General features: G+C 45.7%; 2 protein-coding genes across 2 annotated transcripts; one reads left to right on the forward strand and one right to left on the reverse strand.

Annotated features, from left to right (window-relative positions):
• The first annotated feature begins 8,439 nt into the window (after positions 1-8,439).
• On the forward strand, positions 8,440-21,765 carry ZNF646 (zinc finger protein 646). The gene is made up of 2 exons (XM_083378068.1): positions 8,440-9,535; positions 13,975-21,765. Exon 2 carries the CDS (start codon positions 14,101-14,103, stop codon positions 18,955-18,957), a length of 4,857 nt encoding a protein of 1,618 aa, XP_083234194.1. The 5' UTR covers positions 8,440-9,535; positions 13,975-14,100; the 3' UTR covers positions 18,958-21,765.
• A 1,726-nt stretch (positions 21,766-23,491) lies between these two features.
• Positions 23,492-46,580, reverse strand: PRSS53 (serine protease 53; the record flags this gene model as incomplete). Its single annotated transcript, XM_083378076.1, has 10 exons — positions 23,492-24,731; positions 27,220-27,383; positions 28,227-28,486; positions 30,305-30,437; positions 32,260-32,476; positions 35,013-35,179; positions 36,914-37,194; positions 38,597-38,765; positions 39,488-39,514; positions 46,499-46,580. 10 exons carry the CDS (start codon positions 46,578-46,580, stop codon positions 24,507-24,509), a joined length of 1,725 nt encoding a protein of 574 aa, XP_083234202.1. The 3' UTR covers positions 23,492-24,506.
• Positions 46,581-72,089: the final 25,509 nt, after the last annotated feature.

The following is a 72,089-nucleotide window of genomic DNA, read 5'->3' on the forward strand; positions in this document are numbered from 1 at the left end:
AGTTGCTGATGTCACCACTGTCCCCTCCTGAGTTACGATCTGCACCTTTCAAAGGGACAGAGCTTTGAAAGAGAAACAAATTAAGACACAGAGACAGACAAAACCAAGAAGGGGACGGCTCTTTTGTATGACCCAACATACCCGATCCATAGCTATTTCTTCTTTTTCCACCACCCCCTCCCCTCCTGGCTTCCCTCACTCCCCTCCTGGTTGCTTTTACTGGCTGTGCGGAATGAACACAGTGGGGGGGTTATAATCCAACATAACTGCCAGGTGCAAGATTGGAAAAGCTGGAAGCGACATCTATCCTGTAGTTCATATGCAGATTTCGTAGGGCGTGCATATGGCATTATTAATTTTTAGGAGATGCAAGAAGTTATATGAAATTTCGTTTGTAAGGAGCGTGTAACTGACAAAATAAAAGCAGGAGGAAAAGGTACAAAAGTCTACTTGGCATTCCAGAATCAGATTTTTTAAAGAAAGAAAGAAAGAAAGAAAGAAAGAAAGAAAGAAAGAAAGAAAGAAAGAAAGAAAGAAAGAAAGAAAGAAAGAAAGAAAGAAAGAAAGAGAAAGAAAGAAGGAAAAAGAAAGAAAAAGAAAGAAAGAAAGAAAGAAAGAAAGAAAGAAAGAAAGAAAGAAAGAAAGAAAGAAAGAAAGAAAAAGAAAGAAAGAAAGGAAGAACGAAAGAAAGAAAGAAAGAAAGAAAGAAAGAAAGAAAGAAAGAAAGAAAGAAAGAAAGAAAGAAAGAAAGTCTGTAATGTAAGAAGTCAGCATCTGCACCTCAGGGGCGAGGGGAATAGGCAGAAAAAAAAGGCTGCTTGTTTCCTCCACTCTGCCAGAGCAGAGATGGTGGGGAAATTGCCTGCTCTTTGCAAAATGGTTGGATTCAGGAGCTGGAGAGAGAAGGGAAGAGCGAAGAAAAGGAAAGCCATCAGATGCAGATACAGGGCTAGTATTACAGGAGACAGAAGATTTTGGAGGAAGATAAAATAAAACTGCAAGTCTCTTGAAAATGGGAGTGCTTGGAATCTGCCGAGCGGAACTGCAATTATTCGCAAGCTCCCTCTCATTTACTGCTGAAGAACTCAAAACCTGGAGCTTTAGAGGCTCTGGGGGGGGGGGGAGATGTCAGGTGCAAAAACAAGGCAGAACTGTTTGCTACTAGGACAAAAGACTAGAATAAATAGCAGCCTGCAAAAGAAAGGTTTGCCCGGGCTTTAAAGGTACTCCCAGATGCATGTCTAGGAATAGCAATAGCACTTAAGACTTCTGCACTGCTTCACAGTGCTTTACAGAGTCAGCCTGTTGCCCCCGACAATCTGGGCCCTCATTTTACCGACCTCAGAAGGATGGAAGGCTGAGCCAACCTTGAGCCGGTCAGAATCGAACTGCCAAACTGCGGTCAGCCGGCAGTACTGCATTCTAACCACTGCGCCACCACGCAGAGTACTATGCAAGAGACCATGCAAGAGTGCAGGGGTGTCAAACTCAATTTCATTGAAGGCCGCATCAGCACTGCGGTTGCCCTCAAGGGGCCGGGTGGGTACGGCCAGGGTGGGTGTGGCTAGAGTGCGTGTGGCCTACTGGGTGGGCGTGGCCAGCTCTACATCGTTCGCATCAAGGGTGCCTATGGGGGCCTGGGCAGGAGTGGGACAGATCTGAGGGTCTCTGGCAGGAGGAGGGTCTCTGGGCCAGGGCCAAGGCAGTGGGGGCCGTTCCCTCACTGTTTCCAGGATGGCTTCGCGGGCCACATGAAACCACTCCGTGGGCCGGATCTGGGCCCCCGGGCCTTGTGTTTGACATGCCTGCAAGAGTGCCTCTGAGGCTGAGCACACCTTGACTGGTGACCGACAGAGAAAGAGAGAAAGAGACCATCCCTGCTCTAGCAGGGAGCTTGGCAATGATGCCATGACATTAGAAGGATGGGTGCTTCTTCTTTCTTTTAGAAAGACAAAATAGGAGACAAAGCTACCAAAGGTTTAGCACACTTATTTCTGGTTTTTTTAAAAAATTCTGGAAAATTGAGCAGCTCAACACTTATTCCAGTCTTCTGCTGCCAATTGTTATCTTCGTGGTCGATGAGGGAGTGCTGGGGGGGGGGGCGGGGGGGCTGAAAAAAGCAAGGCTGGGCAGGAGAAGTCTAGGGCTGCCCACTCCTGCTGTGGGGTGCCTGGCCAATGAGCACACGCCAGCACAATTCGGGCAGCAAAATCAGCAGACAACGTTCTTGCAGGGCAGTTCAGGATGTTCCCCTCTCAGACAAATTCATCTGAGCTTGCCCTGAAATCATGGTCCAATCACAGAGGGAGGGAGGGAGGGAGGGAGGGAGGGGAGGAAGGAAGGAAGGAAGGAAGGAAGGAAGGAAGGAAGGAAGGAAGGAAGGAGGGGGGAGGGAGGAAGGAAACAATAGGTAAGAAACAGCTGTGTAAGATGGAATATATACAGCTCCATGATCAGAACTAGAATAACACTCAGATCATTTCAAGGAAAGGATGAAGTAAAGAAAAAAGAGAAGCAGGGTGAAACCGTAGGAATCCATGATAATCACATCTGCGGATTTCCGAGCTCAGGGTTTTATTGCATTAAGAAGTTCCAGGCCAGGTTTCTTCACTTTCTTCCAGAACATAAGACTACAACTCCCAACAACCCAAAACTGTACACCATCATTGCTTCTCGGTCTGCAACAGCCTTTAACAATCTGGTGCCCTTCAGTTCGGTTGGACTATGACTATTCCATCATGTCCAGACTGCTTGGCCTTGTAAGATCTAAATAGATCCCAGCTGTCTATTTATCAGGCACCATTCTGTTTCACTTGTCCAGCCCATTTGAGGGAAAAGCACACTTCCTGATTTAGGAGGAAAAAATTGACTTTCCCTAAACCACGGGTAGGCAACCTTGGCTCTTTTATGGCTCGTGGACTTCAACTCCCAGAATTCCTGAGCCAGCATGGCTCAGCTTGGAAACTCTCCCTTTTCCCTCAGCATGGCTGGCTCAGGAATTCTGGGAGTTGAAGTCCACGAGCCATAAAAGAGCCAAGGTTGCCGACCCCTGCCCTAAACGAAGATGTATGTATAGTGAGTTCCATTTGATTACACTTTCCGTGGTTACTCAATGCAGATTAATGTATTGGAGTGGCAACTATTTTATACTCTGTGACATTAGAAAGGTTTTTTTTTAAAAGTAAGTTGTAGCATTATTCTTCAGCAGATGGAAAGCAGAGAGTGGACAAAAGGTCAGTCTGAGAATAATCAGCAATTTAGAATCAAGGTCATTCTTTTTTTTGGGGGGGGGAAATAGAGCAAACTCTTTCTCTTTTATCAGCAAAGAGGTCTGAAGAGCTTTTCTGTAATTTCCTGTCTCCTCTATTTATTTACCTTTTCTATACCTTCCTTTAAGGGACGTGGTGGCTCAGTGGGTTAGGACGCTGAGCTTGTCGATCAGAAGGTCGGCAGTTTGGCGGGTTGAATCCCGAGTGCCGCATAACAGAATGAGCGCCTGTTACTCGTCCCAGCTTCTGCCAACCTAGCAGTTCGAAAGCATATAAAAATGCAAGTAGAAAAATAGGCACCACTACGGTGGGAAGGTAACAGCGTTCCGTGCGCCTTTGGCGTCTAGTCATGCCGGCCACATGACCACGGAGATGTCCTCGGACAAGTGCTGGCTCTTTGGCTTTGAAACGGAGATGAGCACTAGAGTCGGAAACAACTAGCACGCATGTGCGGGGGAACCTTTACCTTATACCTTCCTTTCTCTCAGAAATGCCCAGAGCACTTTGCACAGGAGTAGTAAAAGCACAATTAAATAAAAACACTCCATGTAGACCAACAATTCTTAAAACCGCTTTTTAAAAGAGCCACTAGAAAGATAATCTGCTCTTGAGGGCAGCCTTTTTCGATTGTCTAAAACAGTGTTTCTCGATCTTGAGAACTTTTCAAGATGTGTGAACTTCAACTCCCAGAATTCCCGGGTGGATGTCTATAGAGATTCTCAGTCATCCAGGTCATAGTTGACCCCAACTTCCTTTTTTCCTTGAAGACATTTCGCTTCTCATCCAAGAAGCTTCTTCAGATCTGACCAAAGAGGGGAGGAATATAAATCCTTCCACCATTTGGTCAGAGCTGAAGAAGCTTCTTGGATGAGAAGTGAAGCGCCTCCAAGGAAAAAAACAAAGTCCAGTTGCCTTTTGGGGAAAAAAAAAGCACCTTTGGGATATGGGTGGCTGGGGAATTCTGGGAGTTGATGTCTTGTTGTTGTTGTTAGTTGCAAAGTCCTGTCCGACCCATCGCGACCCTATGGACAACGTTCCTCCAGGCCTTCCTGTCCTCTACCATCTTCTGGAGTCCATTTAAGCTCACACCTACTGCTTCAGTGACTCCATCCAGCCACCTCATTCTCTGTGGTCCCCTTCTTCTATTGCCCTCAACCTTTCCCAGCATTAGGCTCTTCTCCAGTGAGTCCTTCCTTCTCATTAGGTGGCCAAAGTATTTGAGTTTTAGCTTCAGGATCTGGCCTTCTAAAGAGCAGTCAGGGTTGATCTCTCTAAGACTGACCGGTTTGATCGCCTTGCAGTCCAAGGGACTCGCAGGAGTCTTCTCCAGCACCATAGTTCAAAGGTTTCAATTCTTTGGCGCTCAGCCTTTCTTATGGTCCAACTTTCACTGCCATACATTGCAACTGGGAAGACCATAGCCTTGACTATACGCACTTTTGTTGACAGGGTGATGTCTCTACTTTTTAGTTGATGTCTACATAACTTAAAATGCTCAAGGCTGAGGCACACTGATTTAAGGGCAAAGCAGGTGCAGTCAACGCTACCTCCCTTGGGAGACTGTTCCATGCCAGGGGTGCCACTATCATAAAGGTCCTGCTCCTGCCCATTCCCTGACAAAAGGGGGTGGGGATGAGCTGGGCATCCCAGATGATCCTACTGCAGCTATTGGATGGCAGTTGGGGGAATACAATCAAGTCAATGGGTAGGCCTACTGTCGAAATCATCCCCAGGAGAAGACACCGTGCGCTGTTTTTGACCGAGAGCTGGGGGGGGGGAAGACATTCCCCCACCCCTTTTTCCTGAAACAAGCCGAAGGGACAAAGGGCATGCGGCTGGATGGCTGGCACGCTTTGTGCTCTGCGTGTCGAAGAATCGCCTCCCCCTCCCTCCCTCCCTCCCTCTCGCTCCCATCCCCCCAGGGAGAAAGTCTGGGACTCGCCAGACCTGCAATCCGACCGCCGGGAAAGCAAGGCTGCGGCAACATCGTTTCCAAAAGGGTAACTAATTAACTAGCTCGGTCCGCCAGCCGCAGCTCTCCGAGCGCTGGAAGGCCGACGCGGGTACCGATCTGGCCGGCTTTTCTTGGCCAGGATCGAGCGGTCCTCCAGAGCCGATACCCACCAACCGCGCCCGCAACTGCGGCGTGGTACACACGTACACACACACACACACACACATAGAGATGCTCGGTCGGGCCGGCCAGCCGAGCCCAGCCGGAGCCCCTTCTGCAAAATGGCTGTCTCTAGGACCGAGGGACCACCCCTACACACACCCAACGGGAGTCGGAAGGCCAGCCGCCCGCACCCGCTGGGCTTTCTGCCGCCGCCGCCTCCCAGCAGGCGGTGGGCCGAGGCGGCGATGCCAAGAGCGGCAGCTCTTCGCATCCCCAGCAAAGCGGCCGCTCTTGGCCATCCCGGGCCGGCAAAATGGCTGGCTTTAGGACCAGGGGACAGCGACCTGCCAGGCGGGGGAAGAGGGACCGGCTTTCAGGGCTCGGCAATCGGGAGCAGCTTCGGGGCTGCTCGTCCTTCCAGCGGGAGGAAAGGAAGGGAGAGGAGCCGAGCCGGAGCCCCCGCGGCGAAGCAAAGCCCAGCCCTTAGCGGCGGGTCCCCTTCGGCCCGGCCCCCGCCTTACCTGCTGGTGGCTCCCTTTGTCTAGAGGGGCTCTCCCTTTTCTCTGCGGCTCGACGCGGCCGAGCGCTAGGACCGCGGAGGAAAGAGGAGGAAATGGAGGCGCGGGGCGGGGCGCGTGCGGGGAAAGCGCGCAGGGGGGGGGGGGTTGTCCAGCTGCAATGAACTGGAACTGCAGGCATCTACTCTTCCTCCTTCTCCCCCCTCCCTCTCCGGCTGCCTTTGAGACGTTGGATTAGAAGACGGGGGGGGGGGATACGAAAGGGGTAGGGGCGGCAGGAAGTGTGGCATTTCCCTGGGGGGGGAAGCGGGCAGGCGTTGCACCAGGCGGAAGTGCGGCGAAGCCACTCCGGGGAACGGTGTGGAGAGTGCACCAGAGGGGAGGGGTAATGGTGTACGGCAGCGTTTCCCAACCTTAGGAACTTGAAGATGCGTGGACTTCAACTCCCAGAATTCCCCAGCCAGCGTAGCTGGCTGGGGAATTCTGGGAGTTGAAGTCCACGCATCTTCAAGTTCCTAAGGTTGGGAAACGCTGGTGTACGGCACGTCCAGGAAGCTAGCGCGGGTGGTGTTACCTAGTTTTGGATAATGAAACGTCTGCAAGAAAATAAAAAAACAAATAAACCTTTATTGTCAAAGTACAACGTGTGTGCATTGAGATTAACTGAGCCTCCCCCTCCCCCTCTTACTTTTACTTTACTTTACTTTTATTAAATTTGTATACCGCCCTTCTCCCGAAGGACTCAGGGCGGTGAACAGGGCATATATAAATAACAAATACAAAAATTAAAAAGGAATTAAACAAGTGCCCAGTTAAAAAATACAATAACAATAAAAACCCATTAAAAAAACCCTAACGTCCCCCATCAGGTGCTCTCCTGAGAAAACACCAAGAACCCCTCATTTTTCATTTTCCTCTAATTATGCCTACCACTGTTGCCACATGGACCTCAGCCAGAAAAACATGGCCAAAGCTTGCTCGTCTTCTGGACCAGGGATCTTCAGACTTGGCCCTTTGATGACTTGTGGACTTCCAACTCCCAGAATTCCTTAGCCAGCTTGCTTGGCTGAGGAATTCTGAGAGTTGAAGTCCACAAGTCATCAAAGGGCCAAGTTTGAAGACCCCTGTTCTGGACCAAGCATTTGGGCTGTTCATGAGCTCTTCATGCAAGCATCAGATTGCAACAAGGGGGAAAGGTGGGAAAACCTAGTGCAGGGGTAGGCAACCTCGGCTCTTTTATGACTCGTGGACTTCAACTCCCAGAATTCCTGAGCCAGCATGAAGCTCTTTCTGCTCTTGGCTTCATGGACGAGGCCCGGCTCGCCGCTGTCTTCTTCCCAGGGTGTCTCAAAGGTGCTTTTTCAAAAGGCAACCGGACTGAGGTTTTTTTTTTTAGCTTTGAGGAAGAAGATCAAAACGTATTGTTTCTCATCCAAGAAACTTCATCGGTTGATGAACTGATTCTTGGATGAGAAACGAAATGTTTTGTTCTTCCTCAAAGAGGAGGGGAAAAAAAAACTCAGTACGGTTGCCTTTTGAAAAAGCACCTTTGTGACAACTATGACCTGGATGACTGAGAATCTCCAAAGACATCTTTCCCGGGTGATTTTTGTCTTCCCGATTTCTCTATCGTTCCAACATTTCTGCGTGGTCTCCCATGCCAAATGCGCTAACTTGCTAACATCTGCAGTGTGTGGAACGGGTAGAAGTCCCACAGATATGAGTGAGGATCGGAGCCAATTCTGACAAGCTAGAGCACAATGCAACACAGGATTTCTTCGCCTGCAGTAAACCAGCTTTGCTTTGCTTTTGTTGCTGCTGTTCCTTTTCCACTGCAACAAGAAGTGAATGACGCCCGGAGGGCTTTCTGCGATTCGTTTCTGCTCGGGAGCCGCTGAGAGGCGAACAGTTCTGAAGTCAAGGCTTTCTTTTCGCCAGAGAGCGGAAATGTGAATCGCGGCACTATAGATGCTATACGCTCCAGTTCAGATATATATATAGTCCAGCCAAGTGAGGGATATAGAGCACGGTCCTATATATTTGCAACACTTCCGAAGAGGCGATTCTTTACTTTTAAAAACAAAAACACGGGTCTTCTAAGAACGTTGACACGTTTCCATTGTTCAGTATCCCGTGTAGATGCAGATTTTCAACGCCGCTCTACCCTTTGAATCTCTATGGCGAAATCGCTACACAGCTTTGGGAGAACGGACAAGTGGTTCCACCTTAGACCGGAAACAAGACAATAAGGCGGTGTACGTAGAGATAGAAAACCCTTAGAACGGAGCGTCCTCCTTTCGGCACTTCCGTTCTAAGCAAACAGGTCTACACGCTAAAGTCCTCCCTCCTCCGCGAAGGTTTTCCTCATAGGCTTCCCGAGACGAGAACGGAAGAGTTGAAGATACTCACCAGAAACGCGCGTTTAAATTTTTTTTTTAAAAAAATTACGATTTTGAGGAGGAGGCGGCGGCGGGAGACGGGGTGGGGTGAGGTGGGAGAAGCTTTTGGAAAGGAGCCCCCCTTGCCTGCCATAGAGAAAAGGCGGCGCCGGAAGTCTCTTCCCGTCTCACCAGGCCGGGGGGAACGCTTTAAGGGGTGCACATTTCCTGTTTCCTAGCAACAAAAGGAAGTATTTGTTGTTGCCCTCTCCTCCGGGACGCTGACCAGGGAATCCCGGGGTCTCCAGGCGAGAGGCGGTGCGGGACCCGTCAGGGAGCGGCTGGACGTCCGAGCGGCCCGGAGGATTGGGCCTTGCCCGGCTTTTGCCTTCCCCCACCGTTTGGTTTCCCCTCGGCCCGCTCCGTCCGTTGCTCGGCGAAGAGCTCGGCGGCTCTCTTCCCGGGAAATGGTGCGTCGTCGCGGGGCCTCTTTTCTACCTCAGGCCGGGATCCCGCGTGGACCGTGAGCCCGTCCGCCTCGAGAAGCCGCCCGGGAAGCGGGCCCGTGGACGGGGAGCTGCCTCGCTCGCGCTCCGGGATCCGAAATCTCAGGGTTTTTTGGGGGGAGGGGCCCGCTCGTCGCTGCTGATCGCGGCCTCCTTCGACGCCCGAAGGCCGCCTCTCCCGGCGATGCCTTAGAAAAGCCTGGAATACCTGCGGGTTGCTGCTGCTGCTGTTGTTGCCCTACTTGAACGGGATGCTTCCCGGTGGGATGTCCTGAAATGCACTGGAGTCTACGGTTGGCGGTCCAGCTCCTCGCCTCTCTCTCTCTCTCTCTCTCTCTCTCTCTCTCTCAGCACTCAGGGTCTCCTCGTGTTCTTCTTCGGCCTCTGGGCCCGAGGCTTCTTCCTTGATACCTCCTGCTCTGAATGAAGATGGGGCTCTGAAGGCCTCCCTCCATCTCGAAGAGTGTTGCCTTTGAAGGACTTGGCTCTTGGGAAAGCCCAGGGGGTTGGTTGTTCCCCTGCTCTGTAGCTTGAACTCAGCCCCTTCCCCCCCCCCTCCCGGAACGGAAAAATCAACTTACACACCCACTCGTCGCCAACTTCTTTTGTGATTTGTGCATGTTTTAATGTACATTAAGATGTCCGCCTCTTGGCCGCGTTCCCTGTTTTGGGAGGAAGGACGTTTGTGTCGGTGGCTCCTGATGAATGAACGTTGTGCTGCTTTGGTAAACTCGGAATGATCGGACAGGTAAGGTCAGGTATGTGCGTGCACGGGTGCGTGCACGCGTTCGCTTGTATTCAGTGCATAGTCCTTCCAGTCTGGTTGCCATCTGTTCCCATTAACTGCAGTTTGCGTGGTGAGGTTCAGGGATGATGGGGGGTTACAGGCCCAACCATCTGGAGAGTAAAGATTGGGCAAAGCCTGGCTCCGGAAGAATGTAATATAAAGTTTTTGTGCGCTATAAGTCTTATTTATTATAAAACCCATGCTTTTGTTGTTGGGTGAGGAAAAATTTAGTTTAAAGTACTTCTTCCTTTTTCCTGGATCTCTCCTTGTGCCTTGAGATTAGAATAAAGTACAGTAATTGGGCAGGAGAAGGCAGACACACAAGGAAATTTCTGTTATTGAGCAGAACAAAAAAATAAAAGAATGACATCTGGTGAAATCAAACTCTGTTATGGGCACTGAGATATCTAGTTTATTAGACCTACCTAAGATATCTAGTTTATTAGACCTACCTAAGGTCTAATAAAACTAGTGTTTTGTTCTGCTTCAGAAACTCCTAAATTTCTGGCTTATAGTCTCGGACCTAAGTTAGTTTCCTCTCCCTTTCAAAACACAATTGTCAGTCTTTCTGTTTTTAGAGAACAGGAGAATTATAGTCCATTGTGCTGCAAGGCTTCCAATTGGAAAATGTTACTTTACATCGCTGCAACAAAAAACCAGTTCTAACACACCCTATCCACAAATTGAGGATTTCATAATTTGAGGTCACTTGATTTATTGTTACTTAACTATGCCCCTTCTTCTTACCTGTGTTTTAGGGCTCAGAAGCTGAAACTTGCTAATTTAGGTTTTAAAAAGCCAGTGTGGTTTACTTAGCACATTTGTTCACAGAGCAGCTTTTATTCTTGACACTACATGTGTTTGTTATAAAACGTCTCCCACCGTATCAAATTAATGCATAAAGGAAGCTAACAAGATGCATGTTATAAGAGCTTCCCCCACCACCAGCACCTCAAAATACCCTGAGCAATAGCCATTGCTATATTTTTGGGTCACTTCTTTCGTAATACGATTGTGTATTAAGAACCAAAGAGTGAATAATCAATATTCTAATACCTATCACAACCAGCCAGATATTTCCAGGAAGTCTACAACCAGGACATACCGGTAACAACATTTCCTTTTGTGTCCTGACATGACCCTTTTCTAAGAAGCTGGCATTCATTCCATTTTTATTATTATTATTTTTTGTGTGACTGGCAGTGTTTGTAATGGCTCCTTTACTGATTTGCTATTGGCTGGTTCCTGCGGGAAGACATTGCAAAAGAGGGAGGTGGAAAAATTAGAGCACATACATGTAACAATCGTCTTTACACAAGTACCCTCCAGATACGAAAATGCAGGAAGTTCTTGACTTACAACAATTCACTTAGTGGCGATCTGAAGTTAAAATGGCACTTTAAAAAGTAACTTACGATTGTTTTTCACACATAGACCCCTGCAGCATCCCCACGGTCACCTGATCAAAATTCGAGCGTTTGGCAACTGGTTCATATTTATGACGGTTGCAGTGTCCCAGGGTCATGTGATCCCCTTTTGCAACCTTCTGACAAAATCAGTGGGGAAGCCAGAGTCATTGACAACTGTGTTACTAACTTAACTGCAGTGATTCACTTTACAACCGTGGCAAAGAGAGGTCATAAAACGGGGTGGGGGAATCACTTAGCTGTCTCAGCAATAGGCATTTTGGGCTCAGTCGTGGTCGTAAGTCAAGGACTACTTGCGGTACCAAATTCATGAGCAGAGTCTTGCAGCTCCAACATATTAAGCGTATTGCATGGATTGAGCCACTACGGCTTGCAAACTGGTTTGCGGTTTACTGTGTTGGGTAGACCGTATTCAGTCAATCCTGATTAGCGTGGCTAGCCAAAGAAAAGTGAGGCAGCCACTCCATCCGTGCCAGGAGCCTGGGCTTTTCCCACTGATGAGGACCCCAAAAATTACTTCGGAGCCGCCAGATGAGAAGTCTGAAAGCACCTTTGCGGACGAGCCAACCTTTATTAAAAGGCACGCGCTTTCAGGAGCTGCCCTTGGAGTAGGTACGCTTAGTTTTTAAACTGGGATGGGGAAGAGAGAGAGAAAAACGGGTGGGTTATGCAGATGCGACTTCAGACACGATGGATTTCAAGTACCTTGTCCCTTAATGATTGTAACGGGTTAAAAACCCATTTTTGTGAGTGTGGAGATGAGCTGAAACCTTTTCCTCTGTGCGAGTTCAGCAGTTCCTCAATAGGAGGAGCTGTTAGAATCCTGTTTTTCCAAAACAAATCATTCGGAAGTCTGCTGTAAAGTGTCCAGGGAGATTAGGATGCAGTTCACAAAAGCCTGTGCATTTTAGTATTATGCCATTGGGGACTAGTCCCGATAGACACAATGTTTTTCCTGCTATCTTACTGGGGGTTTTCCCCTTCTTTGGAGGGTGGGAGCTTTGTCCCTATTTAAAAAAACAAACAAACACAACACTAAAGGTAGTCCTCGACTTACAATCACAATTGAGCCCAAAATTTCTGTTGCTAAGTGAGACGGTTGTTGAGTGAATTTTGCCCCCATTTTTAACAACCTTTCTTTGCCCCAGTTGTTAAGCGAATCGCTGCAGTTGTTAAGTTAGTAACACGGTTGTTAAGTGAATCTGGCTTCCCCGTTGATTTTGCTTATCAAAAGGTCGCAAAAGCAGATCCCGGGACACTACCGCCGTCATAAATATGAACCAGTGGCCAAGCATCTGGATTTTGATCACATGACCCTGAGGGTGCTGGCAACAGTCTTTTAAGTGTGAAAAACGGTCATACGTCACTTTCCCCAGTGGCGTTGTAACTTTGAACTGTTGTAAGTTGAGGACTACCTGTATGGCTCTTGAGGTGAGCTGGTGTAGTGCTTTTAGGCCCCGAAGCTAGAAACCAGGAGACTGTGAGTTGGACATGAAGCCAATGCAGTGACCTCCTCTCAAATCTAGGAAGAAACTAGTAAACCTCTGAAAAAACATTACCAAGAAAACTGCAGGGACTGGTCCAAGCACTCACCAGAAGCCAGGACTGACTTGAAGGCACAGCTTCCTATTCATGGAGCAGGAAGAGGAGGAAAAAAAATCTCTTTCTCTTGGCCCTTTTTCATGGTTCCTTTTGGTGAACTTCCATCCCTGTTTTTAAAGCTGTCTTTGAAACTGCAAGAATGAGCACCACGGTTGCATTTTTACACACAGTCAAGCTTGCAGGTGCTACTAATGTGGCTCAGACTTTTCCGATTGTGAAAAAAAGAGAGGACTGAAGGGAAGGGATTTTTAAACAGTAGTAAAGTTGCAAAACTATATAAATGGAGGAAGAAATGGGGAGGGGAACCAATTAAGAAACTGCCTCTCCATAATTAACATTTACTGCATTTGGCAGAGTTGTTCTTAATTAAAGGGATGTAACAGATGGCCGGCCGGCTGAATATTGTGTGTGTGTGTATGTGTAAATGACCCTGTGTAACAGACACTGGAGTTAAAAATGGGAAATATAAAATAAATGGAACAGCAAAAGAAGTGGGGGGAAACTCCACAATTATCCCATCAAGCTCTAGAGAGTGTTTCTCAACTATGGGCGTTTTTAAGATGCGTGGACTTCAACTCCCAGAATTCCCCAGCCAGCATGCTCACTCAGAAATTCTGGGAATTGAAGTCCACACATGTTAAGGTGGCCAAGGTTGAGCAACATTACTCTAGAAAGCTTTAATCAATTAGTAAAACTAAAGAGTGACAGAATAAAGTGACATATAGTGACAGTCTCACCTGTTGCCAATTGCCCTCAGAAAATTAGGCATCCTTTATGGCAGGGGTCTTCAAACTTGGCCCTTTTATGACTTGTGGACTTCAACTGCCAGAATTCCTCAGCCAGACACGCTGGCTGAGGAATTCTGGGAGTTGAAGTCCTCAAGTCATAAAAGGGCCAAGTTTGAAGACCCCTGCTTTATGGGGTAAAAGGTCTCCCGTCTCTGTTAAATACTGTAAGATACTCATAAGATGCCCAGGTTCTGTGATTACCAGTTGTATGGCTTCCTATTATACCGTAGCGCCCCCCCCCCTTTTTTTTTTAAGTCAAAGGTTTGACATGAAACCTGAACTGGAATTCTGTACAGAAGAAAAACTCAGTCTTGACTCTACACCTGGTGTAAATTTACACCTGGTATAAATCCACTTTAACTTTTGTGGATTTCAATTCCCAGCATTCCCTAGCCAGCATGCTGACTGGGGAATTCTGGGAGTTGAAGCCCACATGCCTTAAGGCTGCCAAAGTTGAGAAAAGCCGCTCTACGCAAAGATGTGATCTGTAGCATTTGACCATTTCTTGCACATTCTAGTTCCGGTAATGCTCACTCTGATCACGGTGATTCCTCCTCATTGCTGTCCCTCTTTCTCTCTGCAGGTCTTGGAATGGTTGGGCGAGAAGAGGGGACCCGAAGCCGTGGCATGAGACCAAGGGGTGCTTCCAAATGCCAGTGGCTCCCTTTTTAAAGGGAGCCAGGATTAAGAAGGACATTGGACGTGAGCGATGGCTGAGGGGGATGCTGCTCTGAGCAGTGAGCCAACTGTGGATCAGGAGGAACGGCCATACAAATGCAAGCAGTGCCCGCGGAGCTACCGCCATGCTGGCAGCCTGGTGAATCACCGCCGTACCCACGAGGTTGGCCTTTTCCGCTGCCTGCTATGCCACAAAGACTTCTCCAACCCCATGTCTCTGAAGAGTCACCTGCGCACTCATACGGAAGAGAAGCGTCACAAATGCCCAGACTGCGGCAGAAGCTTCCGCGTTTCATCGCAGCTTCCCAGCCACCACTGCCCAGCTCAGGCCAACCAGGAGCAGGAGGAAGAAGGCCGGAGCGATAACAGCTTCCAAAGGGGCCAAGGCACATCTTCTCCAGATGTTGACCCCCGTTCTGGGATGGAAGGCAGCAGCGGGAGCCTCTTGTCCAATCTGGAGAAGTACATTGCTGAGTCGGTGGTGCCAGCTGACTTTTCTCAGCAGGAGTTTCCAATCAAGATGGAACGGGAGAAGCAGGATCCGCTCCCGGGGCACGAGGAGGCTGGGGAAGAGCCTGGGCTGCTGGCTGCCGTGGAGGACGAGCGCCGCTACAAATGCAACCAGTGTGACAAGGCTTACAAACATGCCGGCAGCTTGACTAATCACAAGCAGAGCCACACACTGGGGGTCTATCAGTGTGCCATGTGCTACAAGGAGTTCTCCAACCTCATGGCCCTACGAAGCCATGCCCGTCTCCACTCAGAATATCGGCCCTACAAGTGCCGGTTTTGCCACAAAGCCTTCCGGTTGCCCTCGGAGCTGCTGAGCCACCAGAAAGCCCACAGCCAGGAGGAGAGCAAGTCCTGGGAGGATTCGGAGCACGACGTTTGGGAGGAGGACTCCATAGAAACTTCAGCAAAGTTGGACATCTATCAGCCACCGCCCGTGGGCACAGATTTTGGGGACAGGGCACCCTGCAGCCTTAAAGATACCTCCAAGGCTGGTGGTGGGGAACGCTGTAATCCGGATGGAGAGCTCTGCGTCCGCTGCGGCGGGACCTTCGCCAACGAGGAGGAGCTGAAAGAACACAGTTGCCTTTACCCAGAGGAGGCGGACGAAGAAGAGGCTGAAGGCAGCAGCCCTTTACAAGCAGCACCCAGCTCCAGCGAAGCTTGGGAAGCCCGTCTGAAGAGCGAGGAAGGCTTTCCCATGTTTGAGGAGCGTCCCTTCCGCTGCGGGGACTGTGGGAGGACATACCGCCACGCAGGGAGCCTCATTAACCACAAGAAGAGCCACCAGATCGGAGTGTACAGTTGTACCGTCTGCTCAAAACAGTTGTACAATTTGGCTGCCTTGAAGAATCATTTGCGGGTCCACCTCAGGTCCAAGCTCAACGCCTCGGCCCCAGAAGAGGCCTCCCAGCACCCGTCTGGGTTCCTGGACCTGCCGAAAGCGCAGGACTGCCCTGACGACTGCCCAGTCCAGCCCTTGGATGCCTGGAGGGGGCCAGCTGCCTGTCCCAAGGAAGAGGAAGAAAGGACTCTTGGAGAGGAAGAACGGCCCTACCGGTGTGAAGATTGCGGGCGGAGTTACCGCCACCGGGGCAGCCTGGTGAACCATCGCCACACTCACCAGACCGGAATCTTCCAGTGTTCCATCTGCCCCAAGCAGTACTCCAATCTCATGGCACTCCGCAACCACGTCCGTGTGCATTTGCGGGCTGCCCGCATGCGGAGCAAAGAATTAGGGGACGGTTTGACCTGCAGCAATTGCGGAGAGAGTTTTGAGGAAGAGGCTGAATTCCAGCTTCACCAGCTGCGCCATCTGCCTTGCACAGAGGACATTGAGACGGCAGAAATGCCTCGGCTTGGCGTCCTTCACTCTCCGGAAGCCGATCTTCTTCAGACTATTAAACAGGATGTGGAAGCCCTGGAGAATGGGACAGCGGTGGCCGAGGACATCCTCCTGGCCTCGGAAATGTCTCACGTTTGTCACCAGTGTGGGTTGGCCTTTCCTACCGTGGCTGGCCTGCAGGCTCATGCCGTGCAACATAGCAGTGGAGAGGAGCACTTGGAGGGGATGGCAGAAGGAACCGACCCACCTGTCCCCCTCCAGCGTCTCTACGGGTGCGACCTGTGTGGCAAATCGTACCGGCATTCGGGAAGCCTCATCAATCACAAGCAGACACACCAGACGGGAGACTTCAGCTGTTCACTTTGCGGCAAACACTTCCAAAATGTGGCCTCCCTTAAAAGCCACTTGCGTGGCCATCAGAGGCCCAGGAGAGGACTGTCCGAGACGCTGGTGACCACAAACGAAGAGACTGAAACTGAAAGTAGCGCTGCCATGCCTGTGGTTTTATCTTTGGCAGAAGAGCCGGGAGATAGTTGCAGCGCTCTGGGAAAAGATGCCTTAGCCAATGGCTGGCAGTCCCAGTCACGAGCGTCTTCCCCGTTGCCTGGTGATCCTGAAGCTCTTCCCTATCTCTGTGAGCAGTGTGGGCTGGGCTTTGACCAGGCTGAGAACCTGATTGACCACAGACAGACCCATCAAGCTGGCATCTACCAATGTTCTCTCTGCCCTAAAGAGTATCCCACTCTCCTTGCTCTAAAACACCACTTCCACGGGCACGCCAAGGCCACAGCACCCGGCCAGGAAAACCCGGTGGGCGAAGGCCACTCTGAGGAGAAGCCGTACCTCTGCAGCCTCTGCGGCATGATCTTCCCCAGCGAAGAGAGCCTTCAGCATCACCACAGCTTCTTGCACGAGGACGGCGAAGGCCAGAGCGACAGTCAGGATGTGCTGGAAAGGGAAACCGAAGAGCAGCTGGACGGTGCAGGGGATTCAGAGGAGGACCAGCTCCTCTCCCACATCTGCGGTTATTGTGGACAGACATTTGACGATATGGCCAGCTTGGAAGAGCACAGCAATGGGCATCTGGAAGAGAAAGCTGCAGCCTTGGCTGATACCTCCATCCAGCTCCGGCGAGCTCCGCGCATGGAGGATGACCCGCCCCCTCCACCCCCACCTTTGGTGGAAGCACTTCCTCTTGCCGATGACTTGCTGGACAGCCGGCCTTACGCTTGTGGTCAGTGTGGCAAGACCTACCGGCATGGTGGCAGCTTAGTCAATCACAAAAAGATCCACCTAATTGGAGATTACCAGTGCAGTGTCTGTTGCCGGCAGTACCGTAACCTATCTGCCTACCGGAATCACCTTCGAAACCATCCAAGGTGCAAGATGAACGGCAGCATCGCCCAACTCCGGCAACCGGTCCCTGTTGCAGAAAGAGGGCTGCCTTGCCCTTACGAGAGGCTGAAGGAGGAGCCTTGTGGCGGTTCCCCAAAAGGAGAGGCTCCTCCAAGTAATTCTTTCCTCGCCTCTCCTGTAGGAAAAGAAAGAGTGGGACAAGGAGAAGAGTTGAGCGCAAGCCTGCCGGAGAGCAGAGAAGCTCGGGAATGTGGTGTTCCTGGAGAGGGGAATGAGCAGGAGGAGGCCCACCCAGCAGTACAGGAAATGGAGACGGTAGAGGAAGAAGGAGCAGGAGAGGAGAAGGGTCCTCAGGCAGAAGAGGAGGACTCTCTCTCAGAACGTCCCTTCCAGTGCGATGTTTGCGGACGTAGCTACAAGCACGCCGGCAGCCTGATCAACCACAAACAGACCCACAAGACAGGCCTCTTCCACTGCAGCATTTGCCAGAAGCAGTTCTACAACCTCATGGCCCTCAAAAACCACAACCGCACCCACTTTGAAACCAAACGCTACCGATGTGCCGAGTGCCCCAAGGCGTTTCGGCTCCAAAAGCAACTGGTCAGCCACCAGCGTGTGCACCGGGACAGGAGGCCGGAGCCCGCTTTCCACACTGTCCAGAGGCCCCTTCGGACCAGGCGAGCTGGCAAGGCAGAGACTTTCCCACTCCTTCCGGCCACTGCTAAGCAGCGGCCGGATCCCGAAGAGCGTCCGTACAGTTGCGGGCAGTGCGGGCGCTCGTACCGCCATGCAGGCAGCTTGCTCAACCACCAGAAGAGCCACAAGGTGGGGCACTTTGCCTGTGCCTTGTGCAGCAAGGCTTACCCCAACCTCATGTCCCTGAAGAACCACCAGCGCATCCACTACGAGGTGAAACGCCACCAGTGTCCCGAATGCGGCAAGGCCTTCAAGTGGCAGCGGCAACTGCAGAGACACCAGCGCCGGCCTCATCCTTGCAGCCAGGTCACGCCAGGGCAAGAGCCCGAAAGAACTAAAGCAGATCCCGAAAGGGAGCAGGGGAACAGCCCCGGAGAGGCACCTGTTGGGACTTTGCAGAGCCAGCTGCGCCCCAAACGCTTTCGCAACCGCGCTTCCCAAAAGAACCGCAGCCGTGCGCGTACAAAGAAACGCTTGGAGTGCTCAGATTGTGGCAAAGCTTACCGGGCCTCCAGGGATCTGATGCAGCACCTAAGAAGGCATCAAGCTGAGGAAAGAGGGGATAGTCCTAAAGGCAAGTTGCTAGAGGACCCGCCTTACAAGTGTCACAGCTGTGAGCGAACGTACCGTCATCCTGGTAGTCTGCTTAATCACAAGAAGGCCCATGCGACAGGCCTCTACCACTGCCCCACGTGCCAGAGGGACTTCTACAACCTCCTGGCACTCAAGAACCACCTTCACATCCACACGGACAAGAGACACCACCGATGCCCCCATTGTGGCAAGGCCTTCCGGACGGCCAAGCGGTTGACCGCCCACACCAAGGTCCACGGCAGGTCTAAGGAAGACGAGACCTTCTCCTGCTCCGTCTGCTCGAAGACGTTCTTCCACCATCTTACCTTCCAGCAGCACCAGTTGTTGCACAGCAAGGTTGATGGGCACCGTGCTCCCCAGGGCAGTATCACGGGGGAAGGGAATTGAGGGTTGTTAGCCCACGTGGGAAGGTGTGCCAAGGATTGTATGGCAGGGAGATCCAATTACAGGGAAACGGGTTGGGTGGGAAGCTGGCTTCACGGGAACAATCGTCTGCACGTTGAAAAAAAGGGAGAGGTTAAACATGGTCATAGATAGGAGCCCTGGGCCACATCGAGGGGAGAAAAGGCAAGGAAAATCGGATCCATGATTCCCCAGCTTTTTTTTTTTCCTTCAGAAGATAGATCAAAAAAATCAAGCTGGGATAGCATGGAAGAGAGCAGACGATGTGGGACGGGGTTGGGGTTTTCTCCTATAACTGAATGTTACATTGAGCACATAGCATAACACATCTCTCTGGTGTCTCTTGGAAATATGTCCTATCTTTTTCTGTCCCGGATCCTCTTTGGGGAACTGACTTTTAGCACCCTCGGGACTTCAGAGGATTGTGGATCGACATTCTGCTATTTGCATTTTTGAGCTGTTTTCTATCCTTTTGGGAAGTCCGATGAGTAGCTAACTCCATGTTTAAGCTGCATATAGTATTTAAATTGCTGGGTTGTTTGTTGTTTTTTTTAATGGCAAAAGTACTGTCTCATAGGGAAAAACAAGAATACTGGGGGTGGGTCTCACTTTTGTTCCCGAACAAAGACTTAAAGAAGAAGACAATAACCCTTGGTGTGGAGTAATCTTTTTTTTAAAAAAAAAATTCTACCTCCTTCACTCAAAAAAATGTACCCGTTTCCTTGGTATGCAGGGAAACATAAAAATATGTTCGCAAGACATAGGTTTTGATCGCTTTCAAAACGGATTCTGAAACAAATGTTCACTAAAAGGTACTAGGGTTTATGTGGAATGCTTGCTAAAGAAACTTGACTGAAAGTTTTAGGTTTATGTGGGTAAAACTGGCTCTTCTTGGCAGAACCTCTGCTGGCTGTGATTTATCAGGATAGATCCTGAGGAAAAATTATTTTGGGATTTTTGTGAGTGAGTCATCAAGAAAAACCATCCTTCCATCATCTTCCGAAATTAATTGGACCTCTTACAGGCCTCTCTCTCTGGAGGACGATTCCATTTTCTTAGCCCCCCTTTTGATTCCTCCCCCCCTTGACCTCCTCCAAATGGGTTAGCCCACCATCCCTATCACCATTTTGGCTGAGAATGATGGGTGTTACCATCTTAAAGCATCTGGAAGAAGCCAACTCTGGGAACGCCTCTTGGCTATAGCTACCCTCACCACCCTTTGGATCTCTGTGGCTGGTGCAGCCAACTGTCCATCTTGTTAAAACAAGACATGGGATGCCCAGCTGAGGGGGAAAGGATGCACACAGGTCATTTTATGACCCAAACTCTCCCTTAGGGTGATTTTGAAGGCCAGACTCAAATCTCACATTCTTTATTTCTCTTTGAGCCAAATTGGGTTAGGTTGGGAGAAGCATCTGGTGTACTTTTTATTTGAAAGAACCTTTCAAAGTGCTCAACTTTCGGAGCCCTGTCACATCTAGATTGGTTTTGATTCTGCCATTATTTTGAGATGGCATGGAAGGCACTTAATTTTAATTTCTCTTCAATTGCCACTTTGCGTTCAAAATGCAGGGTGTGTGTGTGTGTGTGTGTCCCCCAACGTAAATAATATCATTAATATAAGCCTAATAATTGGGATCCCAGCTGATGTGGAAAGCTAATTAATCTTGTTCTTCATGAGATTTGCACAGGGCTTGGCACAGATTGTATTAGGCCTCCTTCCTCCACCTGATGCTTAGTTGTTGGGTTGTTTTTTTTAATAAGAAAAAAACCCTTCTGTTAAAGGCATATTTATTCTCCCATTCAGTCTGGACCTGAATTCCCCTGAGGAATAGTTACTAAGCCTAATCCTGCACAATATGAAGCAGTGCCCTTTATTTCTCCCCATTTCAGTTCTCAACAGGCAAGACTTAACAATGCTAATCAGTAGCAAGGTGGCTCAGGATCATAGGCCTGGTGGTCCAACACTGGGAAGACGACAGAGCAGGAAGGGCTTAGTGTTGATCTGGATGCAGATCAGATTGCAGAGAAAGGATTCTAAACTCACCCACCCACCCACCCTGGGGGGGGAGGGGGGAGGACTTTCTCTACAGCTCAGAAAACAGAGAAGGGAATCAACTTGGGTGGGCTTGTTTTCCAAACAACCTGAGGTTGTTTTAAAAGACCAGCCAGAATTGAGATGCCTTGAAACGAAGCATCCCAGATGTTTTCCCTGTTCTCCAAGGGAGCAGCCAGAGGTGCATCGAAGAGCTGTCACCCTCATAATCTCTAGAATTTCTAAGTGGTTTATAGCGACCAGCTTTTAGAATGCAAGGATGCGGTGGGTGGGATTTTGAAAACATTTAAAAAATAATAATAAGAGGACTAGAAACTTGACCATCACCAGGCTATCTTCTTCTGTTTGGGGTTGGCACGGGTACAACGTTTCACTACTGCTCTGAGGCCAGCCCCCAATTTTGTTCTCATTCAGGTAGAATTTGGTTCAGTGGAAGAATAAATGTTTTTAAGTAGGTCAGAACTCTTCATTTGTGATGAAAAGTTTTATAGAATTTCTAACATAGGCGGGTAATATTTTTAATAGGGTGTGGGAGGGACACGTGTTGGTTTATTTCGCCAGCTGAAATCTGTTTTTCTGCCTTCAATGTTTTATTCCTTACGGTGCCCAACAACGCCAGAATGTTTATGCTGCTGTTTTGGATAACTGACATTTGAGCTCTGGTTCAGCGAAAGAAAGAAAGAAAAAGACAAGAAACCTCACAAAAGGAAAATAAAATTTTTTGAGTTTCGTACGTTTTCAAATGCTTCCCCTCCTCCTTAAATGCTGGCACGAAATACGATCCAAGGCGTTATTGGATGTCATTAGATGTGAAAGCTCCTGGCTGGGAAGGAGGGTGGTGGTGGTGGTGAAGAAAGGCAGAATGGAAGGAGGAGACGTTTTTCCAGCCTTCATATTTTGCTGTGCTGACATGCTCTCAAAGCCCAGCCTTCCCAAATTGATACCGTCAATGGATGGGCTGGATGACAGTCCCTATCATCCCCAGCAAGCACACTGTCTGGCAGGAACTGGTGCTCTGGTTCAGGTTACCAAGCAAGGAAAGGCTTATTCTCCCCCATTAGAGGAAGACTTTGCCCAACTATGTTTAAAGGCCTGGGAATTTCTTTCGAAAGGTATTTGCTGCCCCCTGGCGCCCAGGCGTGAACTGTGGAAAAACCTCAGTGGCAAATAAATTGTTTTTAATTTTTAAAGTAAAAGTGCTTTCTCTGCTGTTTTGAATATACGGGGAGGGGAGGGGGGTCCCATTATTTTTAGGCAAGCTGGCTGAGGTCATCAGCAAAGCAGCAGACAGATCTGTTTAGTTTGATCTCACGAAACAGCCAAGTCTACCGTTGGATGAATCCAAGGCCTACCCAAGCTGCTCAGGGCCACTGTCCGGCCGTTAAGATTTTCTTTTTGTCATCTGTGCTGGGTCAAGTCCACAGAAAGTCACTTTCCGGTGGGACTTCCCATTTTGGGGGTGTTTCTTTTCTGACACTTGGGCCCCCACCTGAGTAAGGGGGTGTTTGCGAAGCCTTGTGAAATTAGTGGGATCCATTTCTAAGAGCTTGAAGCTTTGGCTCACCGATAGCATTCTGTAACACTGTGATGGGTCCAACCGTTTTCTAACATCTTGAATATCAGTTGTTTTGCAATTATTTATTTAGGTTTTTTTATAGATTAGAGAGATGATGATGATGAAGTTAGATGAGAGAGTGAAAGATGAATGATTAGATGATAGATCAGTAGGGGTGTGTGTGTGTGTGCGCTGGCTCTCATTAATACAGGGCTCCCCAATGCCTGGCTGCAGTCCGCTACTTAAGGACTGCCTCAAAACATGTCATAAAATCAGGTCCAGTCACATGGCAACCTGCTTAATGACCACAACTTATAACTGTAATTCCAGGCTCAATTATGGTCTTAAGTTGAGGACTCTCTATAATATTATCATTGAGGCAATATTGTGCTACAAAACAGTGGTGATGTTTGCCTTGCTTTTATTATTGTTTATATCCCATTTTTCCAAACAAATGTTCACAGTAACATAATAGAAAAACAAAATATACTGCTCAAAAAATAAAGGGAACACTTAAACAACACAATGTACTGTATTTAATAGTAGGATGTCTTGTGTTCCCTTTATTTTTTAGCAGTATATAATAAATACATATTATCAAATATAAATATACACACAGAGGCAGAAAAGTACAGCATATTATAAATCAGCATGGGGGAGAAGACGTTTTAAAAAGACAAAGGTGAACAACCAAATGCTTTGTATGAGTACAAGATGCTGGTTCCCAACAATTAAAGCCTATACAATCAGCAACATTACCATGCCATCAGATGCTGGCCAGAGAGCTTAGAAATGTTTAAATAACTTACTTCATTAAATGGAACATTGAAATAAATACACCAACAAATCCATGTCAGTTTTATCATCTTGGGGGGGGGGGGAACCCTCAAAATTAGCTTGGATGCTTTTAATTCAGAAGAAAAACCCAAGATTCTGCCCGCATCCTGCTTTCAAACTGAAGATGATTTGTAGTGAAGTGCTGAGGCTCAAAGAAAGCAAGAGTAGGGTAAGAAACCTGGATTCCTGGCTTGGCTACAAATGCCAAGGAAGCTGTAGTCTGGGCTCGTATGTGGTACAAAGGTTTATATATAACTATGGCGTGCACTGTATAACAAGCCACCTTTAGGGTTTGTTTAAAAGGCTAAGTCAAAAGCCACAGCAGTTAAGTTTGTAGAATACTTAACGCGGAAGGAAGCAAGCCATATCATGGTTTAATGCATTGAGGGACGTATGTCAGTCTCAATCCTCTTGTCTAATAATTCTGTTGAAATGCTAGAGAATGTAAATGGTATGAGGCTGTAACTAATTGGCAAGACTCTACTTACACTAGAAAGCTCAGATTTAGTACACAGGTCACTTGGTATGTGTGGTGTGTTTTTTAGAAAATGATAGAAGAAAAATCCATTAAAGAGCAGGACATATTGACTATATAAGTTTCACAGCCTTTGACAATGGATTTTTGGGAGTGTAAAAACTGGGCAAGTCAGTTTTGGTCAGTTTAGTCCCAGGCATAGTTTGAGGTGGAAAAAAGGAAATAAATTTTGACAAATAAGTATTTGTCAATCTGATATTTTAGAATCAGGATTGGAGAACCACTAAAAAAAAAGAGACTAAAAAAAATGAAATGAGAAATGTAACTGTATGAACAGGGTGTCTTTAAGACAGTGTTTCTCAACTTTGGTAGCCTTAAGATGCCTGACGGAATTGTGGGAGTTGAAGTCCATGCATCTTAAAAGTTTCCACAGTTGAGAAACATGAGTAAGTGAATGCAATGCTGACTGGAGAATTTCTCTGGGTTGCTGGATTATACCAAGATACAAGTTGCTTATATACAGATCATAAGATGAAGCAATAGTTTGTTTTTCAAGCCTTCACTGTAAGAGAAATCCTGATTCATGGGTTTGCTAGATGTTAACAAGAAAGCTACACAATGAGGCAAGTCTCTTCATCTGTGGCCTTTGGTAGAGGGGGCTTTTGCACATTGTAGTATGCGGACCAGGCAGCCTTCATGATCCACTCCTCGTAGTACTGGGTTGATGTGAAAACCCCTGGACGAATTAGAGTTCCACATCCATTTCCAAAGCTGGAAATTCCAGCCAAGAACCACACCCCATTGTGGCTGCAAACCAAGGGGTCTCCGATGCTTACCTAGAGATTCAAGATTAGAAAGATTACCATCTCTAGCCAACAAGAACCAAAATGGGAAGCTGTGGGGCAACATTTTCAAATCATAAGGCAGAGATAATGCAGGCAGAACTAAGCAATGCTATTTGGGTTATCTGAATATTGATTCTAGAAAACACAATAGCAGTAGTTGCAAATCATAATTCAGTTGTCCTTTATTAAAGGACAAATATAGCCTCTACTTACAATGTTCAAAAAAATCTAAGTCTGTGTAAAATAAGAGTTGGGATCATTTATTCTGCTTTATTCTGTGGTATTTTTTCAATTTTCCAAAATAACCTACTGGTATCCCCTGGTGGTCTCCCACCAGTCATCTAATTAGGTCCAACCCTGTTTATCTTACATGCCTAGATAAGATCAGCTAGATGCTATTTTGCTTAAGAGCTCCATTAATGGTACTATCTACAATAGTACCTCTGCAGTGTCTTTTATATGGGACAAAATGGATGAAAATTCCTAGGTTGCATTTTGAGTTTCATTGGCTTAAACGAGGAAAAGATCTGAGACAGAACGTCTGGGTTTCATTTCCAATCAACATAAAGAACTACATATTGGATTAAAGCTAGGAAACAGCCAAATAAACCACTTGTTTGTTGGCTTATGGCTTATGGCACTTTGGATTGTAGGTTGTGGTTTCTGTTAATCAAAAAGATGTGCATGAACTGACAATTGAAACTGTGAGTAGGGGAATGAGAGAAATTTTAGGCAGGGGTACTTGACAAACAAAAAATAAAAAGCACTTTGAAATGTAAAGCTGGTCACAGCCTTAGAACAACCCTGTATTTTTTTTTAATCCCATTTATATCCCGCCCTTCTCCGAAGACTCAGGGCGGCTTACAATTTAAGCACAAACCAATGTGCTTAGCAATTGAATATTTCAGCACCACAGATGATGGACAGCTCTATTGTGGGGAAAAAATGATTTTTGCTTTATCTCTTGGGGAACATCAGTGCTTCAGTTAATAATATTTAACTAATCAACGTTTGGGGTGCCTTTTTACTGTGGCAAGGAATTCTAATTTCCCGGGAGTTAGGAAATAGTCTACCTACCCCAAGCAGGGTCAATTTGCATAAAAAAGTTCCCACAAATGTTTAAGTGCACCATTCTCAACATAATTTATCTCTGAAACTTCTAACAAAACAGGCCACGTTTAAATCAAGTGCCAAATTTTTAAAACATACGAGAATCCAAATCAAATATATTTGGTCCTTTCATTTTTTTCAGGGAGAATCCAGAATTCCCAAGTCCCCCCCCCCAAAAAAAAGAAAGAGCCCAGGGTTTGCATGAATTCCATCGTCTGTCATTGTGCTGCTTGTAACCAGTGTTTGCGAGAGTGGCCAAGGTGAAGATCCTCATGATGATTCCATTGATTCTCAGCCACAGCATCTGACAAAAACTTTATTCTGGTGGTGGTGTCTTAGTACATAGTACACCCCACAACAGCTGCTGTATCACTGGCTAATCCCAGAGTACTCCTGAATTCACTTTAATAGTAGAAAAACAAATTTCACTCTGAGGAGAAATTTAGAATTTTAGGATTCAAGGGAAATTCAATTTCAAAATTCCGTACAGGCTGCACTGAAGCAAGCATTTCTGTTTCTTATTCAATGGAATCCGAGGAGGAGGAGGAGGAGGAGGAGGAGGAGGAGGAGGAGGAGGAGGAGGAGGAGGAGGAGGAGGAGGAGGAGGAGGAGCAAACGGTAAAAACCACTGGTGTCTAGCAAAAAATGGGGTGCAGAAGGGACCCATGAGGGCCCAGACAAGCTGTTTCTTACTTTAAGAAGGGACTGAAAGTAAGAAACAGCTTGGCTGGGGCCCTCATTCACTCCCTTTTCGCAGAAAAGCAGCTCAACACTCAGGTAGACGTGCATATGTTACCAAATCTGTCAAAAAGTGCCACTGTTGGGAAACGTGAAAAGACCTAAAGTAGTTTTTTTTTATTGCATTAAAGCTGTTAATGAATGAAGTCATACAAGAAAAAAAAACCTGGACAATTCAGTTTTAAAGAGATAATGCAGCTCCCATTTTTTTCACTTATGTCATTTATGATCATGTCTAAGTTGAGACAGGGACGTGATGGCTCAGTGGGTTAGGACGCTGAGCTTGTCGATCAGAAGGTCGGCAGTTTGGCGGGTCGAATCCCCAGTGCCGCGTAACAGAGTGAGCGCCTGTTACTCGTCCCAGCTTCTGCCCGCCTAGCAGTTCGAAAGCACGTAAAAATGCAAGTAGAAAAATAGGGACCACTACGGTGGGAAGGTAACAGCGTTCCGTGCGCCTTTGGCGTCTAGTCATGCTGGTCACATGACCATGGAGACGTCCTCGGACAAATGCTGGCTCTTCAGCTTTGAAACAGAGATGAGCACTGGCCCCTAGACTTGGAAACGACTAGCACGCATGTGCGGGGGAACTTTTACCTTTACCTTTTTAAGTTGAGACAGGGCAATTCCTTACCTCACAAAGCATGCTTCTGTTATGTGGTGTAGCACAGATCATCTCAGGTATGATGGAAGTTTTATGCCCAGGATCATTGGTCGCATTGTAGCGGCAGTTGCAATTCTTTGGACCAAGGATTTTCACCTCCACACTTTGCAGAGGACCTGCCTTCCCATGGTCATCTGGATAAAGAAGGAACAGTATGGTTGAATAGCGGGAGTAATTCTACACGAGCAGCGTGGTGGCCTAGAGGTGGAGCTCTTCCCTCACAATCAGGAGGCTGTGATTGTGAGGGAAGATATCTCTCTCTCTGGGTGCAAAGAGTGAAAAACATCTGCTGTCAGCTCTGCATAGGTGTCAGGAAGGGCATCCAACCATTAAACACTCAGCTCCATTCAGTTGCCCCAACTCCACCCCAATGCAAGGGATTAGGTAAAAGGTAAAGGTTCCCCCGCACATGCGTGCTAGTCGTTTCCGACTCTAGGGGCCGGTGCTCATCTCTGTTTCAAAGCCGAAGAGCCAGTGCTTGTCCGAGGACGTCTCCGTGGTCATGTGGCCGGCATGACTAGACGCCAAAGGTGCACGGAACGCTGTTACCTTCCCACCGGAGTGGTCCCTATTTTTCTACTTGCATTTTTACATGCTTTCGAACTGCTAATTTGGCAGAAGCTGGGACGAGTAACAGGCGCTCACTCTGCTACACGGCACTCAGGATTCGACCCGCCAAACTGCCGACCTTCTGATCGACAAGCTCAGCGTCCTATCCCACTGAGCCACCGCGTGCAAGGGATTACAGGGTCATTAAAAGAAAAAAAAGGGGGGGAAGTAATGCTAAATCTCTCTTCTCCTTCCCCTGCAAAGCACCACAGATCTCTTCAACATTAGGCAGCATCCTGAGTTGTGAGCAACCTCTCTTTTCTCCACATCCTCTATCTGCATGAGTTGGCAGAGTACAAATTCTATTAAACGCCTATCCTAGATGAAAAATCCATCCCCCTCTCCCATCATGCTGATCTACAACCTACCAATTCTCCGCCCGCGGGTCCAGCAAGTAGAGCCAAAGGGGAACTGGTGGGCAGCGTATGGAGCACAAATGGCCCAGATGCTGTCGTTGAACACCACAGGTTGCGCCAGTGTGACTACTGCAATGTCATAACCTTCCATCATGTCAACGTAGAGACCGTGTAGCTCAATGTTTTGGACAGTTCTCTTCTCTTGCCACGTTTGATTCCCTCCTTCCAGCTGCTCTCCCAGAAATACCTCCCAGCCTTCCGTTTCCTGGCGCCTGGAAAACATGACACAGAAGGGGGGGGAAATGATGCCCAAGAAAAACAAGAAAGGAAGTCTGTGCAATTAGGTTGGATTGAATACAGATGGTCCTCAATTTATGACAATTGGGACTGGAGCTTCTATCATTAAACAATGGAGACATTAAGTGAATCACATCCAACTTTAGAACCCTTTTTGCCACAGTCCTTAAGTGAGTATAGGAATAGAATAGAATAGAATAGAATAGAATAGAATAGAATAGAATAGAATAGAATAGAATAGAATAGAATAGAATAGAATAGAATAGAATAGAATAGAATAGAATAGAATAGAATAGAATCAGAGTTGGAAGGGACCTTGGAGGTCTTCTGGTCCAACCCCCTGCTCAGGTAGGAAGCCCTATACCATTTCAGACAAATGTTTCTCCAATTTCTTCTTAAAAACTTTCAGTGTTGGAGCAGTCACAACTTCTGGAGACAAGTCATTCCACTGATTAATTGTTCTAACTGATTAGTTTCCATCCGTTGCTTCTTACTCTGCCTTCAGGTGCTTTGGAGAATAGCTTGACTCCCTCTTCTTTGGGGCAGCCCCTGAGATATTGGAACACTGCTATCGTGTCCCCCCTTGTCCTTCTCTTCATTAGACTAGACATTCCCAATTCCAGCAACCGTTCCTTATATGTTTTGGCCTCCAGTCCCCTGATCATCTTTGTTGCTCTTCTCTATACTCTTTTTACAGTCTCAACATCTTTTTTACATTGTGGTGACCAAAACTGGATGCAATATTCCAAGTGTGGCCTTACCAAGGCATTGCAAAGTGGTATTAACACTTTACGTGATCTTGATTCTATCCTTTTCTTAATGCAGCCTAGCACTGTGTGGGCTTTTTTGGCAGCTGCAGCACACTGCTGGCTCATAGTTAAGTGATTGTCCACTAGGACTCCAACATCCCTCTCACAGTCACTACTATTGAGCATACGGTATGGTACCACCTATATGTGGTTGTTAAGTGAATCATGCATCTGTTGACAAATTTGGCTTGCCCCATTGAGTTTGTTTGCTGGAAGCCCATGGATAGGTCACAAATGGTGATCCCATGACTCTAGGATCCTGCAGTCCTTGTAACTACATGCTGGTTGCCAAGTGCCCAAATTTTGATCGTGTAATCATGGGGACATTGCAATGATCATGAGTAGGAGGCCCGGTCATGTCACATTTTTCAGCACCATTGTAACTTGGACGGTCATTAAACAAATGGTCGTAAGTCAAGAATTATCTGTAATAATTACCTGCAGTTTGGGGGGTTTGACTTAATATAAAGAGGGAGGTTTCCAGATGTCCTGATTTTTGTAAAGTCAGGCCAAAAATTCTGGGAGTTGGGATTCTACCATAGTCAGTTTGGTCTAGCGATTAAGGCACCGAGCTAGAAATCGGGAGATGGTGAATTCTAGTCCTGCCTTAGCCATGAAAGCCAGCTGTGTCACTTTGAGCCTGTCATTCTCTCTTAGCCCAGCCCACCTCACAGGATTGTTGCTGGGGACAAGTAGGAGAGTGAAGACATGTTTAATGTATTTGCCACCTTGAGTTATTTGTAAAAATAATAAAAGGCAGGATACAAATAAATAGTCACCATCCATGGCTGAGGCTTGGTGCCAGATTCATTCACCTTTACGATACAGAGCAATGAATGGGTCAGCTTAGCTAAGCTTGAGAACATTCAAAGGACACCATTAGTTGAAAAGAAGTTCTCAGATCTAACCCAAAGTCAGTGAGATGAATGTGGATATCGAGCAATGGGCTCTTCCCTACTCAGAGGCTGCCTGACAGCTACTCACCCAATGAAGCACTGGGCAGCAGTCAGAATCCGGTCTTCACCAATTAAAGTGCCTCCACAGACATGCTGCCCTTGATGCCGTAGGCTTGTATACCAAGGCCATGGTTTGTTCTCCTGTTTCAGGACCCCACAGCCTGGAGATCAATAAAGAACACAGGTAGTCCTCAGCTTATGTCCACAATTCAGCCCAGAATTTCTGTTGCTAAGCAATACAGATGTTAAGTGGGTTTGGCCTCATTTTATGGCCTTTCTTGCTACAGTTGTTAAGGGAATGACTGCAGTTCTTCAGTTAGCAACCCTGTTCTTAAGTGACTCTGGCTTCCTCATTGACTTTGCTTGTCAATGTTTGCTTCGCACGCAGTGACCCTTGGGACACGGCAACCATCACAAGTTCTTGCCAGTTGCCAAGTGTCCAAAATGTGATCTTGTGGCCATGGGGATGTTGCAATGGTCATAAGTGCGAAAAATGGTCGTAGGTCACTTTTTCAATGCCACTGTAACTACAAATGGGCGTAAAATGAGGACCACCTGTAACATAAGGTGCCACTTCATCTTATGTCCCCAAAGATAACTATCTCCATCAGCACCTCTTCCATGTTGCAGGGGTGTGCCAGTCATGAACCTCAAACACCCCCAAGCAACGCAGCATGGTGACACTGAAGATTTTCACAGTGTAGGGAAGGGGACAATAAAATAGGAAGCAAAAGAGGCCCATTGAGCCACTGTGAAAGGGAAAACATTTTTCTAGTTTCCAACCCACACACATATCCAAAATTTTACTATTCCACACTGAAGAAGCTATTACACATTCCCCAGGATGTGGCCTTTGGATGCCTAGATGAATAAGGTAAAGGTAAAGGTTACCCCGTTTCCGACTCTAGGGAACCGAAGAGTCGAAGAGCCAGCGCTTGTCCAAGGACGAGCCAGCGCTTGTCCGAGGACGTCTCCGTGGTCACCTGGCCAGCATGACTAGACGCCAAAGGCGCACGGAACGCTGTTACCTTCCCACCGTAGTGGTCCCTATTTTTCTACTTGCATTTTTACGTGCTTTCGAACTGCTAGGTTGGCAGAAGCTGGGACGAGTAACAGGCGCTCACTCTGTTACACGGCACTCGGGATTTGACCCGCCAAACTGCCAACCTTCTGATCGACAAGCTCAGCGTCCTAACCCACTGAGCCACCACATATAATTCCCATCACAAAAAAGGTGCTGATGAGAGCAACCAGCTTTAAACGACGATAGGCCAGATAAGAAGCAATGTTCTGATGAGAATCCTGTGGCCTTCCAAATGTGATCCCAGGCAACATCGTCAGTAGGGGTGGAGATTATAGTTCAATGTAAGAAGGGCTATTGATCCTTCACTAAATGGGTCTTAAATTAAGATTAGCGTGTAGACCAGTGTTTCTCAACCTTGGCAACCTCAAGATGTGTGGACTTCAATTCCCAGTATTCTTAAGGATATTCTGGGAGTTGAAGTCCATATCTTAAAATTACTATGGTTGAGAAACGCTGCTTTATAAGGTGACAGCCATTACACAGAACTGGTGACTAGTTGGAGCAGTGTTTCTCAACCTTTAGCAATTTTAAGAAATCTGGACTTCAACATGGGCTGGCTGGAGAATTCTGGGAGTTGGAGTTCACACATCTTCAGGTTGCCAAGGCGAGCACTGTTGATTCTGCTTTGGGCTGATAGCTGATATTTATTGCAAAAGCAAAACTTGCAGATCTTTGGTTTAAGCATTGGCAATGCAAACAGACTTAGAAGCTTATCCGGCATCCACAGCTGACTTAAATTAAGACCTTTCCTATTCTGAAAAAAAGAGAGGCTGAACTGAAACTGGATCAGAAGGCAAAGATGGAGCAGTAAGGAATGTCCCCAGAATCCTGAAGCAAGGCTTTGGACAGATGGGTTGTCAATGAAGGTATTCACAGAAGTGAGATGCGAAGATGCCTACCTCTGCACATGTAACTGTCAGTGGTGTTGGGAATGGGCTCAATCTGATGGGCAAAGGAGGCCCCTTCAACATGATGCTGGATCCAATTGGCGTAGGCTCTCGTGTCCGTCAAGAGGGTGGGACCGTAGAATTGGGTACAACTCAGCGAGGAACTCATGACCCCAGCCTGGAACCATCTGCCATTCTCCAGGCAAACCAGCGGGCCGCCTGAGTCGCCCTAGGGTAGAAAGAGAGATTATCTGCATTTTCTCTGCATGGACGGTGGTGTATCACCCCATCCCTTCCTTTGCTTGCAGGTTCTCTTACTCCATGATCCACCAGTGGGAGCTAATGGCAAGGAGATGTGTCCCGCTGCTAAATTAGAAACCTCTCCAGCCTCGGATGGGCAACAAAATTAAGCCGAGGGCATGGAGCAGATGAAGGAAAGGAACTAGAGATGGGAACCAGCATAAAGAGTGAGAGTTGTGAATTCATGGATGTAAAACCAACCAGCAGAACTGAGAAATCTTGTTAGTCTTTTAGTCTTAATCATAGAAATGCACAGCTGAAAGGGACCTTGGAGGTCTTCTAGTCCAAACTTCTCTTGACAACCTCCAGCGATGGAGCATCCCCAACTCCAGAAGGCAAGGTGTTCTATTGATTAATCATTCTCACTCTTAGGAAATTCCTTCTTATTTTCAGGTTCGATCTCCTCTGGTGAGCTTCCACCCACTGCTTCTTGTCCTGCCCTCAGGTGCTTTGGAGAACAAATCCACACCCTCTTTCCTGTGTCATCCCTTCAAGTGTTGGAAGTCGGCTGTCATCTCTCCCTCTTTGTTCATGAGGCTAAGCATATCTAGCTCCTTTAGCCCTTCATCTTACGATTTAGCCTCCGGAGCTCTTATCATCTTTTGCTGTTCTCTACTCTTTTTAAGGCTTCAGCGTCTTTTTTGGTGTGTGTGTGTGTGTGTGTGTGTGTTTTAGTCTTAGCTTTAGGTTTAGGCTTAGAGCTTTTGGATAGATTTGTAAATAAACCTACAGTTTCAAAAGTTGAGGTGCATCTCCCCTGTTTTGTATCCTCAAAAGAATTTCCAGTTTGGAGAAATGGAAAGCCAAAGCAATAGCAAAGGTCAAGAAAATGACGTCCTGGAAGCCAACATCAACCAAAATCAGAGGTTGCAGGTTTCTGTAAGGTTCACACACGAAGGATGTGAAAATGGGGTGGGGCTTTGAGGGCCAGTGGTGGCCACCTTCTTGACTTTCTTAAGGGGTCAAGCTGTTCTCCAAAGCACAGGAAGGCAGGACAAGAAGCAATGGATGGAAATTAATCAGGGAAGCAACGTAAAACTAAGGAGAAATTTCCTGATAGTGAGAACAATTTATCAGTGGAATGGCTTGCCTTCAGAAGTTGTGGGGATGCTTCATCACTTGAAGTTCTCAAGAAGAGACTGGACAGCCATTTGTCCAGAATAGTATAGAGTCTCCTGCCTCGAGCAGGGTGTTGGACTAGAACAGACATGTCAAACACAAGGCCCGGGGACCAGATCCGGCCCACGAAGTGGTTTCATGTGGCCCGCGAAGCCATCCTGGAAACAGTGAGGGAACGGCCTTGGCTCTGGCCCAGAGACCCTCCTTCTGCCAGAGACCCTCAGATCTGTCCCACTCCTGCCCAGGCCCCCATAGGCACCCTTGATGCCAACGATGGAGAGCTGGCCACGCCCACCCAGTAGGCCATACACACTTTAGCCACACCCACCCAGTAGGCCATGCCCACCCTGGCCATACCTACCCGGCCCCCTGAGGGCAACCACAATGCTGATGCGGCCCTCAATGAAATTGAGTTTGACACCCCTGGACTAGAAGATCTCCAAGGTTCCTTCCAACCTTGTTGTTCTGTTATATGGGGCTAGACCGAATGTATCTCAAGTTATACATAAGACTGTCTGCTGAATTCTGTGCCAGCCAGAAAAAAAATGGAGGGAAAAGAGGGAATTGTACTTCCTGAAATGTCTTCTAGCCTCTGGATTTGAAGATTCCCTCAAGCATTGCTGCAGACTCCCAAGCTTAGAACTAGAGGTCTAGAAACATTCTTGCTTTAAAATTAACAATTTTAAATTGTGTACAATTCTTCTCCATCAAAGGTAAATTTAAAGTTATTTAAATTTAGTAGCTGGAACATTGGGGTTAAACGGTGAGCCAGAACAGACAATTGTAGTTGATAGATTGGAATGGGCTGGCTCCTGTATGAGGTAATTGTGCTGTGATTGGTAGCGCTGGGTGTGGAGGGGGAGTTTCTCTTTTTTCCCCACCTTTTTCTTCTGTGTGCCTTACATGCTCTGTGATTTACCTCATGATGCTCGTTTGTCTAACTATCTTGTCTGCTGTAAATATAGATGTAAAATATATTTATCTATATAAAACTACAAGTTTGCATCGGTGTCTCTGAATTCATTTGGACACCTGCTATGCAATTCCCTGACAGGTCAGCAGGGTTAGTGTTAGAAATTCTGTTTCTAACACCACCCATAGCAAACTAAGTACAGTCACCATGTGCTTTACTGCTCAACTATATTACTGTAACAGGAAACAGGAAACTACTTAGGAAAAAAGAGCATAGAGTATATACCACAGATCCAAACTTGTAAATACTGCCACCTACTGGCAAATGTTTCTGTAGTTGTTGCAATACAAAATGTATTCCAACTTTTATTTCAACAGTTAGGAAGTGGCCAGATAAATGCATGCTTCTTTGCAGGTTGTAATGTTTGACTAACCTTACAAGGTCCTCTCTTGCGGTCAGGAGTCAGGGCACAGACCATGCCAGGCAAGGCAGGGCTGATGATCCGCCTGTTGCGCAGATTGCTGTAAATGCAGTTGCAGGTGTCGATGGTCAAGAGGTCCATGGTTATTTCTTGGAGGGGCATGGGGTCCGGCAGATGGACTGGAAGACAAGAAGGAACGAGGTTAAACCTGCAGAAATGGTAGCCCTAAGCACAACACTTTGCATTTAGGTAGCCCTAAACACAACACATACATGCACACATTCCAGATACACTCAAGCATGCACATACAAACACTACTATGCTTGCACATACATATTCATTCTCTTGTCTCTAGTACAGGTAGTCCTTAACTTATGACCACAACTGAGCCCCAAATTTCTGTTGCTAAGCAAGACATTTTGTGACTTTTCTTGTCACAGTTGTAAAGTGAATCACTGCAGTTGTTAAATTAGTAACATGATTGTTAAGTGAATCTGGCTTCCCCATTAATTTTGCTGGTCAGAAAGTCACAAAAGGTGATCAAATGACCCCAGGACAGTGCAACCATCATAAATATGAGTCAGTTGCCAAGCACCTGAATTTTGATCACATGACCATGGGGATATTTTTTTATTTTTTATTTTATTTATTTTAATTCCATTTATATCCCGCCCTTCTCCGAAGACTCAGGGCGGCTTACAAGCTTAGCAGTAGCCTTCATTCTATGTATATGCCTGCTTGTTAGGGCTTTCACACACACCCCAAGCGGCATTATTACAAAGTCAGCTTATTGCCCCCAACAATCTGGGTCCTCATTTTACCTACCTCGGAAGGATGGAAGGCTGAGTCAACCTGGAGCCTGGTGGGACTTGAACCTGCACTAATTGCAGGCAGCTGGTGTTACTTAAGGAGGCATTAGCCCACTGCTCCACCAAGGCATACAACGATCATGTAAAAAGCAGTCATAAGTCACTTTTTTTTAGTGCCGTTGTAACTTCAAACGGTCACTAATGAACTCTTATAAGTTGAGGACTACCTGTAGTTTCTCAGACAAGATACTGTCCTGTTCCACCTCCACTTCACTTCAGCTTGGCTTCAGCCCCAGTTTCTTCCTGTTTCTCTATGGGGCTGTATCCATTGCCACTAATCCCATCACTTCTATGGATCCTGGCTTCTAATCCCCTAGGGACTGCCTCTTTCTCAGTATGCTGGTTTCTCCCCACAGACGGGAGAAAAGAATGCAACCAGCATGATGATGATGGCCTGTGATAGTTTTATCCATACTTAACATGTCCAGGACCCACCTAAAGCAGTTTTCCCCAGCCTCTACCAGGCCTTGACCCATTCGGAACCGGGCTGCAGAAGTGGAGGGTGAGCGCGCGCACACATCCCCACTTGCGCAAGCAGTGGCCGAGCGTGTGCACGTGTGTTCCATTTGCGTGAGCGGAAGCTGCACGTGCCTGCTGCTCATGCAAATGGAGCTGTGCGTGCCTGCATTTGCCTATTGCTCGCATGGAACCATCCCCTCTCCCCCGCTTCCCCCCCCCCGCCAATCCACAAAGCTGGGAAGGTTGGGAAACTCTGCCCTAAAGCCTCTCCTTATAAATAAGAAACTCCAGACCCTTCATTTTTTAAAAAAGACAAAGCTGTATTTTACAGATCCCTTGAGCTAGATATAAAGACCCACCAGGCCTCTCCCCTCTAACCCAGAGGTCCCCAACCTTTTGGGCACCAGGGACCGGTTACATGGAGAGAGGTTTTTCCGTCGACCGGAGGCTGCGTGGTTTTGTGTGCTGCCTGCATCCTGCGGATGGGGCTTTGCTTGTTTGCTTGTTTGTTGCTGGCATGCCGCGCCTGGTACCGGTCCACGGACTAGGAGTTGGGGGACCCCTGCTCTAACCTTTTATATTTACCATTGGCATCGACGTCTCCCCAGCCAGTCAGCCAGCACTGGGTCCCAAAGGCAAAACGGTGATCGGCATAGGGCAGGCAGATGGGCGCGATGACTCTGGAGAAGCGCACAGGCTTGGCCAGGTGCACCAGAGCGATGTCATGACCTGTCTCGTAGCTGGTGTAGTTTTCGTGAGGGATAACCCTGGAGACGTTCCGTTTTGTCCCTCTGCCCCTCCGGCCTGTCAGCTTCAGGCTTCCCAAGATCACGTTCCAGTGCTTTACATGGATTTCTTTCCCAATCCTGGAATAAAACAGCATCCATATAAGAGAGCTCTAATTCCCTCCAAACATCTGCCATCTTGTGCCACTTTGATGTGCCAGACCAAAATTCCCATCATTTACAGCCGGTATACAGTAAATGGCTGAGGTTGGTTAAACAAAGGGCTCCAGTGGGAGGCACCAGGTTGAAGAAAGAGTGCCCTGAGGTAAATGACAGGGGTTTGCAATGAATTGATAGAAAAAAGTTGATCACTTTTAGTAAAGACAGATGGAACAGTCCTGAAATGTCTGTTAATTACAGCTAGTCCTCAACTTACAACCATTTGTTTAGTGACTGTTTGAAATTACAGTGGCACTGGAAAAAGTGACTTCTGACCCTTTTTCCACATTTAACGATCATTGTAGCATCCCCATCATCACATGATCAAAATCCAGATACTTGGTACCTGACTCATATTTATGACAATTGCCATGTCCGGGAATCATGTGATTGCCTTTTGTGACCTTCTGACAAGCTATCAATGGGGAAGCCAGATTCACTTAGCAACCACGCTATTAACGTAAGAACTACAGTGATTCACTTAACAATTGTGGCAAGAAAGGTCATAAAATGGGGCAAAACTCACTTAACCGTCTTGCTTAGCAACAGAACCTTTGAGCTCAATTGTGGTTGTAAGTTGAGGACTACCTGTATTGATTTCATTCAGACACACCTAAACTACCAGTCCCTTGTACCTCCAGGTCGAACTGTCTTTCTGGAGAATTGGTTCCAGAGTAGACAACCCAATGATGTGTTTTGGTATTCAACAGCTACTGGTTCAATTTGATTTGGTTCCATTTGAGTCAATTATTGAATTGTAGACTAGTACAAGCAGAATGTCCTGAGAATAGCTAGATAGATAGTTAGGTAGCTACAGGCAGGCAGACTGGGATAAAGATGCATATCTGTGTGTATGTCTGTCTGTCTGTCTGTGTGTGTGCGATGATGAACAGAATCAATTCTAAGACAAAATTAAAATACATTTAGTAAACAATCTAACTAGCAACTCTAAAGTGAGCTCCAGATGTGTAAAGTTATAATGTAGCAGAGTCTAAAATTACATTAAATATGATAATGTGTAAAATTACAACCAAGTGATATAATATCTAACATTTAAACGAATTACAGTTACAGAGAGCGCATTGCCGAAAAGGAAGGCCTTTCGGGGTCCGACCGATCTTTCATGCTGCTGCACCAAAGCCAACTACATACGTCGTAACAAAAGCAGCTTTCTATTGCCAATTAAAATCAAAACGGTCTTCAATGGGGAATGGTGGCAGGAGGAGGTTAAGCCACCAAATAGCCACCAGGAGGTACAAGGAACCTTGTCAGGCTAAGAAGCATATTTAGGGGCATGAAGAAAAGGGAATCTATGTTCACTTACTCGAAAAAGCAATGGGCAGCAGTGACAACCCATTGATCATTAATGAGGCTTCCTCCGCATACATGTTGGTTGCGATATTGGACACTGACTTGCCACCGCCACTCGCCAGGCTGGGCATTCACGCCACCCGCTATCCGTAGAACAGGCTTTTGGACTCCACATGTTAATGCTGGATGGGGAACAGGAAGATTAAAATGCATCTTTTACAGAGATTATCCAATCTTGTTTTGGTCCCTCGGAGCCACTATTGACTCCTGGCAACGGCCCTAGATGAGACTGCAGTTCTATTGGTAAGGTTTATGGAAGTGGTTTGCCCTTGCCTGCTTCCCAGAGCTGATAGAAAGTGGCTGGCCTGAGTCATCTAGCTGGCATCATGCCTATGGTGGGACTAGAACTCAAGTCTCTTGATTTGTAGCCTGGTGTTTTAACCACCATACCAAACTAGCCGTCACCTGATAGCATTTCTCAACTTTGGCAACTTTATGATGTGTGGACTTCAACTCCCAGAATTCCTCTTTAAAAATATTAAAGCTGTCATCAGCCATCTGGGATTAATAGTGGCATAATCTTGTTCTTCTCTTACTGACTAGTGAAATGTATAGCTTCAGAGTAGGTAACCATCTTTGATGGGATTTTTTGGGGGGGTGGAAATCATGCTTCGTTTATGAAATAGCCCTAATCATATCAATACGATGCAAGACCAATTTTGAAATATTTTCCAATTTAAACACAGAAGCCCGCCCAAATATTGTTTGCAGGTACCTTTCAAACCTAGGATGGAAGGGTCACGTACTAATTCATTTTCAGCCCAGCCTTAATGCTTTATTACTCTACTTTAATGAGAAAGAATTGTGAAATAAAAAAAAAAGTATGGCCCATTAATGAACATACCTGGACCTGATGATCCTCTCTGAAGAACTGGTAAAAACAAAAAACAGGGTTGTGAATGTTAAAATCCTTTCAAAAAAAAATCCAGAGTTTGTTAAATGCTTACATAAATCCCCTTTGCTACCAAGCAGACATTTAAAATTACATATAACTAAGATAAAGTATCAACAATTAGAAATGAATCCACAAACACCCTCAGCTTCGCTGGAGAATTTCTATTGGCTATAAGTGGATTTATTTGATAGTGAAGAATTGCCTTTGAGATAAATGGAGATGTTTGTTCTGGGTTATCTCTGCAGTTGTGTGACTTCAGACATATTAGTCATGCCTGATTCAGTTCAAAGGAGCTACTCAAAGAGGCAATTTCTAGTTAACTTGCAACAGTTAACAAATACAAGGGGCTTCCAACTCACTCCTTGAAGGATCTCCCCCTCATTTCCACACGAAGAACTGATGAGAAATGTTGGCCACAAATATTTGAACTGGCCTCTTTTTCGCACCCGTGTCACGAACATTGTCATGTGATCAGCAGTAGTTGGTAAGTACAGGAAATCCTCGGCCTATATAACCATAACTGTTTTGCCCCATTTTATGACCATTCTTGCCACAGCTGTTAAGTGAATCATTGCAATAGTTAAATTAGTAACATGGTTGTTAAGTGAATCATTGGCTCTGCTTGTCAGAAGGTCGCAAAAAGTGATCAGCTAACCCCAGGACACTGCAACCGTCGCAACTACCTGCCAGTTTTGCCAAGCATCCGAAGTTGGATCGTGTGACCATGAGGATGCTCCAATGGTTGGAAGTGTGAAAAATGCACCTAGGTCACTTTTTTCAGTGCCATTGTAACTTTGAATGGCCACTAAATGAATGGCTGTAAGTCGAGGACTACCTGCAGCAAGATGGATCATTTCTGCTTAGAAGATGTAAACTGCTAATTCCTGCAAATTGCCATTAAGAGACTCAGTAATTATTGAAAGTTAAGTAGGATGAATTCTGGTTACTATGTAGAAGGGAAACCAGGCCAGATCTTTACCAATCTGCTCCATCATTTTATACATCCTAGAGACCAACCAGATGCCCTCTAAAGCAGTGTTTCTCAACCGTGGCAGCTTGAAGATGTGTGGACTTCAACTCCCAGAATTCCCCAGCCAGCTGGCTGGGGAATTCTGGGAGTTGAAGTCCACACATCTTCAAGCTGCCACGGTTGAGAAACACTGCTCTAAAAGCACAACTTCTGGGTAATGCTCTGCTCTCCAGATTGGCAAATTTAAATTCAGCCCTTCTCTCCTGCTGACCTCTGCTCAACTCTGCCTCAATAAAGTCTATTTGCTCTGGAACTTTCTAATATATCAAGTCTATTCAGCTGAAGTTAGATGTATATTTTGTTCGTTGACCAGGAGCTATCCAGGCAGGCTGAAATCCTGAAATCCAGATGAAACACTAAAAATACAGGCTGGTGTGGCTTTGTCTGTCAACGGAGAATTCTTCCCCCTCTCTCAACATGGGACACACCAGCCACCTTGACTAAGAGCTTTAGTACGAGCTAAGATAAACTCCTGGTAGGTGTAATGCTTGCAAACCATGACTTAATCCTTTTTATCCAGAAGCCTGCTGCCTAAAGCAAGATTTTACGGAGGCAAGATTATCCCTGAAAGAAGAAATGGGGATCGCACTTCAGGGTCCACATGCACCTTGCCTTTCAGCATTCTAAGATGGCGGCGCCTGGAATGGCTGCGGCTGCATTGGCTCTTGAAGGCGAATAGTTTTGGGAGGGATAGTAAGGGCTATAGGCCACATGATCAGGAAGATTTTAATGTGTTTGAGCAACATGGTGGAACTAAGGTAACATACGACATACGACTGACAATCTTTGCTGGCCTGGCGAGTTTCTAGTTGTTTTGGAACTGTTGGTGAGACCGTTAAAAGTCGTTGGCGCTGTTTGAATTTGTTCTGCCAGCATCAAGATCTGACTGCTGGCCCAGTGATGGATTCTATTGCAAATCAGGGCTGTTCCCAGAGGAGGCAGAGGAGGAGAGGACCTGGAGCTTATGGAGCGAAGGAACTGGATGAGGCTGTCGGCAGGCCCAGAGGAAGAGAGAGAGGCTTTTGGAGGAGTTGGTGGCAGCGGCAGCAGCGTGCTCCAGGGGCGAAAAGAAGCAAGGCCTCTTTAAGGAAAAGGTGGAAGAGTCAGGATCAGAAAAAGGAAAGAAGGTGAGGTTGTCGGAATACAAGCGAATTTGAGGGCTAATCCACATGGAGCCCCATTTCCATCTGTCCTGTTTGCCATCGTTCACTCCCTAGAGACTAAAATGGACAATGTGAAATTTGAGCGGGCCCCGAACAAGGAGCATATATCGGAGGTGGTGACCCTTTGAGAGCTGTATGCAACGAAATTTCATTTTGATGTATGCTGATTGGTGTACATTCAAAGTGACAATAAAGTTATCATCATCATTCATCCCCTCGTTCTTTGAATCCCATTCAGTTTATACACTGAGTAAAATCAGCACTACAAGTAGTCCTCGACTTACAACCATTTGTAAGTCCTCGACTTACAATCTCGATTTACCACTTGTTTCGTGACTGTTTGAAGTTACAACGGCACTGGAAACCGGCACTGGAAAAAGTGACTTATGACCATTTTTCACACTTACGACCATTGTAGCATTCCCTGTGGTCATGTGATCAAAAATTAGCTGCTTTGCCCCTGGTGTGTATTTATGATGGTTGCACTGTCCCAGGGTCATGTGATCACCTTTTGCGACTTTTAAAGTCAATGGGGGAAGCCAGATTTGCTTAACGACCACGATTCGCTTAATAACTGCAGTGATTGGCTTAACCACTGTGGCCATAAAAGTTGTAAAATGGAGCAAAACACACACTACTGCCTTGCTTAGCAACAGAACTTTTGAGCTCAATTGTGGTCATAAACTGAGGACTACCTGCATGCAATTCTGAGCTGTTTACATAGATTTCAGTTTTTAACTACGGTATATGTATGTGTGGCTGTGTGAGTAAATGAGTGTCTATGTGTGCTTATGGAACCCTCTTGAATATTGTCTGTAAAAAGAAAAAAAAAAGGAAAGCACCCTGAGGGAAATAGCTTTCCTTTAAAGCCAGCCTGTGTTTGGCTAAATTTCTTATTTTCCAGATGTTTTAAAAATAATTAAAAGTTCTCCCCACTGCTAAAAAAGAAAAATCTGAAGTGGTACATATATTTCTCAGGATTTTTCTTTTTCCCTCATTTGTCCCATAGGCCAGGTCCTCCTTAGAATTAAATTGTGGTTCAAAATTGAAAAGAATGTGGGTCAAATGCTGTATTTTCTGATAGGCTTTCTAGACTATGCATAGGGAACAGGTCCAAAAACTCAAGATGGCGGCCGCAACAAAAATCAAGATGGCGGCACCACCCTCTTTATGTATAGAAAGTTATGGCTGCCATCTTAACTTTTGAAATCTCTTGCTTATACCCCTGGGGTCTGTTTACCACCTCTCTTAGGTTTGGCTTGCAGTAGCAGGAAATGAAGGACCAGGGCAGGGGTAGGCAACCTTGGCTCTTTTATGACTCATGGACTTCAGCTCCCAGAATTCCTGAGCCAGCTATGCTGGCTCAGGAATTCTGGGAGCTGAAGTCCATGAGTCATAAAAGAGCCAAGGTTGCCTACCCCTGGACCAGGGATTGTCACTTTAATTTCCCACAATCTCCCAAACCCCCTTCAATGACCACGTCCACTAATTGTTGGCAGATTTAAATAACAAGCCAGATTATGAACTCAGGTTTGAGCAACGGCAGTAACTGGATATACAGCATGCGCTAATACAGAATACAAATGAACAAAAGAGCCGGAAAATATGGGAAAGACACAAAAGGTGGGATAAATCTCTTATTTCAATATTTTGTCTGCCCAGTGCTCGTGACGGACGTTTACAAGGGTTGAGAAAGAAAGGGAAACCCCAGTAAAAGATCTATCCTGTTTCTTAGCAATCAAGTGAACAAAACGATAATGTGCCAGCACATCAAATCAGGCCTTGATACAGATCCCACCATTGGTGCCGTTTTCCTAGTCACTCCTCCAAGGGGAGGTCAAAAAAGTCAAAATGGCCTCCACAGCCATGTGGATTGGACTCTAGATAGTAGCGTGGTGTACAGATTGGATCTCAACTTCAGCAACTTTAAGATGTGTGGACTCCAACTCCCAGAATTCCTCAGTCTTCATGTCCACTGATCTAGATTCATCTAATCTCGAGTTTCCCTAATCAGCCAGGTTTTAGTTACTCATGACTATCTTTTTGCATGCATTTCTGTGAGCCTCAAACGTGGCTAGAAAGGAATCTGGTTTGGCACTGGAGAACACGTATGTATAAAATCAGCCTTGGTGGAGCAGTGGGCTAATGCCTCCTTAAGTAACACCAGCTGCCTGCAATTAGTGCAGGTTCGAGTCCCACTAGGCTCAAGGTTGACTCAGCCTTCCATCCTTCCGAGGTAGGTAAAATGAGGACCCAGATTGTTGGGGGCAATAAGCTGACTTTGTAATAATGCCGCTTGGGGGGGGGGCGAAAGCCCTAATAAGCAGGCATATACATAGAATGAAGGCTATTGCTAAGCACATTGATTTGTGCTTTAGATTGTAAGCTGCCCTGAGTCTTCGGAGAAGGGTGGGATATAAATGGGATTAAAAAAAAATTCCCTGTGTTTTAGGATAGCTGTCTTGTTTTGTGAACAGGACCAACAGTTGCCATCTTGCTGTTTTGATCCCTTCTCCCTCCCACCCTACCCCACCCTGGACATTCTGGCCTTCTGCACAGTCATTGGTCATGGCCAGCCCCTCCCTTGTAAAACCTCTTTGCAATCCTGAGAAAAATCAAATATTGAACTTTGAGATCTGAAATCTGAAAAGATTTCCTGCTCGTGTCTGATAGAATGAAGAATGATGGTGGCAAACAAAAGTGGCCTTTTTAAACTAGCGTTTCACAGGTTAAGGGGTTGGAGTTCTGACATTTAAAACAGGTCATGCTGGTCAGTTGGGAAAGAAGATTATAACTCTTACCTTTCCCAACATTGACCTTCTTAGCAAATAAAAGTACAACTGTTTGGCTTTCCCACTTCTTCAGATTCCTACCATAAAAGAACTTCAGGGGAAAAGTGGGGAACCTCCCCCTCCCCCCCCGCCGCGCCCCCAGGAAGTGAGGGAGGTCAAGATGGAGGATGTGAATGCACAACTGAGGGCCCTTTGGGAACCACTTTACATTAGCTGGTAGCTTGTTCTACTGACTGCTTCGGTGTCTCCAAGACACAGAATGTCAGCAAAGATAGCAGGCAAGAATTCAACAGGGGGAGATTTCCCCAACATAATGTCCTTGCACAAAGAGATTGGGCTAACTGGCTAGATAGATGATGGATGGGTGGATGGACGGACAGACGGCTAGTTGAAGAGAGAGAGAGAGAGGTCACAAAATAACCTCTGCAAACTTATCAAGAACCATAAGTACAGAGAGAAGAATAATGTATCTTCTCCCATTTGTAACATCCCCAGTGGAAGAAACTTTACACTGGGAGTACATGCGTGCTCTCCAGTGCCAAGCCATGTTTTAAGACTCACAGAAATGCATATGAAAAGTTAGTCATAAGTAGCCTGAGCTTGGCTGATTACAGTGGGAAACTGAGAATAGACAAAACTAGATCAATGCTTCTCAACCTTAGAAAATTTAAGATGGGTGCTGGGGAATTCTGGGAGTTGAGAGTCCACCCGTCTTAAAGTTTTGCCGAGGTTGAGAAACACTGGTCTAGATCCAATATGTACACTGCACTGTAATCTAGAAGGGTTATCTCCAGGATTCTCTGGTGTCCTCAGACCAGCTTTTTGCATTACTGAGCTTCCTGACTCGGAATAACTTTTGTCTGCTAAATTCGTGCCTGTTGGGTAGATTCTGAAGGCACAAAAACCTTGGTTATTCTTAAAGGCTGCCATTTGTTGCACAAGCATCACCAGCGGTGATCCTGCTTCTTGAAACTTTGGCTTTCCTCCATCATTGCCCCTGCTCTCTTGTGAAACAGTGTGCGTTTCCTGTATAAATTGGAAATATATATTGAAATCGCCTGCTTCTGGAACTAATAAGAGCCCCTGGTTTGCAGAGAGCAAAGGATGCTCATCGTCGCTGCTACATTGGGAAAAAAATTTACTGATTTCTGCAGATCAGCATGGAGCAGCCAGGATAATAAATGCTGTCTGCTTTGCTTAGACCCCCTTCTTTCACCCTTTTTCCTTTCAAAATGAGCGATGAGGAGATTTTGAACTAAATGGCTCCATGGGCACTACTTCCAGACATTATTTAACTTATTCTAAACAAAGATATCACACTGCAGAATCTGACTGATGCTAAATTGTTGTTGGTTGTTCCAGTTTGTCCCAAAGAGGATATGTCGCCTCCAGCTGGGTTTTTTTTTCTAATACTGAGCACCCCCATTTTTTCAGAAGCAGCCAGAATTAAATGAGATTATGCAACTTTCCAGCCACTTACATTTTTTCAATAAAGTACCGATCGCTTGCATTCTCTCCCTGCTTTTTGTTAATCATTAGCTATACCCCCCCTCCGATGCACTTGTGCCATTTCTTAACCCCCATTTAAAAAACATCTTAAATACTATAAATATTTTTTAGTGGGGAGGTTATGGCCCTTAATGGCCCTTATTCCCACCCATTATCCAGCCATGCCTACCATATGGCACATGGTAGAACTCTGTCAACTTACTTATGGCAGATAATATTTGTTTTAGCCAAAGCTGTTGGGTTTGGCTGGCAAATTTGGCTTTGTATTCTGCCGCCACAAAACAGTGTCTGTTGAGGAGGGAGACGCTCCATTTAACCACCCAATTACCTCCTTAGTAAACAAACTGCAGATTGTCCAACTGCCAACTGAATCATCTATGCAATAAATTATAAATCAAACTAGCCCTGTATAGCCCAATCCCACACCTAGTTTCACTAACCCTTTTATCCAAGCTTAGTAACTCACCCATAAGAACCAAGGCCAGAATCAGCCCAGTGTTGGCAGATCTTATCTGTCTTGTCATCTTTGCCAGGTTATCTCTTTGCATCTGCTTGTTCTCTGCAGGACTCAAGGTTTATATATATTCCAGGCATGTTGCAGGAGGAGGATCTCTGGGTTGCTCCACCCCCCCACACACCTCTTCTTGCTTGCACAATCTGGCATTTTTCGGCATGTGTAAGGCTGTAGCCAAATTAGTCATCTTCCTTCCCCCAGCCACCCCCAAAAGGACTTATGCTTTGCCAGAATATTGACAACAGTGGTCCTGCTGAGTTAGCAGAAGTGTGGGGGGGTGGGGGGGGAGGAATATGAAATTTTGATGGTTCTGTGGCTTCTCCCTTGCCACCTTATGCTGCTTGCATCTCTTTGGGTTTTACATATGCAGGAGTCCTTTTTCAGGGATACAGACAGAAGTAAGCTTTTCCTCTCCAAGCTTTCAAGGTCCATAATTCCCAGCCACACAGCAGTTGACTCCAGCTCCCCTGAAAAGGAGATCTGTTGTATTTCCAGGCTTCCCATCTTTCCTGAGCAGGGAGGAGTTTTGGATAGATGCAAGGGAAAATCTACAGCTGTTTTTGCAGTGTTTCCTCAGATGTCCACGGGAAGAGGTCAAAATGAGCAAGATGGCGGACAAGGCATCGCAATGCCTCTTTGATACTGCATCACGATGCTGCATCTGCTGTCTTGCTCATGTTGATCCCTCTTTATTTCTTTAGGAAAATTTATATAGCCACCTACATGCTCAGGATGACTTTAGGCAGCTTACGGAAAATAAAAACACAATTCAGGAGGAATTAAAAAATAATAAAATAACCACCCACTCCCCTCGGTGACAACACACACTCATATCGGCCATTTAATGAAAGCTACAATTGTTATAAATATACAAATATATTAAAGCACAAATATCCACATAGGCAACTTGCTACGATAATTCTGCAGTTACATTCTGCTCCGCAAATGGCCTCAGCTTTCAGCTAATATCCCTTCTTTTCTTTTTCTTTTTCTTTTTCCTGTTTCCCTGCTCAAATTCCTTCAGACAGCCCTAGGAAAATAGTGATTTGGCCATCCTGGGCATTCCTGCAGAGTTGGCTTGCTGCAGCTCCTGTCAATCAGTACCGTCTAGAATAACCCAGGAGGTGGGCTTCCTCTAACACAGCACATGCCCTGTGGACTAACACACACACACACACACACACACACACACACACACACAGATTTATACGACTCTACCTAGGACAGGGGTAGGCAACCTTGGCTCTTTTTTGACTGGCGGACTTCAACTCCCAGAATTCTGGGAGTTGAAGTCCACGAGTCATAAAAGAGCCACGGTTGCCTACTCCTGAACTAGGAGCCCTAAAAATGTGATTCATTCTCTAGGATTGCGGTTAAGGTGTTTGGTGGGTCTCTTTAGGTTGGGAGTGATGTTCGGAAGTGTTTTTCTTAATCTACTCCCTCAGGATGGATGACTATATTCTTGTGGTCTTCTCATTTCTTTTATCTTGTGAAATTGAGTAATTTTGGAGATGGGTGGTTAAGACACTTGATAAATGAATCAGTAGGGAAGACAGGATCTACTCCAGTCAACTCCAGTTGCCTCACTGCAATTCTACCTTTTCTAGCTTTCAGGCCTCAGGCCTCTGCGTCCATTTCTACAGTGGCTGCCAGAGAGACTGGATGCCCCTTTTCTGAACAATCTCCTTTTGGGGCTTTCCCCCCCCCCCAGTTTGGTTTGGTGAGGGATATTTTGGCCTCATGGAAAACTCTACCAATGCTTAGGATTCCCATTTGTACGCAAAAGAATTATTAGGACGGATTTTAGCTTTGGCTTGAGTCTCTAGATCATTGTTTTTCTCAACCTTGGAAACTTTAAGACGTGTGGACTTCAACTCCCAGAATTCCCCATCCAGCCATGTTGGCTGGGGAATTCTGGGAGTTGAAGTCTATATGCTGTATCTTAAAAAGTACTAAGGTTGAGAAACACTGCTGTAGACGGTTAGTACTTAGGAGATGTTCTTCCCAGCAGATCCCTGCATTTTTTCAGCCCTCCCCTCTCCACGAGATGCTAGACAAGCTTAGGTGCCAAGGCGGAGCTGAAAACTCTGGTGGGCTAGTGAAAAAGCAGAATCGTAAGTCGGCTGCCTGTTCTTTGACCTCTTCTTAGTTTCTTCCTCTTCCTGTTGACTGAAAGCAAATGAGCTGATGTTCTGGAACTTCGCACGCCTTGTTTAGAGATTTATACCATTAAGTCTGGAATAATAATGCCACATTCCCAGCTTGGTGCGTCTTCTTCTTTCGGCTAGCTAAATCCTTCTGATCCTTGCATTCTTTCTCTTTTTGAGCTACAAGGGATATCAATCAATCCCATCCAATTCCAATGGAAGGGAATATTTGTGGCCCAGGGTTAAACTGTTTGGTCCTCAGTGCTCTTTTGAGCTTAATGGTTTTCTTGCAAAATATTTCATTACCAAACTAGGTAACATCATCAGAGTTGAAGACCACACATCTTAAACTTGACGATGTTGCCCAGTTTGGTAATGAAATGCCTGCAAGGAAACCACCAAGCTCAAGAGAGCACCAGCGATCCCATCCAATTCTCTTTGGTTAGAGATCCTTGAGCTGCTTCTTCCCAGCACTGGAGAACCCTTGAAGGCAACCCAAGTTATTTTCCGGTCTTATCTCATGATAAAAAGTGAGCATGGGGTCTTCACTTTCTGAAGTAATACCTTCCCTCCTATCTCAGGGACAGGAGGAAACAGCTCATCGTGGATGTGTGGATGGATCTGCAGCCAAGCACATGGGCTCAGTCTCCCCTTAGCTGGAACGACATGTATCTTCCTGTTCTTCACATTTCTCCCAGGGCTAAAGATAAGAAACTGTTTTTTAATGACTACCTTCATAAAGCAGCATCCGTGAGTCATTCTGGGTCCCTTAGCCAGGAAGGATAAAGTTAGGCTGCATTTATTACAAGACGTTCTACAACCGATACTCTGTTTTCCTTAGCAATACAAGCAACAGCAACAGTCATTAAGATTCATTAAACAAATGTCAAATTGCTATAAGGGACGTGGTGGCTGAGTGGGTTAGGATGCTGAGCTTGTCGATCAGCAGGTCGGCAGTTTGGCGGGTCGAATCCCGAGTGCCGCGTAACAGAGTGAGCGCCTGTTACTCGTCCCAGCTTCTGCCAACCTAGCAGTTCGAAAGCATGTAAAAAAATGCAAGTAGAAAAATAGGGACCACTACGGTGGGAAGGTAACAGCATTCTGGGCACCTTTGGCATCTAGTCATGCCGGCCCCATGACCACGGAGATGTCCTCGGACAAGCTCTTCAGCTTTGAAACAGCATTCCGTAACAGCATTCCGTGCGCCTTTGGCATCTAGTCATGCCGACCCCATGACCACGGAGACGTCCTCGGACAAGCTCTTCAGCTTTGAAACGGCGATGAGCACCGGCCCCTAGAATTGGAAACGACTAGCGCGCATGTGCGGGGAAATCTTTACCTTTACCTTTACAAATTGCTATCTTTTCATGAGAACCATATTTATTATTTATTTATTTATTTTTAATTCCATTTATATCCCGCCCTTCTCCGAAGACTCAGGGCGGCTTACAAGCTTAGCAGTATTCTGCTTTCCAGGTCCCTTCTTCAAACTCATACAGCCAGCATTTCCTCTCTCCCCCCAACCCTTCTAGGTTGGATCACCAATGTTCAGTTCAATGCATATATTTTGCTTTTGGAAAAATTATGCAGGGCACACCTCCAAAGAAAAGTAAACCTCTAAGCCCTCATCTAATCATTGCCTTATTTCAAGAGCCTCATTCTTGGAGCTCTTCCTTCCTCTTCCTCGACTTCTCCCTTCCCCCCCACCCGCCCCCCTGCACGCTCCGCATCCTCTTCCTCCTCCTTCTCTCTGGTCAAGATTGATTAAAAAAGGTAGAGATGGACAGATAAGCAATAAGTGCTCAGATGCTATGTCAGCTGCTATGTTGGGTGCTCAGACCTTTGGCAAGGAAGACAAGAAGAAGCGTTTGGGATGGAACTGACCATCAGAATTATGAGAGGAAAAGCAGATTAGAAGGAAGAGTCTAAGAATGGATTTAAAGCAGTTTGAAGATGTGTGGACTTCAACTCCCAGAATTTCCCAGCCAGTTATGCTATGCATAACTATGCTGAGTGGGGAATTCTGGGAGCTGAAATCCACACATCTTCAAACTGCCAAGGTTGAGAAACACTGATCTAAAGTGGCTAAAAAGAAGGAATGGGCCAAGAGAACACCATTGAAGTGGTGACAAGAAAGGCCCACAATGTGTCTTCAAAAAAACTAACCATTTTGTTTGCCACTACCTGACCTTGGATGATCTTAAATAGTGAGGTAGAACCAGGAAGCAAGGACATGGGTGGGGAACCATGAGAAATAGCAGAGTTGTAGTAAGACAAAAGGACCGGAACAGGTCAATTCCACAATGTAAACATGAATCTACCAAAACATGCCCATGAGGCCACTAGGTTTGGATTAACCTGAAGGAGACCTTCATTTCTTCTTTCTCTTTTAATTCCACGAAGGTGGGGAAACCCAGTTTCCTTTTTACTGAGAAAACCACAGTGGCTAGATTTACAACATAGACCATGGTTATAAGGTTGGAGTTCAAGCCACAGAGTAAGTCAGAAACGGAAGAAAAGCCACAAAGCCTTTGAAAGGCCATAAAAGTCTGAAACATCCTGAAGGAGTTTTTGATAAGTTAAGGCCAATCACCTGCAACTATTATTGTGCCCAGCAGCATGGTCTGGCAGGGTATGATTGAAGCTGTATTTCAAGGTGTCAAGGGGGAACAGTTTACAGGACTTGGCAGCCCGGCATTCCAGCACCATGAAGAGCACCCCAAAAGATGGATCTTGATGGACATCTGCTTTCATCAACCACGCCAAGGTTCAGTTCAGGCCTCGGATGATATTCGTCAGCACTGAGCATGTAAGATGTGTAGTCACCAATCCCAGGAGTGCAACCCTGACATCAAGGTTCACTCCCTTGTGAGAGATCATGCTTCTCTCTCTCTCTTGCTTTCTTCGTCATACATGCCAATTACATGCAAGTTCAGACTCCCCCTTTCCCTTAGGGTTCATAGGCAGGCTTGGCTCATGCTAAATGGGCTTCTCTGTTGCCAGCTCAGAGAGCATTGCCTGAGATTGCTGTTTGCCAGGTATGTGAAGATGACTGAGATCTGGAAAGTTGAGGAGAGGCCATGTGTCAAGTGAGAAAAGAGGGGAGGAGCTGTGTGAATCCTTCCTTAGACACAGGTGATCCATGAACAGGCCTGCCTTGTCTTGCTGAATGGCTGGGGATTCCTCAGCCCTTGATATGGCCTTGGTAAGGGGGCGCAGTCAAATTCTTAACACCAGAATCACAGAGCAAGAAATGCTGGATCGGGCATTTAGCACCTATGGAGTCACTCCGGATGGTTACCCATCTTGTCTATTGCTAATGATGCTAATGGGGAAATTCTGGCACCAAGAATATCATAGCCTGGGGTTCACATCTAGTACACAGCAAGGTCTGGTTTAACATGAAGACAGAAATCATGATCCAGAACCCACCCCCACCCTCAGCTGGGTTCATTGTGGGTTGCAATGTATCACAAGTGACTGGTTTATTATCGGAGCGTCCACAACACAGAAGCCTGTTCGCACATTGACACAGAAGGAGTTTTACAGCATAATCTTTTAAACAGGGGCATCCCAAAAGTGCAGGGAAGTGGCTGTGACACAGTCTCTTTTTAATGTGCATTGCACATCACATGGTTGTGGCCACCATTTTGACTTTTTGGACACACCCCTTCCATCCCTCTACAAATGCCCCTGACTAATTAAAGGACTAATTAACGGCCGATTTCTGAAGTGGGCAGAGGGTTGGACTATATGAGCTCCAATGTCTCTTTCCATTCTGCCATGTTATGCTTCTATGATTCTATTAATGCCAAGATCAGGGCATTAAAACTTGGCAGTTTTAAGACCGTGGCTGCCTGGGGGATTCTGGGAGTTGAAGTCCACAAGTCTAAAAACTGCCAAGGTTGGATACCTCCAGTCTAGATGCTCTGAGTTACTAAGATCTATCCTGCTTTTTAAAAAAAATATTTAAATATGCTGTAGTGTCAATATGCAACTGTTCATGATTGCCCTGCCTTAAGTACATTATAATAATTAATTTGTTCCAAGTACATTCCTAACTCTAGTGTTTTCTGGCCTGATAAAAGCTAACCAGAAGTACACTATAGGCCACTCTTAGGTCCATGTCACCAACAAGATACTAGATGCTGAAAAATTATTGTTTAAACATATCAAAATTCAGTGGCTTAATATTAGCTGGGTCTCAGCCCTCAAATATCTCCAGGAAAAAAATATTTAAATCAGCAGTTTGGGAGAAGAAGGAAGTGTCAGCCCTTCCAGGTAGACCAGACAGGAAACACAATCAGATGTGTTAATACTACTTTTTTGTAAGCTTCTGTCAACCGAATCTTGCAAGTCTGAAAGTGTAAATCTTCTACCGTCTCCTCTTCAGCCTCAGCAGTTAGGAATGGTTCCTTCCCTTCTATGTCTCTTTCTTCACCCGCTATGCAGTTGCAGGCTACACCTTCTCTTATCTAACCGTTTCCTAAGAAGCATTTTTTGTTGGTTTCCCAAGGTGTTCCTTAGGAAGAGAATGATTGAATATTGCTAAACATCAAGAGGACTCATAGGGAGGAACCTTGGATCAGGGTGTCAGCCCCAGGGTGTGGCAACCTTTGGGCCAGAAACAAATTTTAATTGGTTAGATCAGTGGTCAGTCTATTTGTAAAATGGGAATAAGAATAGAAAGAGCATTCACAGAGACTAAAATATATACAGAGATCCTGCCACAGATGCTCCTGAATTTTGGAGAGAGAGAAAGAGAATAGATAGAAAGACAAACAGATGGACAGGCAGACAGTTATGATGGTATTATCCAGTGATGGGATTCAGCCAGTTTGCACCAGTTCAGCACCAGTAACTAATTTTTTTGTTGCCCAGGCCCAGAATGGACTTCCAGAAGCGGCATCTACATAGAGAACCAGTTGTTCACATATTTGAATCCCACCACTAGTATTATCCATTCAGTCATGTCCGACTCTTGGCAATTCTATGGATAAGGTCTCTCCACATCTCCTGATCTTGCACTACTTTTTTAGATAGATAGATAGATAGATAGATAGATAGATAGATAGATAGATAGATAGATAGATAGATAGACAGACAGACAGACAGACAGACAGACAGATGAGATAGGAGAGAGAAAGAGAGATGATGAAACAATAGATGAATGAATTTCAGTTCTGTTTTACTTATAATGGGAAACAGGATTTTACATTGGATTTTTGTGGTGTTTTAAGGATTGGAAGCAGTTCCCCCCCCCCAGTCTTTGAGCTATCCAGGGGACACCTCTGAGGGGCATTTGAGTTTGTTTGTTTTTTCCATTGGGTTCCATTCTAATTTTTATGATTCAGCTCATCATCCAACTATGCATGCAGTTTCCTCCTTTTCGGCCAGTAAAAAAGCTCACTTCCTGTCTTTCTCATAAATGGTTTAGCAATCGCTTTTATTTCCAATTGCCATCATTTCCTGAACAATGGTTATGGAGTTCACAGGGGGGGGCTTTTTTTCCTCTCCATGATAGAACAAAGAAGATCGGCAAATGTTGCTGAAATAATTTTGATTATTTGCACATCATATAATAGAGCGGGACGGCACCGTCCTCTTCTGATGCAAATTTGCGGTTGGTCTTTTGCACTGTATTGTTAATTGAACTAGAGAGTGGATTTCCAGAAACTGAACAGATCTTTGCAGGAGTTTTTTCCAATCACAGGTAGTCCTCGACTTAGGACCACAATTAAGCCCGAAATTTCTGTTGCTGAGCAAGATAGTTGTTAAGTGAGTTTAATTTAATTTAATTTAATAATTTGATTTCTATACCGCCCTTCTCCCGAAGGACTCAGGGCGGTGAACAGGGCAATACACAGTAAAAATCGAATACAAAAATTAAAAAGCCATTAAACATCATGCCCATAAAATCAATCCATATTAAAATTAAAACTATTTATAAAAACCCAACCCCATCCCGTCAGACCAGGCCAGCTTGTTCAAAAAAGAATGTTTTGAGATCGCGCCGGAAGGAGCGAAGGTCGGGGGCCATCCGGAGCTCAACCGGCAAGCGGTTCCAAAGGTCTGGTGCGCCCACAGAGAACGCTCTCCCCCTGGGGGTCACCAATCGGCATTCTTTGATCGGCGGCATCCTGAGGAGGCCCTCTCTGTGGGAGCGCACTGGACGGAGGGAAGTTGACGCCGGCCGCAGGTGTTGCCGTAGGTAATCCGGACCCATGCCATGAAGGGCTTTGTAAGTCATAACTAATACCTTGAACCCCATTTTACAATTGCCACAGTTGTTAAGTGACTCACTGCAGGTGTTAAGCTGATAATTGCAGTTGTTAAGTGAATCTGGCTTCCTCATTAACTTTGCTTGTCAGAAGATCGCAAAAGTTGATCACATGACACCACCACCACCCCCAGAACACTGCAACCGTCATAAATACATGCCCGTTGCCCAGTGCCTGAATTTCGATCGCTTGACCGTGGGGATGCTGCAACAGTCATGTGTGAAAAACAGACATGTCATTTTCCCCCCAGTGTTGCTGTAAGTCAAATGGTCACTAAGTGAACGGTTGTACGCCGAGGATTACCTGTAACAAATTTTATTAAAAGGCATAAGCTTTCATGAATTGCTTAGTCGGAAGACAGGCTACCAGGCTTCTGATGCTTTGGCACCAAAGTCTAACACAGTTTTTGTATGATGTCAAGATCAGATCCTTTGTCTCTTTTGTAGATGATCTTCCAAACTTAGAAAACCTATTCACCCACTCCCAATCTTCCTTCTCTACTGCCTACCAATCTCTCCATTTTCCCCTTTTAAAGTTTTTTTTGCCCTAAATAAAATTGAAGAAACAAAGTGAAGTGCAAAGCAAAACACAGCTTTCAATTTCAGCTTTATTTACAGCAAATACACTCTTAGAAGATTTAAATCATGGTTACGTGCAAAACCGGACCAGAGGGCTGGTGGGTATGTCCCGGAGCATCATACCCCATTTACCTTCTTGTGATTTGTGACTTTGTAAAATGGCTTCACCTCCACTGCCATCCATTTTGCAAATTCATATATCACGTCCCCTGCCACTATAAAAAAAGTATCATCAATGTAGAATGGATACTTGACCTCTGACCCTGACTAACAGAAGGAACTTAGCTTATCATAACACAATCAAATGCTCTGTTTATACAGTACACATCATTATGGGGATTATCCCAGGAACTTTAATTTGGTTTCGGAGTGGTGAAATATTTAGACAGCTTGACAAATATAAGGGATATTAATTAGAATGGGTTACAGTCAGGGTAAACAGTGGGCAGCAGCCATTTCTGTTTCGTTTGGGGTAACTAATTTTGCAGTGTTTACATTCACTTTCTTTTCTTGTAATTTTGCAGAGTTCTGATTTCTTGAAAGTGCTGCAGTTTTAGGGACAGCTTCTATATTCCTTCCTTCCTTCCTTCCTTCCTTCCTTCCTTCCTTCCTTCCTTCCTTCCTTCCTTCCTTCCTCATCCTGCAGTAAAATTGGATCTCCATAAACTATAAATAATCTAATAATCACTGACCAAATTAGATTATTTATGGTTTTTGGAGATCCAATTATAATGCGGGATGAGGGAGAACAGGAAGGATGGCTGATCTTGATTTTTTCATTCTAAAAAGCAGCACCAAAATGAAAGGAAATAAGTATACTACTGGTAGTTCTCTACTTTCAACCATAATCGGGGCCAGAATTTCCATTGCTAAGCAAGACAGCTGTAAAGTTAAGCTGACTTTGTAATAATGCCGCTTGGGGGTGTGTGTGTGAAAGCCCTAATAAGCAGGCATATACATAGAATGAAGGCTACTGCTAAGCTTGTAAGCCGCCCTGAGTCTTCGGAGAAGGGCGGGATATAAATGGAATTAAAATAAATAAAAATAAATAATAAAGTATTAAGCCCAATTTCGCAAGCTTTTTGCCACAGCTGTTAAGTTCTTAAGTGAATCAAGCTTCACCTTTGAATTTGCTTGACGGAAGCCAACTGGAAAGCTCACAGTGGTGACTATGTGACCTTGGGACACTGTGACCATCATAAACACATGCCAATTGCCAAGCAGCTGAATTTTGACCATGCGCCTGTGGGGATAGCAATGGTTGCAAATGCGAGAACTGGTCATAGTCACTTTTTTCAATGCCATTATAATTTTGAATAGTCACTAAACAAATGGCTATAAGTTGAGGACTACCTGTATTCAGAAAGAATGAGATATTACCTAAGTATATATATGCATAGCAAATTCCATGTCAAATATAGATATCAATATTAACTTTGTAGAAGAATAAACTCTGAATCCTACTTTACAGCCGTGATGAAGGAGTGTGGAGGTGTAAATGGATCACAAATATCAGATCTGCAAATAATTCTTTTTTATAAAAACACAAACTGAAAAGCTGACATAGAGAAAACAAGAAGTGGAAAATTCAGTTTCATAATTTAGCCATTAATTGTATTTTGGACTTCTAGAACAGGGCTTTTCAACCTTTTCACCCACTGTACCACTTTTAGGATATGGCAACATCCGAGCACCACCAGTCGCCTAGCAAGGTGTCAAAAACCTGATGACCAAAAAAAAAAAAAGGAAAAAAGTGATGAAGTACAGGTAGTCCTCGACTTACAACAGTTTGCTTTGTGACTGTTCAAAGTTACAATGGCATTGAAAAAAGTGCCTCCCAAGCCACAGCAAAGCAAGACACCTGCCTGCCCACCCGGCGGCGCTCTTCCTCCTGTCCGAGGTTTCCATTGTTGTGAGCATTTCTGTTGAGGATTAGCAGTGGGGGTGGGGTGGGGTGTATTTGGTTTTTATTCCCCCCCGTCTGCTGGGTGGTTGCAGAAGGTTTTGGTCACTTCACATGACCCTGGGACACTGTGACCATCATAAATATGAATCAGTTGCCAAGCATCTGAATGTAAATCACAAGACCCTGGAGATGCTGCAACATTCCAGCTGATCGGAGCGTCTTCTGGGCTCAGCAGAAGTGCCAGGATCAACACTGAGCTCCAGCTGGAGGCTGGTGCTGATCCTGGCACTTCCGCTGAGCCCTGACAGCCCCGAAGAAGTACTGATCCTGGGGCTTCCGCTGAGCCCTGACAGCCCTGCAGCTCCAGCCATCTCTCACTCAGGCTTGTGTGGTGCTGCCACCAGTTCAGCTCATTCCCCTCCCCCGCTACCACTTTTCTAGGATGGTTGCGTACCACCTGCCAGGTGCCAATGTACCACAGGTGGTACCCATACCACTGGTTCAAAAGCCCTGTTCTAGAAGAGGAACTGACTTTTTTCAAACATATTGACAAAATGACTCCCTCATAAATTTGGGAAATACTTCTATTTCTGGTTTCTAACTGTTGAAATTTCAGAAAGAAAAAGATCACTAATGTTTCATCACTCCTAATTATGAACTCTGGCCCATTTTGTCACTTTTGCGTAATATTTGGCTGCTATCTAACATTTTCATCCTTTCCTTTCTGGTTTTTTTTTTTTTGCTTTTCTTGAACTTGGCCTGAAGACAAACAATAAGATTAGGAGCTTCCTTTATTGCAACTGCTTTGCTAGTATTCAGCTCCATGATGGGACATCATGACTAAACCATACAATTAAGAGCCTCCTTGACCAATTTCCTTTTAGAACAATTTCACTAACAATTTTCCTGCTGCTCACCCTCATTTCACAAGCCCATCGTTCTACTGAAATCTTCTGGGATACTCAGGACTTCTTCAGAAACCCATGTGGGATTTCCAGTAAATCCAGAGGTGAATGTAATGTGGATGCCCAGAAGGTACCACTTTCTGCTTGATTTGGAAAAGTGCTCAAATGTTCTACCCGTGAAAATTGCAGCCTGACTTCGAGAGCAGGGGTCCTCAACCTTGGCAACTTTAAGACTTGTGGACTTCAACTCCCAGAATTCCTCAGTCAGAGTTGAAGTCCACAAGTCTTAAAAGTTGCCAAGGTTGAGGACCCCTGTTCTAGAGGGTATCAAATTGGCAGAATCTGCAACACAATAACTATTATGATTGATTCATTGAATGCTGCCTGTAAATTAAAACCTTCTGTCTTCTCCGCACTGAACTTGTATGTAGCAGTATTGGTATGTGCTGGGACTTCATCACACCTTGGGGTGCGATCCCCCAGTCCTCTCTGAAAGGTATGCAAATGTAACATTTAATGTGGCAGAAAGTACACATGGAAATATGGAAAGTAATCAAATTCCATTTAATGCAGTGTTTTCCAACCTCGGCAACTTAAGAGATGTGGACTTCAACTCCCAGAATTCCCCAGCCTGCATGTTGGTTGAGGAATTCTGGCAGTTGAAGTCCACACCATTTAAAGTTGCTGAGGTTGAGAAACACTGATTTGGAGTATTGCTTTTTAAGCATAAACATGACTAATTCTCTTGAGGCTTTGAGAAATGAGAGATGTCTTCCTTTCATTGCAGAATAATTACGCGCCCCACCATATATTTGATAAGCCGGAGAAAGCCCCAGTTGATAAGGCTTCAAGCTCTGCCAAACGTCAAGCTTGTCTTCTCTTTCCATCACATCAGTTCCCTCTCATAGAGAACAAAATTCCATACAAGCTCTTTACTCAGGAGGGGGACAAAATTAGGTTATTTTAAAAGAAATCTAAGAGTCATTCCCATAACCTCATTCCTAACGCTTCCCTGAGGACTTATTTTCATACCAGATTGTTGATACTGGAAGCAATCCAATTGGGTACTGTCTTTTCAAATTTTGGCTGAAACCGCACAATGGAGGTTTTAGCAAGGTCTCAGTTACGCATCAGGGGATGTTATCATCCATGCGTCATTATGCTTGCTTGTGAAAAGAATCAGGTGAACTTTTTCTCCTAAGTGAAGCCCAACATCATGCAGAGAAATTTGACTGAGAAAATGAGGCAAGGACAAATGAGTAGACATCCATTCAAACATCCAGTTTTAACTCAGAGGTAAAGGTAAAGGTAAAGGTTCCCCCGCACATGCGTGCTAGTCGTTTCCGACTCTAGGGGCCGGTGCTCATCTCCGTTTCAAAGCCGAAGAGCCAGCGCTTGTCCGAGGACGTCTCCGTGGTCATGTGGCCGGCATGACTAGACGCCAAAGGCGCACGGAACGCTGTTACCTTCCCACCGGAGTGGCCCCTATTTTTCTACTTGCATTTCTACGTGCTTTCGAACTGCTAGGTTGGCAGAAGCTGGGATGAGTAACAGGCGCTCACTCAGAAGTTCCTGTTAAATCAAATGACTTACAGGTAGTCCTCAACCTAAGAACATTTGTTAAGTGACCTTTCAAAGTTACGACAGCGCTGAAAAAGGTGACTTATCACCATCCTCGCACTTACATCCTCGTACAATGTGGGTGCTTGGCAACCAGCTTGCACTTATGACAGTTGCAATGTCCTGTAGTCACGTGATCACAATTTGCGACCTTCCCGATCGACTTCCAAAAAGCAAACTCAGTGGGGAATATTGTAGGAACTCACAAGTTGTAGTCGTGTGATGCCTCACTTAATGATCACAGCAAAAAGATTATAAAATAGGTCAAGATGTCTCACTTAACAACCATACCGCTTAACAACAAATTTTACAATCCCTGTTGAGATCATCATTTGAGGACTACCTTTATTGGTGAAATTGCTTTGCCCAAGAAATTGAACGGAGAGGGCAACGTTTCCCTTCCGCATAGCTGGTGGGAGATTCTTAAAAGGATGACTTCCCACATTTTTGACCAGTGTAAATAGTTTACTATATGGCAAAAAGTCCTGGCCATACAGGTAGTCCTCAACTTACAACCATTAGTTTACTGATTGTTCAAAGTTACCAATCACAGCACTGAAAAAAGTGACTATTTTTCATACTTATGACCACTGCAACATCCCCATGGTCATGTGAACAATATTCAGACTCCTGGCAACTGGCTCATATTTATGATGGTTGCAGTGTCATGCGATCACCTTTTGCAACCTTTTGACAAGCCAAAATCAAGGGGGAGGCCAGACTGTCTTAACAGCTGTATTACTAACTTAACAACTGTAGTGAATCACTTAATAACTGATGCAAGAAAGTCATAAAATAGGGCAAAATGCAGTTGGTAAGCAACTGTCCTGCTTACCAACAGTCTGGGGTTCAATTGTGATTATAAGTGGAGGAGCACATGTACTTGGGGAGACATTTGTGCAGGTCAAACACCATCCATTAGCCCTGATATTAACTGGCTCTATATATTATCCTAAGCCATGATGTGTTGTATTTCTAATTTATTTATTTTCAATGTTTTTAAACTCTTCCAATCCCAACTCTCTGGGCTGTAAACAGCAAAAAAATAAAAATAAAATGACAATAAAATGTAGTTAAGAGTACAATAAATTCATTTAGGGGGGAAAAAAACCCACTCTTCTTTCATGTGTCCCTCAATTATAGGTCGTCCTTGACTTATGACCACAACTGAGCCCAACATTTCTGTTGCTAAGCGAGTCAGCTGTTAAATTAGTTTTGCCCTGTTTTACAACCTTTCTTGCCACAGTTGTTAAGTGAATGACTGCAGTTGTCAAGTTAACAAAGGCTTCTCCATTGACCTTGCTTGTCAGAAGGTCGCAAAACGTGATCACGTGTAAGTGTCATAAATGTGACTCAGTTGCCAAGCGTCTGCATTTTGATCCACGTGACCATGGGAATGCTACAACGGTCGTAAGTGTGAAAAACGGTCACTAAGTCCCTTTTTTTCAGTACTGCTGTAAATTTATACGGCCACTAAATGAACTGTCGTAAACTGAGGACGACCTGTAGTTTGGACCAAGACAAGAATGAAATAGAATTCCTTTTGCCTGGTTTTGAAATGCCAGGTAAGCTGGGGGCTGTGCCTGTCTCCCGGGGAGAGAGTTGCATACAGTGGGGCTACTTCCGAGAAGCCCTCCTCCCGCCATTCCCACCCACCCCCAAACTTCACAAGGTATGCTGCAGGGACACGAAACATAAGCAGCGTAACACAATAATGACAAAGTGCAAAGGTTCCATGTTAAGATCTTTAAAGTTAGTAGATGGAGCAGTGGGGTTGTGCAGTCAGCCAGAACAGACATTTGTCATTGATTGGTTGAAAACTGCTAGCTCCTGCGTGAGGCAGTCTGCGTTCTGATTGGTTGCTGTGGGTGTGGAGGGGTGTTCCCAGGGCTTATTTATTTATTTATTTATTTATTTATTTATTTATTTATTTATTTATTTATTTGGACTTATATGCCGCCCTATCTCCCAAAGGACTCAGGGCGGCTAACAACAATAAAATACAAGAGAATACAAATATTAAAATTAAAATTAAAATTAAACTATATCTATAGCCCCAATTCAATGAAACCTTAAAACCAGATTAAAAACCCCATTATCATCAGTCCAAGTCGGCCGTTGGAAAAGAAATGTCTTAAGGTCACGACGAAAGGACCGGAGGTCCGGGGCCATCTGAAGCTCAAGGGGGAGTTGGTTCCATAGGGCTGGTGCTCCCACAGAGAAGGCCCTCCCCCTGGGGGTCGCCAGCCAACATTGTCTGGCCGACGGCACCCTGAGGAGGCCCTCTCTGTGTGAGCACACTGGGCGATGGGAAGTCGTTCCCGGCAGCAGACGGTCCTGCAGGTATCCCGGGCCTAAGCCATGCAGGGCTTTATAGGTAAGAACCAGCACCTTAAATCTCACCCGGAGGGCAACCGGTAACCAATGCAGCTCACGCCGGAGGGGTGTAATATGGGAGTATCGGGATGCTCCCATCACAACCCGTGCAGCCGCATTCTGCACCAGCTGAAGTCTCCGGATGATCTTCAAGGGCAGCCCCAAGTAGAGAGCATTGCAGTAATCAACACGGGAGGTTCTCATTGAACGCTCAGAACGGAGTTCCGGCACCTTTTTTGGATGGAACCTTGTAGGGTAGGCAAGGCGGGTTGTATAACATGTGTGAGTTCCGGCACCTTTTTCTTTTAAAAAAAAAGCACTGGGTGTTCCTCTTCCCCCCCCCCCGCCTTTTTTCCTATATATGTGCTCTGTAATTTATCTCATGATGTTTCTGCTATGTTGATTTACCTGACGATACTCCTGTTTGCCTGATTATCTAATTTGCTGTATATATAGTTGTAAAAGGAGAAACAAGCTAGAACTAAGGAGAAACTTCCTGACAGTTAGAACAATTAACCAGTGGAACAACCTGCCTCCAGAAGCGGTGAATGCTCCAACACTGGAAGTTTTTAAGAAGAGACTGGATAGCTATTTGTCCGAAATGGTATAGGGTTTCCTGCCTGAGCAGGGGGTTGGACTAGATGACCTCCAAGGTCCCTTCCAACTTACTTATTTATTATTAATTATTATTATTATTATTATTATTATTATTATTATTATTATTATTATTATTATTATTATTATTATTATTATTATTATTATTAAACTACATGTTTGTCTCAGTCTCTCTGATTCCATTTGGACCCTAGCTGCCCAATTCACCTGACATTCCACATTAGCGCTCTGGTATGAAAAATTATGGAAAATTGTTATGAAAAATGGACATATAGAAGATCAGCGGTCTTGGCATATACCAGAAAATTTATCCTAGCTTCAATTTCGGAAAAGCTACCCTTTTCACAAACGGTAATGGGCCAAGTTGTTTTTCCCCTGTTTACCTCAGTATTTTTGGAATTCCAAAATCTCTTGGAATTTTTGCTTGTTGTTACGATCTTTTCAACCTGTCTGCTTTTAAAATAAATACAGTAAAAAAAATTCAGTAAGGGTAAAACAGAACTGGTAGTGGGGACAGTGTATCTCGTGCCTGCGTTTTTTTCGACTAACTCAAGGATATAAAGAGTTTGGGTGAGTTTACGGCTACCTTAATTCTTTATTTGCTTTCCAACAGAACAACAGTTTGCTTTCATTTTCAGATCTGCATCTAAGTATTGGATCAGGTAGCTGAATAATAAACACGAGCCTATTGTTAAAGGATTTTGGGAAAAACCTTGATACTTACACACTTCCTTTTAAAGAATACTTGAAGAAAAATCAGCCATAATCCTTGACCAAATAGAATCAGTTCTTCGGAATTAGGAAATGACTGCTTTGTGTTTGTTTGTACGTATTCAATAAACTATTTGCTATGCCATTAGGAAATAATTTGTTGAACACAAAGAAAGGATTATTAGAATGTAGATAATTGTGAAAGTTGGACCATAAGAAAGGCTGAGCGCCAAAGAATCCTTTGAACTATGGAGCTGGGGAAGACTCCTGCGAGTCCCTTGGACTGCCAGGTGATCAAACCGGTCAGTCCTGGAGGAGATCAACCCTGACTGCTCTTTAGAAGGCCAGATCCTGAAGCTGAAACTCAAATACTTTGGCCACCTAATGAGAAGGAAGGACTCACTGGAGAAGAGCCTAATGCTGGGAAAGGTTGAGGGCAAGAGAAGAAGGGGACGACAGAGAATGAGGTGGCTGGATGGAGTCACTGAAGCAGTGGGCGTGAGCTTAAATGGACTCCAGAAGATGGTAGAAGACAGGAAGTGTTGTGTATTAAACTAGTCACAATCCACACAAACGCCGTGAGGGAAAAAGCGCGGCAGCCCGTTTGACAGCTGTCAAACGGGTTGCCCCTCACTAACATGCATGCGCGGCGGCCGGCTGACAGTGACTGCTGTCAAAAGGCGGCCGCGCAGGCGCAGCTCAATGACAGCTGTCAAGTTGCCAGAGGTTGCGCATGCGCAGTAGCGCCAAGCTGTCAAAGTGTTGCCACCAGCTGGAAATAGGCGCGGCGATTGTTGTCAGCTCCCGGCTGTCAAGCTCGCCGCCTGATTGGCCGAAGCCACGCGGCGGGAGAACGCCGAAATGTTATTGGTTGTTTACTTGTCCAAGTTATGTATAAATAGCAGGGAGCCCCGGCTGTGCCTCAGCCGGTGCTCCCCTTAAATAAAGGTTCCAGAACGTGCCTGCTGTCTCCGGGTCTTGCCTCACGCTAATCCAGGAAGGCCTGGAGGAACGTTGTCCATAGGGTCACGATGGGTCAGACACGACTTCGCAGCTAACAACAACAAGTTGTGAACAGATAATATTCTAATAACAAAGAAAAGTGGAGAATGTCTTACTTCCTGCAAAGAAAATAGCATCAAATTAATATTAGCAATTCCTCACTGAAAAGAAATACGGCTTCTGTTGCTCTCCTGTCCTGGAAATCCTGGGATCTCTAATGTGCAAAAGCTCATAAGAAAATGGCCCTTTATATAAACTTGGAGGTAACCAAATGATGGTATATGCTCCAAGTCTGACATTTTAACTCTAGCCCATGGATAGAAAGTTATGGAGTAAATCAATACAAAGTAATTTCATTAATAAACATAACCTTGTATTTAAAAAACCTCAATTAAAATTACTGGGTAGCCCAGAACATCAATCTCAGGTGATAAGCCAGCTACTCAATTCCTGTTGCAACCAATGGATCACTACATGCTTGATCAGAAAAAAATATATGAAAAATGTGAGGAAGAAAAAACAATCAGAAGAAACTCTGCTCTCTTGTATCAGACAGAGGTCTCTTCAAGTAGTCAAAAAATGTCAGCCAGGACATTGCTAATCATTTAGTATCTCTGTTACAATGGACATAAAAACCAGGCAGAGTTCCAACTATATTGTGGGGACCATCATCTTGAGTTTTTTGACCATATCCTGGAGATGTCCCGGTATCTGAGTTCTCCATCCTCATGTGCTGGCTTCTGATTCCCATCCTCCTCCTCCTCCTCCTCCTCCTCCTCACCTAGTATACTCTGTGTCTCTTTGGGTGGGGAAAAAATATCTCTCCTCTAAATGCTCCAGATGGAAGCTGAGCTATGTTTTCAATCGGTTGGCTTTGTAGAAACTGAAATGGTGAAACAAATATCTACATTCCATCTAGGTTTCTGACATTATTTGGGGTGAATGTTTGACTAAAGTGGATGCAGGTGAAGAATGGCATCTGGGTAAATACTTCAAAGTGAAGAAACCAAAAAGAAAAGAAAAACAAAGAAACAAATGGAATCTAGTACCATCTTAAAGGAACACATAAGCTGTAGCGCAAGCCCTCCATTGCCCACAATCCTCCTTTTCCTACAGGCAGATTACAGGTAAGCCCCTGACTTACAACCATTCATTTAATGACCGTTCATACTGTAGTTAATAATGGCATTGAAAAAAGTGAGCCATGACCACTTTTCATACTTAGGATTATTGCATTATGCCCATGGTCACGTGATCAAAATCTGGACACTTGGAAACTGACATGTATTTATGACGGTTGCATGTCCAAGATTATGTGAGACCTTTTGCGACCTTCTGACAAACAAAGTCAATGAGGAAGCCAGATTCACTTAATAACCATGCTACTAACTTAACAACTGTAGTGATTCACTTAACTATGGCAAGAAAAATCATAAAATGGAGAAAAACTCACTTAACAACTGTCTTGCTTAACAACAGAAATTGTGGGCTCAGTTGTAAATTAAGGGCGACCTGTATGATTTATTTATTTCTCTGATTTTTATGGTATTCAGTTCCAAATGTAGAATTTATTTTAATTAACGGTTCAATCTGACCTCATTTTATTACCTCTGAAATTCAAAAGCAGCATAGGTAGTACTTGACCTATGACTGTAATGGACCCTGCCCATCACAGTCATAAGTTGTGAAAGCAGTCACATGCTTGACCTGAATTTACAAGCTTTTTTGTGGCAATTATTAAGTGAACACCTTGATTATTACGCGAATCAATGGTTTGGCCAAAATCCAGTACTAAAAGCCAGTTTTCAGCAACACTGGCATAAAATGAAGTCATGTGACCATGGGACATTGCAAACAGCTTTAAATACAGCCCAGCTGCCAGGTCACATGACCACGGGGCCCCCAACCATCGGAACTTCAAATCCAGGTCATTAGTTCCCAGATAAGTCCTTCATAATTTCGAATGGTTGCTAAGCAACTGGTTGTATGTCAGGGACTCCCTATAGGTCCATGGTGGCGAACCTATGGCACATGTGCCATAGGTGGCATGCAGAGCCCTCTCTGTGGGCACGTGCACCGTCGCCCCAGTCCTAGGTCTTCAGCTGGGTTTTATAAAACCTTTTCACTTTAGGCCTCCACCACCGTGTGCAAAAAAAGAAAAGGTTCAATCAATCAATTTCAACTTCTTGTGGGGAATCAATTGATTGATTGAACTTTTTAGTCCCACCCAGTCTGCCGTTATCACTGCAACCATGCCCACCCAATGGGTCACACCCACCCAATGGGTCATGCCCACCCAGCCCCCGATGATACATAAGTGGGTTTTGGGTTGCAGTTTGGGCACTTGGTCTCTAAAAGGTTCGCCATCACTGCTATAGGTGTTCCTGTTCCTTTTGGTCCTCAAGTACCTTCTTAGATGGGAATATTGTCTTTATTGCCTTGGACCCAGCTGTGTTAAATAACTTTCGTCCGGTCTCCAACCTTCGCTTCCTTGCGAAGGTTGTTGAGAGTGTGGTGACGCATCAGCTCCCTCTGGCCCTGGATGAAGCGGATTATCTAGACCCGTGCCAATCGGGTTTCAGGCCCGGGTACAGCACGAAGACGGCATTGGTCGCTCTGGTGAATGATCTCTGGAGGGCCCGGGACAGGGGATATTCCTCTGTCCTAGTCCTATTAGACCTCTCAGCGGCTTTCAATACCATCGACCATGGTATCCTGCTGCGGCGTCTCAGGGGATTGGGGGTGGGAGGCACAGTTTTTCAGTGGTTCTCCTCCTATCTCCTGGGACGTTTGCAGTCGGTGTTGGCAGGGGGGCAGAGGTCGACCTCGAGGTCTCTCGTTTGTGGAGTTCCTCAGGGGTCGGTCCTCTCGCCTCTCCTGTTCAACATCTACATGAAACCGCTGGGTGAGATCATTCGTGGTTTTGGAGTCGGGTATCATCAGTACACTGATGATACCCAGCTTTTCATTTCGACCCCAAACCACCCCAGTGATGCCCTCGACGTGATGTCCCATTGCCTGGAAGCGGTTCGGGTCTGGATGGGGAGGAACAGGCTTCAACTCAACCCCGACAAGACTGAGTGGCTGTGCATACCGGCATACCGGGATATTCAGAATATTCCATCTCTTTCCATGGGGGGTGAGCTATTACCCCCCGTAGATAGGGCTCGCAACTTGGGAGTCCTCCTAGATTTGCGGCTTACTTTGGAAGACCATATAGTGGCTGTGACTAGGGGGGCCTTCGCGCAGGTTTGCCTGGTGCGCCAGTTGCGGCCCTATCTAGACCGGGATGCCCTGTGTACGGTCACTCATGCGCTCGTGACCTCTCGTTTGGACTACTGCAACGCACTCTACATGGGGCTTCCCTTGAGGACCACTCGGAGGCTCCAACTGGTACAGAATGCAGCCGCGAGAGTTGTGTTGGGAGTCTCCCGATACTCCCATGTTACACCTCTGCTCCGCGAGCTGCATTGGCTGCCAGTTGTCTTCCGAGTGAGATTCAAGGTACTGGTAATGGTGTTCAAGGCCCTACATGGCATGGGTCCGGAGTACCTCGGGGATCACCTGCTGCCGGCGTCAACTTCCCTCCGCCCTGTGCGTTCCCACAGAGAGGGCCTCCTCAGGGTGCCACCAGTCAGAGAATGTCGTCTGGTGGCCCCCAGGGGGAGGGCCTTCTCTGTGGGCGCCCCGGACTTGTGGAATCGGTTGCCGGTTGAGCTCCGGACGGCGCCCGACCTTCGCTCCTTCCGACGCGATCTGAAGACCTATTTATTTGAACAAGCCGGCCTGGCTTGATGGGGGATGTGTTGGGGTTTTTTATTGTGGTTTTTTACATTATTATTTATTGTTTTAGCTTGGGCCTTGTATTTAATTCTCTTTTTAACTTTTGTACCTTGTATTTTATATGTGCCTTGTTCACCGCCCTGAGTCCTTCGGGAGAAGGGTGGTATACAAATATAATAAAACTAAAACTAAACTAAACTATTTTGCCTGTTTTCCCCAACTTAGCCCTTACAACATGAATGGAAATGTTGCATCTGTTGTTGTTGTTATTGTTGTTGTTGTTAGCTGCGAAGTCATGTCCGACCCATCACGACCCTATGGACAATGTTCCTCCAGGCCTTCCTGTCCTCTACCATCTTCTGGAGTCCGTTTAAGCTCACGCCTACTGCTTCAGTGACTCCATCCAGCCACCTCATTCTCTGTCGTCCCCTTCTTCTCTTGCCCTCAATCTTTCCCAGCATTAGGCTCTTCTCCAGTGAGTCCTTCCTTCTCATTAGGTGGCCAAAGTATTTGAGTTTCAGCTTCAGGCTCTGGCCTTCTAAAGAGCAGTCAGGGTTGATCTCCTCTAGGACTGACCAGTTTGATCGCCTTGCAGTCCAAGGGACTCGCAGGAGTCTTCCCCAGCACCATAATTCAAAGGCCTCCATTCTTTGGCGCTCAGCCTTTTTTATGGTCCAACTTTCACTGCCATACATTGCAGCTGGGGAGACCATAGCCTTGACTATACGCACTTTTGTTGACAGGGTGATGTCTCTGCTTTTTAGTATGCTGTCTAGATTTGTCATGGCTTTCCTCCCGAGGAGCAAGCGTCTTTTAATTTCTTGGCTGCAGTCCCCATCTGCAGTGATCTTGGAGCCCAGGAAAATAAAATCTGTCACTACCTCCATTACTTCCCCATCTATTTGCCAGGAATTGAGAGGGCCAGATGCCATGATCTTGGTTTTCTTAATGTTAAGTTTCAACCCAAGTTTTGCACTCTCCTTCTTCACCTGCAACAAGAGGCTCTTTAGTTCTTCTTCACTTTCTGCCATTAGCCTATTATATGGGTTACCCAAAATTTAACTTTGCCCCTGGACTTCATAATATTGTTGATCCATCGATTGACTGATTGGATTTATATGGCCTTCCACCCCACACGAGCAATTCTGGGTGACAAACAGAGTTAAAAGCATCACTCCAAAACAATGCAGAACAATAAAGATAATGAAAATATGCACCCAGCAGGAATAGAACTAACACAATGACAGCTGGTGATAACCATCAGCAGTCAATCAATAATATCTCACTGGCTCATCTAACCTCCGAAACCACATTCCTGGGAGGACAAGCCAGGTCTTAAGGCTCTTCAAACAGCCACGAGGGTCAGGGACAACCTAATCATGGATGAGATGGACAAGCAAACTCAACAATAGAAGATGCTCACTTCTTTGGTTTTAGTAGATGGCCCTCTTTAAGAGATGGAGCATGACTCTCCTGCTGGGCTGCTGGACAAGCAGAGAAAGGGGCCTCTCAAATTTTCTGGCTCCCTTTCTTGAAGGTTTTAAAAATGACCACCAGGACACTGAATTGCACCTTGATGTTCCTTATTTGATTCTTCCTTTTTACTACCATTCATTACATTGGTTGGAAATGTCAGCGTGAATTCCTGTATATATGTATACTGTATGTGCGTAAATTTTTTGGGATTGCTAACAAAGAATTAAAGGGAGACTGATATAGCCATTTCAAACTTATTTGTTCTCATCAGTCAGCCAGACCCTTCTGAGATTCGAACCTGGGCTGATGGCATATTAGGCAGTTGTTTTAACCTCTAGGCCACAGGCTCTTTCTCACTTTGTCAGCTGCATCGGGGAGTTGCAGTTGCGACTACCGCCTGTGGACGGCCTGAGTTTGGGCTGATACAGGCAAAAAGATTTGGCCCGTATTTGGGCTGGCAAGGTGTTCAAAATACTCAAGATATGTATATGTATATGAACTTGGACCGATAAGAAGATCAGTTGTGCAGGTATGCAAACCAAGAACTGTTTTTTTCAACTTCACAAGATCTATGAATATATATATTCATGCTTCAAAAAACATATATATAACATATATATATATATAAACCCATAATGATAACGAGGCACAACCACAAAACAGAAACCTAACCACAGCTGCAACATCAGCCACTTTAAACCCCTCCAAACCACACAATAAGCAAACTGACACCCACTATAAAAACATGGCACCACCACAAACACGAAGCCGAACAAAAGCAGCACAACTCACCAGCTCAGGTCTAAGGCTGGCAGCTGAGACCAGCCCATCCACTCAAACACACCCCCACCCAATCAGAACACACCCACCATTCAAAACACACTCCCACCCAATCAGAACACACTTACTCCCCCACCCAATCAGAGCAACCTCCACCCACAGAACACACCCCCTCTGGCATTTTAAAAAAAAGAGGAACAAACAGCCACATGCTTATCCCAGAAGAAGGAAGCAGAAGCCTCCAGCCTGATGATGACGGATGGGATTCCGTCGAAACGTCGCCCCTACACCTTTAGTTCTACGCGGGGAAAACCCCGAATAACCAAAGATCCACATACGAACACCCGCGAAAACCTCAGAAAACAAATATATACCGCATATAGTGGTTTCCCAAACACATTCCCACGGAAACCATTATATGCGGAGTCGAATCCAGCCTGACCAAAATTAACCCTGATGACGCCAACAAAATCAGACTCGAAGTGACCAACATCCTCTGCACCAGCAAACCACCCAAAAGCAACTTACCCAAAGAGGAACAGACAGCACTACTTAACCTAAAAAATGACACCAGCATAATCATTCTGCCAGCAGACAAAGGCAACGCCACGGTGGTAATGAACTCATCTGACTACCATACCAAATTATCCAACCTACTCCGAGACTCCACATACAAACTCCTCAAGACAGATCCCACCACCTACCTGGAAAAAACCACAAAATCCAAAATAAAAGCCACCCCCATCAGTGAAGAGATCCAGAAAACAATCATTTCCAGAGAAAAATCATCCAGATGTCCTAAGCTCTATGGTCTGCCCAAGATACACAAAGAAGGAACCCCACTCAGACCCATAGTCAGCTCCATAGGCTCACCTCTACAAAATCTAGCCAAATTTCTTGCCAAACAACTACAGCCTTACGCAAATTCCATCACCTCACACGTACAAGATTCATTCCATTTCATAGAGATCATAAGTAAACTAAACTTACAGCCCTGTGACCTACTTGTGAGCTTCGATGTCGTATCCCTCTTCACCCAAGTGCCAATCAAAGAAGCCTTGACAGCTATCCGAAATAAATACAACCCCCCAAAACACATCCTAGATCTGACCAACCACTGCCTATCTAACACATACTTCATCTACAATGGACAAAGATACAAACAAATGGAAGGAGCACCCATGGGATCACCCCTTTCACCTGTCATCGCAAACCTCTACATGGAACACTTTGAAACCCTCGCTCTAGAAAAATCCAACCACAAACCCAAACTCTGGCTCAGATACGTAGATGACACCTTCGTAATCTGGCCACACGGCAAAGAAAAACTGGATGACTTCCTCACACACCTCAATAGCCTACA

Source organism: Vipera ursinii (genome assembly GCF_947247035.1).
Source record: "Vipera ursinii genome assembly, chromosome: Z".
NCBI classification, from domain to species: domain Eukaryota; kingdom Metazoa; phylum Chordata; class Lepidosauria; order Squamata; family Viperidae; genus Vipera; species Vipera ursinii.

What these genes read in the sequence shown, in the direction of transcription:
- ZNF646 (XM_083378068.1), top strand. Translation starts at nt 14,101, where the DNA reads ATGGCTGAGGGGGATGCTGCTCTGAGCAGTGAGCCAACTGTGGATCAG.